Source organism: Hyposmocoma kahamanoa, unplaced genomic scaffold (genome assembly GCF_003589595.1).
Source record: "Hyposmocoma kahamanoa isolate Upper Pololo Valley unplaced genomic scaffold, ASM358959v1 63, whole genome shotgun sequence".
Taxonomy (NCBI): domain Eukaryota; kingdom Metazoa; phylum Arthropoda; class Insecta; order Lepidoptera; family Cosmopterigidae; genus Hyposmocoma; species Hyposmocoma kahamanoa.
Window position 1 is genome coordinate 5968145 of NW_020653851.1, and position 52745 is coordinate 6020889.

The following is a 52745-nucleotide window of genomic DNA, read 5'->3' on the forward strand; positions in this document are numbered from 1 at the left end:
TGATGTGCTTTGGAGGAAGATGCAGGACAGGGGAATGCTAGCTGAACTATTAAAAATCTTCCAATATTGGTACAGCAATCAGACCAATCAAGTTAGGTGGTCCAACAGCTTCTCTCAGGCATACAGGTTGGAATGCGGCGTGAGACAGGGGGGACTATCGTCTCCAAAGCTTTTTAACCTGTATGTTAATGATCTGATAGTCGAGCTCAGTAGCATGCGTGTCGGCTGTTGTGTGGGGGATGTTTGTGTGAACAACATCAGCTATGCAGACGACATGGTGCTGCTGGGCCCGACTGCGAAGTCTATTAGGGAGATGTTGGCAGTCTGTGAGGTATATGCCGCATCACACGGACTAATTTATAATGTTAAAAAAAGCGAGTTCATGATCTTCAAGGCCGCCGGTAGGTGTCCAGAGTCATTTCCAGCTATTTCGCTAAATGGCATGAGTGTAAAACAGGTGTCTCATTTTAAATACCTTGGACATATACTTGCCGACGACCTTAAAGATGATGACGACGTCGAGAGGGAACGCAGGGCTTTGGCGGTCCGCGGGAATATGCTGGCCCGCAGGTTTGCCCGCTGTACGGACCAAGTAAAAATTACACTTTTTAAAGCGTATTGTCAGGGTCTGTACACGGGCGGCTTGTGGTTTAGCTGTTCGCAAAGGTCGCTGAATTCCCTTCGCGTCCAGTACAACAACGTGTTCAGGATGATGTTGAGACTACCCCGGTACTGCAGTGCCTCTGCAATGTTTGCTCTATCCCATACAAGCTGCTTTAATGCGGTCTTGCGGAGAAAGGTAGCATCTTTGGTTAGTAGGCTCCGGGGTAGTGGCAACAGCATTCTGAGAGTTGTTGCAAACGACCACAGAGCGCCTGTACTGAGGCATCTCGTACGGACAATGATTCCGCACGAGATGCCTCGTAAGTACATGACATTTTAGTTTCTAAGTAATTTATAATTATAATTTCATACTAACAATAGTCTATAAGTTTGTTTCTTTATTTTTCTACTAATACCAATGGATCCTGTTATCTGAGAAATAAATAATTTGAATTTGCATTTGAATTTGAATATTGATCTACTTTAATTAAATGTTTGCATGTCGATAATGACTTATCGATAGATTAAGATACGACACTAAAGAAATCCGCCATTTGTTCTTTCAAGTTTTTTTTTGGTTAGTACGTTCATTCCGTAGTTAGGGCAGCTCCTTTCTTTTATTTTTTTCCAATCTCTAAGGAGTCAAGAGTCAAACTAACTGAGATCTCTATGGTAGTATAGTCATCTACCAGCTACAATTTAAAATATATTCACATGTCATCGATTAATGTTATGAATTGTAGTATTATAATCCCATTGTATTTTGATTTTAATCATACACTCTTCGAATGCTGGCCATGTATTAAAAACGTGACTAATTGAAGAATTACTACTAATTTACTATTTACTGTGTTTTCTATTTCATGTCCATTTCTATTATTGCTAACATAATTTAAAGAAATGGCTCAAACAGCGGGCGTAAAACCTTTTCCTATCGCTGGTCGCGTGGCATCAGAGAGAGAGCGAACTTTGGGCATGACACCCACTGAAAGGTGTTGGCGAAAGCAATGGTTGCAAGATCAAATTTTGGATCCAAATGAACCTTGTGACATCCCAGAATACTGGAAGGAACGCACAAACCCTATCCGTCGCATATACACAGCGGTAAAATTGTTTGGTTAAATAAGAATATTAATTCTTCCCATTTTGTTTGCAGTTATGTCTAAATATAAGTATTTTATTGAATGAACTGTAATAATCATTTGAAGCAATACTTTGACATATGTATATACACGATGGAAAAATATAAATTATAATTAATTAATACTGAAATATTTTTTATAATATTTCGTTGTAAAGCGGTGTCTTTTCAATGAAATATAAAAAGAGCTATCACTCAAAAACTATAATATTTAGGACTATCGTGAATATGGTTTCAATTGCTCAATGTATCAAAGCATACTTTACTTAAATGTTTACAGCAATTATGCTGCTGTAAATATTTGTTTCAGTAGAGTATTCCTCCCATTTCCACGCGATTTTAGAGACGTAATAAATTACGTAATTTTTATTGTCAGTGTCATCATTTTCATAGATACAGAAAGTTCAAGGATGAATTTCAAGGTTTTACTTTCACTGTCAGCTACTTCCTTAGAAAAGTCATAAATTAAATTCTACTCGAGCTTGTTAAGAAATGTTTTAAAATCCGCTAAATATTTAGTACATCACGTTTCAGGGTCCTCAAAGCCTCGCTAGATTCATTGGGTGTAAATGTTTACTGGCTGCTTTTGGCGTTCTATGCATCCACTACTACTTCAAATATAACGGAAACGTGAGTACGATTCCTTATTTTTTTACCTATGTGGCAGAATTCAGATAAGTAAGTATCTAGATACATAAGTACGGCAAGTACTAAAATGAGATGCCAGAAGAGGATCGCGATGTGCAATGTGCCTATGAAAAGCGGGGAAAGAACATATGCTTATGGATGGTAGGAAAAAGAACCAGTATAAATTTATCATTTGAATGTCGGCTATTCTTTGGCTATCATTTGAATTTTGTTTTGGGGTTCCGTTTGCTGGTCAAAATTTGCCATCCGTGAAGTTTGAGACTATTGTATGACAAAAACTTTATACTAAAAGTTAATACTTTAAAAAAAATAAATTATAAGTGCGCATTTGACTTCCATCTCACCTGGTGGACAGTGACGATGAGGTCGACGATGGAGCATACACACCTAAATTGTGCCTATTCACTCTCACCTTGTGAAGGCCCAAGTTATAACGTTCAGGGAACAAGTCTGAAGGCAGGGAATTCCACCCTATAGCCGTTCGCCATATAAATGTGGAAGCATAACGCTTCGTACGAATCTTTGGAATATCCACAACATAGGGGTGGAACTGAAACCTACGTCTGGTCCCCCGGTGATGGAAAGGGGAAGGCGGAATAAATAGAGTAATTCCATCACACACTCTCCGTGATATATCCTGTAAAATACCGATAAACAGGCAACTTTACGGCGGTGTTCAAGGCTCTGCAGCTTCGCATCCACTGATTCCGAGTCGCCTATAAGCCTCTTGACACGGTTGTCAATTGAATCCAAAGTGGCCAGTTGGTATGTAGCAGAGCCATCCCAAAGGTGGCAGCAATACTCCTAACAATGCACGACCTACTAACTAACTTAACTACTTAACTACTCCTAAGAATGTACCTAATATGTACGACCGAACTTGTGCTTGGTACAGCTGAGTCAACTGTCCCGGTGTAAAGTAACGCCTCACTCTAGAGAGGATACCAAGCTTCCTTGCTGCATTTTTGGCCATGGATTCAATGTATCTGCCGAAGTTTAAATTGGACGACTGGTCCATTCCAAGTAGCTGGAGACAGTCGGCTATCGGTATGGATATATCATGAAAAGTCGGAGTCACCTCAAAGGAACTCCGTTTTGTGGAGAATAGACACGCCTGCGTTTTGGTAGCGTTAAATTTGACAAGATTGGCATCGTCCCAATCGGAGACAGCCTCGAGCGTCAAATCCAAGCGGCTAACCGTGGATTCTCGACAAGACTGGATTTCCTCTGCACTGACCCTTGCGTTGGTCAAGCAGGTGGTATCTATAACTGTGCTGTCATCAGCATACGCAAAGGTATCTGGAATTAACATATCATTGATATGCAACAGAAAGAGAGTTGCAGGCAGTACGACGTTGCGGACAGAACCCTGAGGAACTCGCCATATGTTCGGAAGAGTAGCCTTCTAAGACCACTCGAATCGAACGTTCGCTCAAAAAATCCGACGCCCAATAGCAAAGGTCAGTGGGAAGCGCATAAGAGGGAAACTTACTTAAAAGACTTGCGTGCCAGAACCTGTCAAAGGCTTTAGAAATGTCCAAAGACTACAAGTGCTTCGCCTTGCTTTTCTATATCCTCGCTCCATATGTGACAGGCATACGCAAGAAAATCCCCAGTAGATCGCCTTCATCGGCATCCGTATTGGCGATCACTGAGGAGGTCGTTGTCCTCAAGGTATAACAGGAGACGGTTGTTGAGTACACGTTCCATAGTCTTGCAGAGTATGGAAGTGACTGAGATAGGTCTATACTTGATAGGGTCAGCTCTGCTTCCCTTTTCCGGCACAGGTTGCACGTTTGCAAGCTTCCACGACTTGGGAACTACACTAGTCTCAAGTGAGAGGCGGTACAGGCGTGTGAGGACAGGAGACAACACAGGCGCACAGTTACGCAGGACGTACTCCATACCCAATTTAGCTGATTTACGCGGCGTCAGTCGGGGATAGCCACCTGGTCCTCCCTTCCGGTCGCCAACCGGCAAGGTGGAGCATTTCGGGATTTATCGTTCTGTGGCGGGGCAGCCTTTCACGGGCGGCTTTCCCGCTATTTAGGCCCCCAACTTCCCACACTCGGCTAGCGGTGCACCGTGCTTCGGATCTCGCTAGCCTTCAGAACCGAGTGCTCAGTGTGGGCGTGGCAGTATAAGCTACAACTCGTCGTCAGACGCAATGCAACTGTTCAGACCCGACCTCCTAATGGCAACTCCCGGATATCGGGAGGGTGGTGACTAGCCACGGCGGAAGCCTACCACCAGTAGTTGTTGCTCTTTAACACCATCCAGGGGTCACTTGTAGGGTCTCAAAGGTAAACCCACGGAAGCAAGCAATATCAACCCCCAAAAGAACGTTATGATATCGTATTTAGATGACAAAAGTCATGTTATACCGTTCCGTGACCCGTTTAGATCTTTCAAGTTGTTTCTACAATTTCTAATACGATATTTTTAACAAAAAACACTAAGTTAGTACATAGGTACACAGTTCCGTATTGAAACACTAGCCACTCAAACACAACTTACGTGGAGCTGTAATAACAACAATTGTTCATGTATTTAGAACAAGTAAAATGTTTCTCGACACGTTTACGTGGTGTTGTGTCTAGAATAAATAGTAATAATAATAAATTAGAGTAAATTTGGAATAACACGGTAGACGTATTAAGTGTAGCGGACTGCGTCAGTGGGTTAAAGGGTGGGTGCAAGGCCAAAGAAAATGTGTTTCTGATTGTAGCGGACTATATGAATGGGTTCGGGTATGTGCTATCAACAAGTGAGCAAAACCAAAGCAAATGTACTTACAGCTTATTAATTTATTAGAAAACCCGTAGCTATCAAAGCAAAACAGCAAACAAAAGCCGTGAAAAGGCGCCAAAAACAATCACATTTAAATTTAGAATTTAAATATAAAACTAAAACTGAAAGAGACTATAAAATATGTACAAAAGAGATTTATAGCGACAGCTGCGCTTTCGCTACGTTAAGTATTGTTCATTTACAACAAAATATCCTCAACACGGCGTACGTGGAGCTTTGTTAAATGTTGTTAATTTAGAATAAATCAAACCATCCTCGACACGGTTTGCGTGGAGCATTGTTAAATGTTGTTAATTCAGAACAAATCAAATCATCGTCGACGCGGTTTACTTGGAGTAAGTAGGCACAACTATATAAGCGGGGTTTTGTTTGTAGTGAAAAAGGCCTAATGATATCAAAAAACAATCGCAGCGAGCCAAAAATATTTGTTCGGGTGAATGTGGCATTTTGCAAAGCAAAGCGTGAGATAATAATAATAATCACCGACCGCACTGTCCTCAGCAACAGATCTGATATAACATTAACTGTAAAATCTACAAAGACCAACTACCTCCTAGATATTGCCGTTCCCAATACAAACAACCTAAAACAGAAACACACTGAAAAAATACAAAAATACATACCTTTAGCAGACGAAATCAAACAGATGTGGCACCAAGAAACCAATAAGATAGTCCCCATTATAATTTCGCCAACTGGTATCAAACCGAAAATCCTTCATACCGCCTTTAAAATGATAGATCTACACCCCAAGATCAACTCACACTGGCGCAGAGTCGAAGCGTCGCGATGCGTCATGTTTTTCGCTTACAGCATATTCATCTATATTTTCCAATTATTAAGGTACAAATTTGAGTTTTGCAAATATGGCGTCGCCTAGCGGTGGAGTTGATAAACAGGACGCGACGCGACGCGACGCTTCGACTCTGCGCCAGTGTGAGTTGAGCCTAAAACATCCATACCTCTACAAAAGTCAGTTGTACTAGACACATGCTCGATAGTCCGCCGTTTCTTAAATACACCTGATTCAACAAACTCCACAAAAAGTCACCACTCACTCATATCCCCTCACAACACCACAACCGAACCAGAATACTTGGCTTAGGCCCGTACCAGGTTCCAAATATCCGAGCTTCAGTCGAGTACAAGATAAAATCTTAACATAATAATAATAATAATGAGATGGCGCCGCTCAGACAGAAATTGGCCCATGCGGTGGAAGTAATGACAGAATAAGCTGCTTACACTTATAAAAAAACAAAACTCACTTACCGGTTGATTATTTTCACTTTTTTCACCTAACACAAAGTCACTTAACTTTCAGCATCATTTTGAAGGTTTCAGCATTGGTAGTTTTCAACGTGGTTTTTGGCATAGGAAATAAAATATATTATAAGAAAAAAACATTAAAAATTTTCACTTTAAATTTCGAATACGCGACGTAACAATGACGTGAAACTCGGACAACGCCAAAAAATGTAATGACCACAAATTAGAAAGACATGACCTTGTGAGTATAGTGTTCTGTGAACATGACTGTCCCGAAATGCGTAGGGGGGTTGTAGTGGAAGAGGGCGTAGTTTCTAGCTCAGAAGGCTTTAAATAGTGTGAAAAAGATGGCACCATACTACGTACTGCATGTAAATAAGTAATCATCTTCGAGTGAGATACGAAGTGTCACCTTGATACTGCTAATTTCAAAATTTAAAGACCACTTAATCATATAGGTACGTAATTATGCTCTGTATTATTTATTTCAGGACTGGACGAAGAAGGGTGGTTGGAGAGTAATAAAGACTCGACCAATGATTTTGCCTGGCCAGGAAGGTTTCCCCTTCAAACCTGACCGTTGCGAACATACCGACTACGCTAACAGGAACTTTAGAAACTCACCAATATAAATCAAAATAGTTAATTAGTAGGTATAGTTGAAGAAATATTATTTGCACCGATTAATGTTATCTCTTGGAAAGGCTTATCCTTTCTCTTACAATAGGGTAATAAAACCATTAACACTTGTTTAATTTAAAGCGTATATGGACTTAATGATCTTGACACATCGCGTTAAATTACTAATAAACTAAAAATTACTATGCGTTAAATGACCGTTTCAAATGCTGTTTCTGAATTCTAGTTTTCAATTAATTCTTTACTCAACAGGTTTTTTTAACAGTAGGTACTTTGTAAAATACCGACTGCCGATTATTTTCTTACTAATTCAACAAGTTATTTATTGCTAAAGATCATCAAGTTTACAAGTAAGTGCCAATGCGTTTTTACGCATTTTTCTTTTGTATTCAAATTAGTTATTTGCACTGTATAGATTGCACGCGTGTTACCGAGACGGTTCACTCTATTGTCCTATTGTACTCTAAAGATGAAGATGATAAGACGAATCGGTGCAAATAATATTTCGCCAACTATACTTATCAATAAATTCAGATATGGTATTTAAGTACGTAGGAGTTTTACTTTCTTGTGTCAATGGAATTCCTTAATATAATTACTTTGATTTTGTATGCTTTTTGAAGCTAGTTTTATTACTGTGTTTTTTAAGTATATGTGCACATTTTAATGGACATATCGCGAGAGCGTAATCGCAGAAATTGTAAATTTCATTCATTTTGTATGACAAACGTTTTATGCAATTTTGTCAACTTCTGCACTCCCCATTTTTGTGATCCTATAAAGATGAGTCGATCAGCACTAAAAAAAATTTTGATCAATTTAATTTATTTTTATTGATTTTTATGGACAACTGACGCTTGACCAAAAAATGGACTATGCCAAAATGGTTTTCCCAAAAAAAGACAATCGTTCATAGGATAGTTTCCTTGTATGGTTTAGGATTTCCCCATACTGTCGCATTTAAAAAAACACTCTGTATATTGACTTAAATCACTTTGCCCAATGACATAGTGTTAGAGACTTGAAGTGAATACAAAACCTAAGAACTCGATGTTATTATTTCCTGGGAACTTCCTTTATTTTTTTTATCCACCTATAAGGGGAACTCGGATAATGGATAATGCAATGCATGTCAGTTTGCTTGCTGCCATGCATAGATAATCTAAGCTGCCATGTCATTATTTGTTAAAGGCGGGAAAAGATCGGGTTCCTTCTTAGAGGATGGAAAAACCATAGTCTAAGGGTTCCTTCCTTCCTTCTACCACAGATTACAGAATATACTTCTACTATAGATTTTAGGAGCCTTCCTTCTATTTGAAATTGTCATTTTTTGACTAACATTTACACACTGCTTCGCTTGCGATTAATAATCAATAATAAATAAAAATGTTCCATGGAGTATATGATGTATATCTTTATATGATGTTATGATGTACATCTTTGTATCATTAACTTCCCGATGTCGCAACAAGCGATGTGCTGGACGATATCTCGTTAAACCGATCTATGCGTGTATTGGGTACTTTAACGAGAAAAAGTTGTGCGGCTGATATTAAAGTGTGTTTAGTGTTGAAGTTAATTGTATTTTGTACATACTTTGATTGTGTGTTTATTTATGAAAAAATCGTAAAAAAAAATAACATTTGCTTGGGATATAGATCCTCGTAAAAATGTCTCAAACAGCAGGTGTAAAGGCCTTTCCTATCGCTGGTCGTGTGACCTCAGAAAGGGAAAGATGCTTGGGTATGACTCCAACTGAAAGGGCTTGGCGGAAGCAGTGGTTACAAGATCAAATTCTGGACAAGAACGAACCCCGTTACGTTGAAGAATACTGGAAAGAACGCACTAATCCAATCCGTCGCTTTTACAGAAAGCCTTTAGACACGATTTTCACCCGTCTCGCGCCTACTATCGTAAGATTATATAACAAATTCTAACCTATACTAGTGTTCAACTCTGGAAGTAGTTGTTATGAAAACTATGTACTCATATTTCAGGGCCATGAACGCGCAGTCAACTATAGATACATCACTGGGAAGCTAGGATTGATTTTTGTTGGCATTCTTGGGGCTCACTATTACTTTAAATATAATGGCAATGTAAGTACTCAGATGTTTAGTATGCATCTACCACTGCTCGATTTTTCTAAGTGACCTAGTCTTCTTATCTTTTAGTCTAAGGTCTCTCACTTTGTAATTATAATAAGTATAGGGCAGATAACCATCAATTATCTGGTCTCAGAATTCTTTGTTTTTTTTTGTCTAGTACTCTCTAGAACAAAATTCACTGTGGGGCACTACCTAGAACAGCAAACTGTTGATCCTCTGAGGCCATAAAACGTATATTTGTACACTGTGTTAATTTCATATTTATGTGTCAATTATCACACTTGACTGAAATTAGACTGGATCTTCACAGGACATTGGCGAAATCGCCAATTTTTTGTATAATTTTTATAATAATGTTAAACTACCGGACATAGTTATTTTTACTTGACATTGGCAAAATCATTGATTATTTCGATGGAGCCATAACATTTAAAAGAAGAAGAAGAAGAAATTAGACTGCCAGTACCCCGTTTAAATTTTATTTTAAAAAACGAATTTTTTTCATGATATCCTAGTGAATGCAATCAAACAGGCAATACATTTTTTTTTATATTAGTGGTATTGCCGTTCTTTTTTAAAATGTAGTCTTTGACTGGCATTCTGTGACATGGCAGATGAGACTATGTACAAAATGTCATGTGCTTATTATTACACAGAGAAAACTACGTCTCATCTCTATATTGTATTAATAATAAAAATAATTATTATGCAGGACTGGACAAAGAAGGGTGGTTGGAGAGTACTAAAGACCAAACCTATGGTTCTCCCAGGGCAAGAAGGTTTCCCTTACCGTTCAGAGCATACTAAAGATGCTGACTATGCCAATAGGAACTTCAAGAACTCTCCTATATAAATATTAAATTTACTTATAATTTGTACATACAAAGAGAATTATGTATCTGTTTTAGTGAATAAAATGTTATTACTTTATTTTTGGAGTTTTCTATTCAGTATTGTATTTTAAATAAATAATTATTGTTATGTATCTTAGAAAATATTGAGTTATTTTAAATAAAAGAAATAGTAGTAGGTGGTTATGCAAAGTGTATTCCTTCAGAGTTGAAAGCATGTAATACTTTCATAAAATCATCAATGTCCATTGTTCTGGCTCTCATTTGGTCAGCTTCTGCATTGGTAAGGATTTCTTGTACTTTATGTTTTATGTCAAAGTCCTCTTGTATCTCCTAGAAATGAGAAATCGGTCATAAATATGATAACAAACATTAAAAAACCGAAAGAAAGTTGACACCATGTTTTGAATTTTAAGAACACTGGGTCCCAATAAAATTAAGTTTCAATAACATAAGGTGGAAGGGGTAAAAAAATGAAAGAAAGGGGTGAGGGTGATGGCTTTTGTAATAATATATAACAATGGATAAGTTCAGTTCAATATTTGGCTGTGCCATAAAACAAGCCTACATATAGCCAATACCTTAGAAGTTAATAGCTTACCTTATTATGAAGAGAACAGTGCACTTTGTAATTCTTCTCTAGCACAGCCATAGTAGTAGAATGTTTGAATGCTGCAGCCAACGTCTTATTTTTTCTTACAAATGCTATCCTAGTAAGACCATCCCATTCCACAAAGTTGATTGGTGGGGGTGGATTCCTAGGTTCAATCCTCACTACACTTGATTCAACTTTTGGTGGAGGCCTGAAGTTGTTTTTTCCTACCTGTGAAATAAAATTTATTTTTATAATTAGCAACTCAAAACACTAGTGTAGTTTTACAGCAGCATACTGCAACCTAAAGTACATTGGTAAAATTATATGTAGAGTAAAAGTGAAAAGTACATCACATTTTTTCTATTGTTACGTAAAGAACACCAGGAGCATATTGTGTTCTAATCTGTATTAAATTAGCAACAAGAGACAAAAGAGACTTTTTAACATAATTTTTTTACTTTTCTTTTTCTTTCCTTAATTATGAATTTAAATATCCTAAATAAATAGAAACTAAAAAGTATCTCTATTTCAACCATAGCTTTACAGCTTCTCATTAATTACATTAAAGTTATTCAGCTTTTTCAAATATTTGTATGGCCTACATTTATTTCTCTCATGAGTTTGGGTATAATTTGTGGTTATCTATGTGTGTGTCCATGGCGACACAAGGTTTCCTTAGGGCTATGTTGAGTGTGTGCGTTATTATATTATTAATCATGTTAAAAATAATTAAGTCTCTGAACCGACAAAAAGGAATAGGCTGATGCCCTAGAATACCTGACCCCCTAAGTTCTGAGTAGATAAGTGTGTAAAAAGTGATAAACAACCTTTAACCTGTGAGCCATAAAATTCATTTTGGTATGACTCCTTATTGCATCACTAGTGAAGGACATTTTAAGAAACTTTTTAAGCTAATTTGATCTGTCACATATACTTACTTAAATATAGAATAAAAATTTCAACCGTAAAGCTAGAATTCTTTCACACTTTTCTGTTAAAAACATAAGAAAACTCAGCATCACAAGGTAGGCTAGAGGGTCAAGTTCTTAGGGTGTTGACTGTACAATGTAAATAGTGTTGAAAATCAACCTACAACCTGTGATATTGACATGTGGTTGTGATAGTGTCTGGATTGGCTAAGTACAGGTCGGTATGGAAAGTGTTAAAAATAATTATAAAATTAAAGTTGTTCACCTTCATTAACATGTCAACTCTTGCCAACAATTGAGTATTTATAGATAGTCTACAGAACAATTTATCTCCAGGTTTAGCAACCAATCTATCAGCAAATTCTTTCTGGAACATAAGTACTGCACATCTAAAGAAAGGTCTATGTAGTAACAGCTTAAATACTAGAGGTGAACTGATTTGATATGGTATGTTGGCTACACAGATATCAAAAAATGGCAGTTCTGTTTTTAAAATATCTCCAACTAGGATTTGCAGTTTTGCTTGGTAAGGTGTTCCCTGTACTCGCTTTTGTAACTCAGCTACTAGTCTGTAAAGAAAAATAGACAACATTATACAACTGTATATATAGAATTCGTTTTCAGTACTTATTAGTGCTTATTAGAAAACAATGGTAAAATACGTTATGGTCACTTCATTAAATGTTGCGTTTATTTTAAATGCATAAAGACAAATCTTGCCTGAATTTGAAATGGAATTCCTACAATTTTAAGTTACCTTGTATCAATTTCGCACGCGATGACTTTCTTCACCCTGTCCAGCATTTTGATGGTCATGTTCCCCGTACCAGGGCCAATTTCAAGGGCCACATCTGTAGGCCTCAAACCAGACTTATCAAGCATAGATGTGATAATTAGAGGGTTTTTGAGAATATGTTGACCGAAATCTTTGTTGAACTGTATACCTAGTACAAAAAAAATTGAAGAATATTTCATACTCGTTCGTTAAGCATACATAACCTCTACATTTTGGTTATTTTATAGTACCTTGTTTAGCAATTTCATTATGGACTCGAGACTTTTTCTCTGTCTTTATTTTAGGCATTTTTATTACTAATCTAAATACAAAAACTAGTAATATTTCAATTACAAAAACTAGGATCACACATGAGATAAAACAAAGTGCAAGAAACGTCAAATAATAGAGCCACTACAATTCCATATTGATTGATCAATCAACAATGTCAGATTATGTGTACATCCCTTTATCGATTTGTAATCAGCTGTGTGGTACATCCCTAATATAATAATCAATGTAGAATTTTTTAATCTGGCAATTCGTCAAATTTTGGCATGGTTGATCTTTACGGGACCGAGTGAAATAAAACCGTTTTGTGGAATTATTATGAAAATGGAGTGGAAACCTGAACAGGAAGGATTACGGCAAATACTAACACTTCTCAAGGAATCACAATCACCAGATACAGCTACCCAGAGAGCCGTACAACAAGTATCCTTTTCATAACTTGTGTGTCGTTGAACTATCGGCGTGGATATTTCTTGTATCTGTAACCGTTTTTTCCTTTATTTATGTAAAAATATAGGTTAAATTGTTTATATTTTGGGTCAAAAGTTGAGAATTATGATGTATGTGTATATTTGTGTGATAAGTATCACATGTAGAACGCTAAAGATAAAATCGATTTTTCCGACATGACAGTCATGACAGTCTTTGATTTTATAATTTTCCTTAGCAGCATTAATCCAGAAATTGGAAGAATTGAACAAGTACCCGGATTTTAATAATTATTTGATATTTGTTTTGACAAAACTGGTTACTGAAGAAGAGCCTACAAGGTCGCTTAGTGGATTGATTTTGAAGAACAATGTGAAGGCGCATTATAACAGCTTTTTGCCAGAAGTGGCAGAGTTTATAAAGCGGGAATGCCTATCTGCGGTGGGGGACCCTTCTCCTTTGATCCGGGCGACTGTAGGCATTATAATTACTACCATTGCAAGCAAAGGTGAACTTACCTCTTGGCCGGAACTCTTGCCTGCGTTATGCCAGATGCTTGATTCACAGGACTACAATGTTTGTGAGGTGTGTATGGTAGCTTTATTATTAAATTGGTGATCCCTCATGTTGTTTAAAAATCTAAAAATGTGTGGTTAATGTAAATGACCTGTTTTTGTTATCTAGAAACAAACATATTGAGTGAGGTCCTACTATATGTGTCTTTATTCTAGTAAAAACAAATATTGTCTTTGTTTAGAGTATTGACAAAGGGTTGCTACATGCTTACCTTAGTAATAAAAGTAAATACCTTTAAAAATATTTCTTTTTTCAGGGAGCTTTTGGTGCACTGCAAAAAATCTGTGAAGACACTGCTGAAATATTGGACAGTGATGCATTAAATAGACCATTAAATGTTCTCATCCCAAAATTCCTGCAGTTCTTCAGACATACATCGCCTAAAATCAGATGTCATGCCATTGCTTGTGTCAACTACTTTATCATGGGCAGAACACAGGCTCTTATGTTACACATTGACAGTTTTATTGAGGTAAAATTATAGTTAAGACAGATTTGTGATGAAGATGAATTTGGAATTGAATAAAAATATGAATTATTTATTTCACAGAATTTATTCCACCTAGCAGCTGATGAGGACCCCGATGTCCGGAAAAATGTTTGTCACGCCTTGGTCTTACTTTTAGAAGTGAGGTTGGACAGACTCATACCACATTTACCTAACATTATTGAGGTAAGTTTAGTTTTATATTTTCTTTATAGCCCATGTCTCACTTATACTCCCTAATATCGCTGCTCCCACTAATATTTCGATTACTTCAAAGCTACACCAGTGACAGTTCCTTTGAAGGGATTACAAAATATTTTCCACTATTCCTTTAGCATTGTCAAACTTATTTAATTATGTGTTTAGATATTCTGCATAGAAAGCACTAGACAATAAATAATATGAAATTAAGTGCCTCTACTCTTATCCTTATGTTTTGAAGACAAGTCTCAGTAGGTAGGCAGGTAGAGAATGGAAGCTTACTGTGTTTACTGTCAGATATTATATATACCCTGTTTACATCTATTGACCAGTAACAATAAGTCCTTGAAATGCAATATTCTCAATTGGAAGAAGTCGCTTGATGACCATTTAGCAAATTGACCAATACTTCATATGCGAAAGGCCCGATAAGACAACAACAACAATTTAGTACTCCTCCTGGAAGATTCGACTAAATTCGCTCGACATTGCTTAAAAACAATATTGGCACTTAAAAAAGCTTCTAGAGAACATAATTTTTTGCATGACAATAAGACCGATTGGAAAAAGAAGTTGGGTTTTGAGAAAATTATCGTACTATTCACTATAATTAATATATTTTCACTATGGACCTCATAAGAAGGCTCAAGGTCACTCAGCGGGCAATGGATAGAGCGATACTCGGTATTTCCCTATGTGATAGAATCAGAAATGAGGAAACCTGTAGGAGAAGTAAGGTGGTTACCTGTTATACCTATGTCGGTTGACATAGCTCAAAGAATTGCTCAGCTGAAGTGGCAGTGGGCGGGGCACATAGTTAGAGAACTGATTGCCATTGGGGCGGAAAGGTTTTCCAATGGCGACTGCGCACCAGACGACGCTCAGTGGGTAAGCCACCCACCAGGTGGAGCGACGGCCTGGTAAAGGTCGCGGGAAGCCGATGGATGCGGGCAGCGCAGGACCGATCATCGTGGACATCGTTGGGGAAGGCCTAAGGGCTAAAGCCCAGCAGTGGGCGTCCTATGGCTGAATGATGATGAATATATTTTATGATATTTTGTCCACAGTACATGCTGGTGCGTACCCAAGATCCTGAGGAGGGCGTCGCCTTAGAAGCTTGTGAATTCTGGCTGTCCCTTGCTGAACAGAATGTCTGCAGAGAGGTAAGATCTGCAGAAAAAATATAGACTACCCATTATTTTTTTAATGAAATGCTGAGAACATTTTTCTGTCTCTGATGTGCAGAAGACGTTTGGATAGGTTATAATTACCGCCCTGTCTATTTTTACCGCCATGCTGCACTGCTGTCTAAGTGTTTACCACATTGAAGGGTAGGGAGCACTAGCTCAATCACTAGCATAGGAGCTATAAAATCTTATTGCCAGTCAATATTTTGCGATGTTATGAATAATTTTCGGCGTTAGTTTCATCAAGCTTGTATTGTCAGTAGACACTAATATTTAAAATTTCGCTACATTGGACCAATCTGACCTTGAATTGATTACTTTATATGAGTTCTAAACTCAATGCAGCATATCGTCTCTTAGCAAACAACAGCGCCCAAATAATTTAGAACAATTTTAAAGGAGAGTGAAAAAACTACATCATTTCTGGTATTGTATACAGGATTTTTAAGCTGTTGTGTAATAAGTGCTCTATGCATGGATAAAAATAGTGTATGTGTGTTGGTTATATTATATTTATTGCTATTCTAGTTTTATTTTGATTCAAGTAGTTTAATGAGTAAAAACCTCCTATTTTCGACTTCAGCGGTGTTATTTGCTAAGTGACGACATAGACTAGGGCTGATGTGAAACAGCTTACTAGTTTGTAATGAAATAAGCACTTTTATTACTCCATTTTTGATCGAAGAATAATAATAATAATACACCAAACGAATGGAAAATAGGCCCATGATGACTAATAGGAAATATGACATCAAAATTGTAGAAATTTGCAAAATATAAGATTTTTATTTTAAAGTTGATAATGCCATGTTAGGTTAGGTTAGTTAAAAACTACTGGTTAATTAAAAAACAACGCAGTATGTAATATTAATACATATTTATTTTATTAATTTCATGTTATTTTTACTACCATGATGTTAATAACATATTTTTTTATAAAAATATTCCATTACTTTGTCATTATTATGCGATCTTTGTATCAACAATAATGTTAATACAAATACATGTTTACCAAAAAGCTGTATTTGGATGTAACAATAATATAGAAAAAATGTTCCACACAACTACTCTAATTAACTGATTTCAAACTTAGAAATTCCCTGTACTATGAGTCTCAGACCAATGGAATTCACTCCAAGGCGTTACCTGGAACACCCAAAGCTCGGTACATGTACACGAACATCTTTGGACAGTACTGCGCGCACTCAAAGTGTTTGGTTAGTGTCAAAGCGGGAAAGCCGACAACCGACGGATCACAACGTTCGCGCTGCGAATGCGCGTAGAAAGCGCGCAGTGTGTTCGCGATCACATTAAAATGTAGCATTATGAATTGCAAGGGCTATCTTTGCTTTACAAGCATCTTTTATTTGCTCTTCTTTTCTCCAATCAATCAACATTAATATGCAACATATTAATAATAGTAATAATGTGCCAGACAAACACACCATTGTTTGGTCTTAAACTAGGGAATTCCCTCTATATATACCAGAGCAACGCAACCTAGAGCACCCAGATCAGAACCAGTTTTGAAAAGTTAGTTTTTTCCAAGTTGGTCAAATTCAAATAATCATTTAAACCATAGAAGAAATTATTAAACTTGAAAACGTCTTTTTTTAAGCTCGTTCACTAGGAAGTAGTCTCCTCCCTGAGAAGACCGAGCACTCTAGAAACTCTAGGGATTGCTCTTTTCAAAGAAACTTAAATGCTTTAGAATACATTTTGAATCATAGTTGTGTGGACTCTAGACTCACATTGTCTTTGCATACATCTTTATCTAACACGTAGTCTACAATTTTGTAACACGACTTTCCAATTAAAATACTTTTAATGTAAGATTGAAACTTAGGAAATGGTAATCTTAATATATGCTCCGGAATCTTATTGTAAAAACGTATACAGTTCGCCATTTACTTTACCATTTTTTTACCATTACTTTGGACTTAGTTCTAACGTTAATATTATAGATATCTTCTTCCTTAACGAAGTTATATATATTTTTACGGGCATACAAAACATTTTAGTAAATGTACTGTGATGCCACAGTCATTATACCAGTCTCCTTAAACTATTCTCTGAGAGAAATCCGAGAACCTGTACAGTACACAGAATGAATCGCTCGTATTTACAACACAAATATGGTTCGTATATCTGCCGCTTTACTCTCCTTAAACTTTTCTTTGAGAGAAATCCGAGAACCTAAACAGTACACAGAACGAACCACTCGTATTTACAACACAAATATGGTTTGTATATCTGCCGCTTTACTCTCTTAAAACTTTTCTTTGAGACAAATCCGAGAACCTAAACTCATGAGAATCCCTTACGACATTATACCATGGAAGTAACTAAAGTAAACTAGTGTAGCAGTAGCAACATCGGTAATTTCACGTATTCTACGGACTGCGTATGCAGCAGACCTTAATCTGCTATTGTATATTAGATCTTAATCTTAACGTGGAAACCATTGGAGCTTACTATCTAAGGTCACTCCCATAAAGACAGCTTTATTAACAAGATGTAACTTTTCTCCATTTATTTCTATGATTCGACTAGTCGATTTTACAATAGGTAATTGAAATTTAACACACTTTGCTTTCTTGGCATTGAGCAATAAATTGTTAACATTAAACCAATAAACTACCTTTGAAAGGGTATCATTAATATTGTCATAGTTAACGTAATGACTGTCTTTTTAAAAATCAAGGATGTGTCGTCAGTAAACAATACTATTTCGCAAAGGTCCTTAACAAAGAATGGTAGATCATTAATATAAACGAGAAAAAAGAAAGGTCCAAGTATTGAGCCCTGCGGAACACCAATTTGTACCGGAGAAAAGAAGTCACTCCATTTATGTCTACTTTCTGAATTATACCGTTAAGATATGACGAGCAAGTTCCAACGCCTTGCCACTTACTCCGTAATATTCCAGCTTCCTTAAGAGTATTATACCCCAATAGCGTTCTGGGACCTTTCCCAAGCATCAAAGATATGTTTTAGTAGTGCTACGATGCGGGGGCATCGTTAGTCGATTTACCACTAGTAAACCCATATTGTTCACTATGAAAAATGTGTAATTCCTACCGAAATACGACAGTAGTCGGGTCAACATAACCTTTTCGAATATTTTACTTAAATTGGCCTATAGTTACTTCGATGAACTTTCCTATCGCTTTTGAATAAAGGAATAACCTTACCTTAGTGTTACCTTAGTTAACCTTAGTGTATTTCATCAAATCGGGAAAAATAGCTTTGTTAACGCACCTATTGAATACATCAGCTAAGTGTGAGGAAATTAGATAAATTACTGAGTCCATAACTTTAGTCGATATGCTCCAGAGATCTACAGTTTTTTTTAACATGTATACGTTTAAAAGCTTTAATAATGTCATGAATTAACATGATGAAAATTAAATACACAGCCACAAACTTTAACATTTTTCTTTAGGAGATCAATAGCAAGAGATGGAGAGGAATTTAATGATTTTGTAGTGTTCACGGCGATTTTCGAAAAGAACGATTCAAAGGCTTGGGCTACCTCATCTTTAGATTGAATAAGTTTGTTGTCTAATTCTAGAATTATATCTCTATCATGTTGTTTAACCCTGCCTGACACTTTATTTATTATACTTCAAGTAGTTTTAGGTTTATTTTTCCATTGTATAATTTTATCGCTGTGAGACAATCTTAGCAACTACACATACTTTTTTAAATATTTTTGAATAATTTTTAACATATTTTAGAAAACTGGAATTAGTAATATAAGTTCTCATAGCATATAGCTCATACAAACGAGACCTACTCTCAGGAATGCCCAATTTCGTTTTTTCCATTGAATTTAGTCTCCCTGTGCAAAAGTTAACGTTTAACGTTTTCGATGTAAGCACTTTATCAAATGAATTTTTCAAACCTCCGATTTATGGGGGAGGCACTTTAAACTGTTGTCGATATTCGTTTGAAATCTATTGATTCGTTCTGTGGTAATCGGTCTGCAGAGAAATTGGTCTATCTTCTTACTCAATTTACAATTAAAAGCAGCCAATTACCCACTGTGATCTGATTTTAAGCAATTTATTATTGATTTAGATACTGCATTTGTGTTGCAAAAAATGTTATCAATACAAGTGGACGATGAAGCAGTGATGCGAGTTGGTTCCAGAAAAATACTGTTCAAGTTAAAACTTCTAAATAAATTAATGAGTCATACAGAAGTAGAACAGTTTCCAAAAGGTTTACATTGAAATCTCCACAGACTAATATGGTTTTTTTGTTGGTAAAATCTATTTTCAACTACATATACCGGGAAATTAACCTTTTTCATCCAGCGCCCATAGTTCGAACCACTATGCCACCAAGGTCGTCCACTACTGACATTGATGCAGCGAGCAAACCATACAAGATCTGTGACATTGAACCATTATAGATAGTTTTAATGTGGTTTGGAATAAGAAGTCTTAGGATACTAAGACTATTGTGCTCTACTGATACTATAGGCTTTAGGAACTTGTACACTAATTGTTACTTAAACATTTTAATTGCTAACCTCTTTGATTATCGTGTTTTCAAGAGCTCTAAAGGTTCACTTATCTAATCGAGCGTTCCACTCTAGATTGCAGACTGCGTTTTATGTCACGTTTATATCTTAGATAATGTATGTTTGTTTTTGATTTTCAAGGGTTACCTTTGTAGATAATTTTATACTTCTAAGTTTAGCCAAATTATACAAGGTAGTCAGATTATAGTAGGTTTTAATTTTATGACAAAAGTAGATTTTATTTTTATGACGTTTGGAATTTCACTCAATTCCCTTTGTGGTACGAGTCGATAAACAGCTCATGCACGCGTGTCCGACTAAGGTATCCACACGCTATGATGGCCGTTTTGACATATTACAATAGTGAGGTGAAATCTCAATTCATTATCAAAAAAAGTAATCAAATGCAAGTCACATTTATAAGTTTTTAGATTTATAACTAGTATTGCAAGGGATAGCTGATTAAAAATTTTAATAAAACGTAAATAAATATGTTTACTTAATATTTCAATGAATCGACTATTGCAATGAAAATTAATATGTCTACTATACTTTATATTTAAAAATTTCGAATATTAAAAAACAAATGCCTAGTTATGTCGTAAAATTATACATTCCATAATTTTTACTGCACGTCACTATTTACAACAATGTACAGCAATTAGCTTCTTCAACGTAGTTATGAATTAATACGAAACTTGGATGATCGAACAAACGTCCAAACGGCCATCATAGCGTGGCGGTACTTGTAAGAGAAATGTTACGTGGAAATTTTAGAAAATTGCAGAACAAAACGTTTTGTATTTTAATTAAGTTTCTCGTTATTAAAAACACCCCTATATTTAACGTTAATATACATTGTTTTTGTTTTTACTACAAAGCTATAAGGATATGATAATAATAGTAATAATGTGTCAGACATTTTTTTTTATATTAGACAACATCACATACGTTGCTCTGATCCTAAAGTAAGTAGCTAAAGCACTTGTGTTATGGAAATCCGAAACAACAATGGTACCACAAACACCTAGACTGAGATAATATACCCTAATCCTGGACAAGAAAACCTCAGAGATGGCGACACTGATTATCGGTGCGCAAGTCATTTGACCACGGAGGTGGTAAATACATCAGTTACCTGGTCTCAAACTAGGAAACTCCCTGTATATGAGTATCAAATTAACGGAATTCACTCTTGAAGCCCAGAACATCCAGACTAGAACTAATTAAGAAAAGTTAATTTCCCAAATTGCTCCTACCGGAATCGATCCTAAGACCGCCTCTTTGCCACCTTGCCTTCTGGACCTTGCTAATCAGAAAGAGAGAAATATACTCCCAGACGCATAATTCGAGCCACCTTGCATTTTCAAAATTAAATGCCCTTACCTTAAACAGTGCTTGATTGATCAAGAACTATTATGCAACTTTGAAACTGGTGTACTAAACGTCATTTCCTTGAGCCCTTATTGAAAATTTGAATTAATAAAACCGGAGAAAACTTTTTCTTAGAAGATAACTAACTATAATCTGTTCCAATCCATTTTGAGCAAAAAGTAAACAAACCTGTGTGGTTAAAATTCTAAAGCAATCACTCAATAAATCGAATAAGTAACACTTTCACGTATATTTCGAAGATTTCGACTTGATATATCATCACTTTTTCCAACAATATTCATTTGAATAGCATCGTAAAATTGTATTTGAAAAATGGTAGTCCAAAAGTGAGGTTATTATTAATTTATACTTCTATGACTTGCCTATGGTTGCATAGTGCTGTTCGAAAAAAAACATTCGGTCAATCAATTAAAGTTTAGTAATCGATTATTAAATCGAACATTTCAATCGCAACCGAACGAGTATCTAAGTGTAAGGATTTGAAGAAGGATTTAAATTGAAATTTTAAATATGCTTAGATAGGTTATGTAAGGGAAACCGCTAGTATGGCTCAATTGAACAAATCGATACATTCAATTAATTAATCGATTTGTAGTCGGCGTTACAATTGGACATCACTAAACCGCCTATAGTCGAGTCAGTGACTTGTTTGTTTACTTTTTGTTCAAAATGGATTGAAACGAAGTATATATTTTTATATTGTACTTCTTTAAAGATAAGAATACAAAATGGCTCGAATTATGTGTCCGGGAGTGTATATGCAACTAGGTTTTTTATATCGCTTAGATTATCTTGAAAACGATAAATAAGATTTAACAGATGCTTTTTGTCGATCTCAAATCGGGATATTTTTAGATCCGAATTTTTTGCTTCTTTTATTTTTTTTTATGGCGAGGCTATTTTGTCGTTAATATTGAATGAAGCATTAAACATTACTTCGAATGCAAACAAGTCTAAAAAATTATTTACAGCTATAAACAGTTGGTTAAAGAACAACGATGTCATTTATTTTATAAATGTAGCTTTTCCTAAAGTGACATTGATGATGAAAACTGCCTCAGTCCGGCATGGTAACCGTTGGGCCACGGAGGCAGTTTATTGGTTGTCTATTTGTATGTCCATAGCACCCGCGATACAGGGTTTCCCTAGTTAAAAAAAATACGTATGTGTAGGTAGCATGTATCCTTTTGTGAGATATTGTAGTTGCAAAACATTATGAAATTGTTCAACAGGTGTTAGGTCCTCGACTGCCGGCCCTACTGCCAGTGTTGGTCCGTGGCATGCGCTACTCGGAGATGGACGTGATTCTGCTCCGCGGTGACCGCGATGACGACGCAGATGATGCGGAGCCCGACCGCGAGTCGGACATCCGCCCGCGTTTTCACAAACCGCGCTCACATACTATCAAACATAATGGTCAGTTTTTGCGACTTCAACTATGAATTTGATGAAATATAATCCAGAAAATACGCTGCTACTGCCCTTTCCATCCAAAACTAAATTCTACACAAGATACATAGTTTATCTCCGCTCTTTCGTACTTTTTAACCAACTTCAAAAAAGGTGGAGGTTCTCAATTCGACTGTATGTGGTTTTTGTATGTATGTTACGCGATAACTCCGGTATTTGTGAACCGATTTTCATGATTTTTTTTTTGTTGGAAAGGGGGTACTTCCATAGTGGTCCCATTTCATTTTGAAGAGAATCATCCACCTTTAAGTGTGGCTGTTCACGCATGAAGATTCATTTTTATAAATAGCGCCTAACTTTAATTTTGGAGCAATTATTTTAATGGTTGATTGTGCTATTTCTCCAATTCAAGGCGTTTTTTTTCTCAATATACTTTGAGTAGTGAGAACCGATTAATATTATCTCCAATGTCAAGTCCTGTATAGTGGCGAACTAGGGGATATTTCAATAAAACTTAGCAACTAGACGTAATTCCACGTACTTTTGAGGTCAGTTTTTTTATATAGCAACCATTTGTCTTGCCTTTTTTTTATTAGCAAGTTCCTGGCACATATTTATTGGAAAGAACACGCACAAAACTGAACATACCACGCACACATACTGACTTCCCTGTTTCCGGAACGGTGTACTATTCTTAAGGAATGTTGTTACCTAACTAGTTAATTCTATATTAATATTGAAAAGCTGCAAAACTGCACTATGGAAAAATACGAATTCAAATTAAATACAGAGTTTTGCTATATTACCTTGCTATATTGGGTTATAACCAGTGCTCGGAATTGAGGGAGTTAATCTGTATGAACGTTATCTTAGTATGGACGTACCCATCTCGTCATCAAAGCTTGTAAAATTTCATTTTTTCCTGTTTATTTTCTAATAGTCCAAAATATAGGTTGTCTCGTGTTTCTTTTTTAAATGGCTAAGGTAATGAAATACGTAAGTACCTATAGAAATACAAGTAGAATATATTTTTTTAACCGACTCCAAAAAACATATGTTACGCAATGACTTACGACATTTGTGAAACGATTTAGATGGTTCTTTTTTTTTTGTTGGAAAGAGGTTACCCTCTAAGCGTAACAAACTAGAGAATAAATCCGGTTTCGCGCACTTTCCGGTAATCGATTCCAATAAAACTTGGCAAATAGATGTATTAGTTCCACGAACTTTTGAGATCGTTTTTTTAGCACTCTGTACTGAGATGATTTGAGACAATACTTTGTAGCAAATACTTAATAGGAAATAATAATTAGTTGCCATTGTACTCAAATTACAATAAACAAGTCCCGACATTTTTGTAAGGGAATGTCCACGTTATTGTTTAGTTTAGCTAATTTAACTCCATTAATACCGATCACTAGTTATAACTGACATACGCAGTTATTACAATCCGTCGTCGGTCAAGGTCAGTGCGAATGTGTGGTTGCGTTTGTGAGTGAGAAATCGTCGCGCCTTTTGAAGACAAATTCCTCGTGATAACCTAACACACTAAGTAAAATGAAAGATATCTCCAGTAGGAGCAGGCGACAGTAACATGTCGGGCGGCGGCGAGTCGGACGACGAGGAAGAGGGCGGCGCGGATGCGGATGACGGCTCGTTATCCGACTGGAATCTGCGCAAGTGCAGCGCGGCAGCTCTCGACGTGCTCGCCAACGTGTTCGGCGCCGACCTGCTTCCTGTGCTCTTTCCGATCCTCAAAGAGACACTGTTCCACGAGGATTGGGTCATCAAGGTAATGTTACGCAGAATATGTTAAAGTCTGTAGAGAAAGGCTAAGGCAGAAGGCCCCGTGGTTATTTCAAGAAGTGGGCAATTCGAAAAGTGACCCTTTTTAATTGTGATCATTTCTCATTGTGGTCCTAAACCGCCGAAAGACGTAGGTGTCGTGTGTTTCTTACGAATCTATAACGACCCTATGACGATAGCAAAATCGTTCACGACTTGATGAGGTTAAGCGAGGGAAGGATGTTGCAACGAAGTTGTATAACCATTATTCCTTTACTCCTGCATTACCCGCAGGAAAACCTGGTTGCGTTTTACACATTGAAAAAATTCCCCCCGCACTTAAGCTACGAGTCTAAATCGTCATGTCCTAATCAACCACTCGCACGGGATTGGTAGCATGAGATAGTATCATCCAAGATGGCGTTGATTATTAATACCGAAGATCTTGAGATGATTGTTTTTAAAACCTTAACGTCCTGTGTACCACAGGAGAGTGGCATCCTTGCCTTGGGTGCCGTAGCCGACGGCTGTATGGGTGGCATGGTGCCTCATTTACCAGACCTGGTTCCGTATCTGGTGGTGTGCTTATCGGAACGCAAGGCGCTTGTCCGCGCTATCACGTGCTGGACCTTGTCGCGGTACTCACACTGGATCGTCTCACAATCGCACGATTTGTATCTTCGCCCTGTTATGACTGAGGTTAGTAAACAATGTATATCAAAAAATTTCAAATAATACGACCAATATAATTTGGTTATAATATAACAGACACCCTTATAACACATTTGTAAAATTTCACTCCACTTTCGCAACTTTGTGAGGGTCGTATTCCAGAACTCTACTCAATGCTCAAGTCAGGATTTGAGCAGACTTGAATATGATTTCAAGCACTGGAAATACGACCCTAATGGCAAGGACTTGAGTATGATTTTCAGTGCTCACTGCAATACTCAAGTCCTGACTTCAGTATTGTTATATATCTCAGTAGAGTTCTAGAATACGACCCTGAAAGACTTAGTCCATTTGGTTGGCACTTAAGTAAACGTAAACAATCTTGATATGTCTATTTAATGAAATACACATTTATAAAATTATTTTTACTTACCTTCAAATACAAAATACAAATATTTAGCTTCATATGTAATTGCATGCCTATTTTTATACTTATTGATTTGTAAAGTATGTTTCGATAAAAAGATGTATCAAGATTGTTTACATTTAGTTAAGTAGCTAAACAAATGGACTATAAGAATTTATGATCCAGATATTTCTATAACTCTATATAAGAACTATATAAGAGTTATATACAGTAGCTGTAGAGCTTCTTGTGAAAAAAGTTCAACCAGAGAAGTACTGCTACCTTACCTATTTCTGTCACCAAGCCGTTAATGTGGACATTGCTGCGTAATGGTACAGCGACAGTGTCCCTCAGATCTTTACGATTTAAAGCTCTGAGTGGCACTACAACTGCTGTGGACAGATGTGTCGCTTAACACCAGGCCTACGACTTGTTCATGCCTTCATTATAAATAAAGCTTGGTTGAGCTCTCTGCTAAATCAATTAGTTATCTTGTATTCAGTAAACTAATTATGTCACTCATTATCTATAATACAGTTTATACATATGTTATCACCATGTTCTGCATCAATAGTATACATACACAATAAAATTTCGACTTTACACCTTTACTGACCACTTCAACATCTCCTTACAGCTCCTAAAACGCGTTTTGGACAACAACAAGCGTGTCCAAGAAGCCGCATGTTCCGCATTCGCTACACTCGAAGAAGAAGCGTGCACAGAATTAGTGCCGTACTTGGGCTACATACTACAGACTTTGGTCTATGCATTTAGCAAATATCAGCATAAGAACTTGCTGATCTTGTACGACGCAATAGGCACTTTGGCTGACTCGGTCGGGCACCATCTCAACAAACCCGAGTATATTAACCTGTTGATGCCACCGCTTATAAACAAATGGAATGTCTTGAAGGACGAGGATAAGGACTTGTTCCCATTGCTCGAGGTTTGTTGCATATTTTATGATGTACAATGATTTCATTGAATGAAATTTAAAGTATGAAGTAAGATATATATTATTATAATACTAATAATAATAATAAAGATATATCTAGAAATCTAGGATCATCCGAGTTTGTGTTTAGTATAATGAACATGGGTAACTAAAATGATAATAAAAATTAACAAGAGCAATAAACCGACGTAATTTCACACGTAATGTCACCGAAAGCGTGTAAAATGAACCTTAGAAAACATTTTTTTATTTTTGCCATTTTTTATTTTTCCACAAAATTTTTATTTTTGTAATTAACCAGATTTCACAATAGTGTATATCATTTAGGCATAGATTAGGCAAGTACGTATTATTCTTCCATATAACCCTATCACCTGTCTGGTATTATATTGTTTTTTTTACAGTGTCTGTCATCTGTGGCCACGGCGCTGCAGTCAGGATTTCTGCCATATTGCGAACCGGTTTTCAGACGATGTGTATCATTAATAGAACAAACTCTAAATCAGAACATAGTAAGTATTAAGACAGTTACATGCAGTAACACGTACATAGTAATAAATAGTATTATATCCAGCATGTTGGTATACTATATGACTTCTATAAATCTGTCCTAAAAACAGCGAAATATATTTCGAGAACCTTAGTTTTTAATTGAAGTTCTAATATAATAAGTATAAAAAAGCCGTGGTAGCCTGGTTTGATCTACCGCTTCTCAAGCAGAAGACGTGAGTTCGAATCCGCGCTCGCACCGCGAATTTCTCAGAATTTATGTGCGAAATTTAATTTCAAATTTACCTTGAGCTTTTCGATGAAGGAGAACATAGTGATGAAATTTGCACGTCGAAGATGATTCACAACTCTTGGAAAACGTGTGAAGTCCCCAATCCTCATTAGGCCAGCGTAGCGGACTATACCTAAATCCTCGCTTGAGCAGAGACCCGTACCCAGCAGTGGGACGTATAAATGAGTTGATGCTGATGATGATGTTGATAAATATTTTTTTAGGCAAACAGTCAAAGTCCAGACCAATTCGAAGCACCAGACAAAGACTTCATGATTGTAGCTCTGGACCTGCTGAGCGGACTAGCGGAGGGCTTGGACGGGCATATAGACCATCTTGTTGTCAACTCTAATCTCATGCAGCTGTTGTACCAGTGCATGCAGGATCCCATGCCCGAGGTATGTATACGTCTACGAAACACGGCTGTTTTACAATACTATTTTCTATGTTATACTTCTATAATATAGCTAAATAAATAAGGAAGTAAAACAATAAAACTTCGTTGCCTTTAGCTGTGTTCGCATACGAAACCAGCATTTTTATATAACGGATAAGTTAATGATGTGAAGAGAGCTATGTTGCATGGCCAGTTAACAGTGAACTCTGTAATAATGGAAAATGTTATAGAATTATAGTAGCCTCTATTCGTAACATTTCGTTTTTATACGTTTTTTCATTACGCAGGTTCGCCAATCATCTTTCGCATTGTTAGGCGACTTAACAAAAGCGTGTTTCCAACACGTGCTGCCGTGCATACCGGAGTTCCTGCCAATCTTGGGCATGAACCTCAACCCCGAGCTTATATCCGTCTGCAATAACGCCACTTGGGCTATTGGAGAAATTAGTATTAAGTTAGGTGAGGACCTTACAGTTATCAAACAACCTTTTTTTTTAATTGCTTATTTAATAAATTAGGCACTGTAGTGTATTGTCAAAAACGTATATGTGGCCAGGATCCTTACCAGCAAATTAGATTCATGCAATTATGCTCTAAAAGAAATTGTAAAAGAAACTATACTATTAACTTTTAATGTTATAGCTGGTGTTGTAAAAAAGCATAACTGGTAAAACCAGAATTCAAAAGGAACAGAGTCATGATCTTTAAAGTTTTCTTTTATAAGTGTGTTAAATAAATTAATATTTCTAGTTTAGGTAACGTTTACAGCATTCATTCATATCGTATCGGTGGCATACACTATACTTCGTTTCAATCCATTTTAAATAAAAAGTAAAGAAACACGTCACTGACCGAGTATAGACAGTTTAGTGAAGGTCAATTGTATGGTAAATGAATCGATTTGTTTAATTGAGGTATACTAGCGGTTTTCCTTACATAACCTATAAAAGCATGTTTAAAATTTCCGAAATCTTAATTTTAAATTCACCTCCAAATCATTACACTTAGATACTCGTTCGATTATGATTGAAATTTCCGAATTACTAATCGATTACAAAAACTTTACTTGAATGAACTGAATGTCTTTTTCGTACAGCACTTGGCAACCATAAACAAGTCATAGCTGTATAGTTGAAAAATAACCTCACCTTGGACTATCATTTTCCAAATACGATTTTACGATGCTATTCAAATGAATATTGTTGGAAAAAGTGATGATATATCAAGTCGAAATCTTCGAAATATACGTGAAAGTGTTACTTATTCGATTTATTGAGTGATTGCTTTTGAACTTGAACCAAACAGTTTTGTTTACTTTTTGTTTAAAAAGGATTGGAACAGACTTTATATTGTTTTGGTCCTGAAGTTATCGCCACTACCCGCGTCACTAGTAGTAGCCGCCATGCTGACGTGTGGGACATGTTTGCCATCGCGATAAAAGGATTTGCCAATCGACGTCGTTACTCGCCGTTTATTGCCCAGGTTGCACCAGACGTACATATTACATAAATAGTATGCCATTGCGAGGAAACTCCTTTCGTGCATCTACACAATTTGTATATTACAATACCAAAAACGATAAATAAACTTAAGGAACACAGCATATTAGAAAAAAAAGCGTTCTTAATTTACAACAAAAATAAATCGAAAAATCAGAACTTTTGGGGTCTGAAAACTCGTTCCTAGGATACTTGAAAATAGAGAATGCCTTGCAACACTAGTTATAGCTGTATTTTGGTTAGGATTCTTGGCTAAAATTTATTTCATAAGTGCAATCGATTGAAGCTGTTTTAACGCACATTAATTTTTTTTCTACAATATTACTTTAAATAATACTAAAGTATTTATATTTAGATACTATTTTCACATATAAAAAATTTAATAATTTTTTATTGTTTTATACATGAAAATAACATCCAAATGTAAAACAATTATGTACAGTATCATTTAAAATAATATTGTAGAAAAAAAAATTTAATACTGATTTACACTAGTGGTGCAACAGAAGTGTCATAACGTAAACATAGATCAAAAGTAAATCTTAGCGGAAACTCAAACGGAAGTGGATGCGAAAGTGTACATACTATAAAAAACTCAACACAAAATAGTTCCTGACAGGGCTTGTTTTTGGTTTCATAATTTAAGTGCAATTATTACACAACACAAAACTACTATAAAAAGCGTGCTCCACCTTAGCGGTAATCTGCTACTAGCACTAGCGTCTGACGCGTTGCAAATATTGTAAACGCCGTTAAAAATATTGCGGAAGGAAAAATGGAAACAGATGTGAAAAAGCGTGCGGGATTTCCGCAATTGCGGAAGCAGAAGCATAGGTCAGTTGCATCACTAGTTTACACCACTTTTGCGCTGATAGCCTCATTTATAATTCCTATCGACCAAATGTACGTCCATTTTGAGACTTGTGCTATCCGGCGACAAACTGTCTTGTCTATAAAAGACTTTGTAATATTCATGTTTCCTACTTTCCTTACCTTTCTTAGTACATAAAGATCGGTGTGTACTGTTCTCCATTAAAGACTAATAGTTAGTGTACAATGATTCTGGTTCATTTGATGAACAAGGGTATACTCCATCCAACCGTTTATTTCACTTTGGACAGCTCGAATTCTAATCAATTAGTGATGTCCTAATGCGCTGTTGATTCGATTTTTTATAACAATCGATTTTATTTATGAAAAAGTTTTAATCGTGAATGTGAACGGGTTCCAAAAAGACGATATTGCCTGATTGGAATCGTGATATTGCACTTGATAATTTGTGTCCTCAAGAATTAATAATTAATGTTAATGAGGATTCAAGTGATGATTCCCGTTCATATGAAGAAGAATCCGACGACTCGTTATAATAAACAATAAGAATTTATTATAATTGTGTATAATTTATTTTTCATTACATTATAATCTATTAGACAGGTACCAAAATTTATCAACTTGAATAATCTTCGTTGCATAATCTGTTGGCTCGATAAATATCGGCGCTAAAAAGCACGTCTATTCGCTAAAATTAAAAAATAAAAGAGTCCAGGAATTATTGCATTTTTTTGTCTATGGTTGTATGTTCGGAGGCATGCATATGTCAAAAGGTAAATAAATGGTTGGACGGAGTATAAAAAAAGGTAGTACCATACCATATATCAGCCGATGACCGTACTTACATTAGATTATATATTTTATTAACATTTCAGGATCCGATACTTCAAAATATATCCCACTCGTACTGAACCACTTAGTCGAAATCATCAATAGGCCTAACACACCCAAAACACTACTCGAGAACACAGGTAAGTGAGCATTCACCCTTATTAATATATATATAATTATATTAAATTGTATATCTGTGTTAAATTATTGAATTTTTAGTAAAATAACAACAAATTATCTAATGTTTTGATATATATTATTTGCTAGAATATTTTTCAGTAAGAAACATTCTTGGTGGCAGTATTGTTATGCTGTGAATATGGACCTTATATGTGTACCCAATCACTGCTTGATATTGATTTCCCATACTGTTTCATAATGATCATCATTATTCTTTCTGTTTTACGTTTATATAGAACACTTCCAATTGTATTTATTATGTACCCTTTAACACCACAAACAATCAAATCGCAAACTTCGACATGTGAACTCAAACAACAAATCTTTTTTATCAACGATAAATTACAGATACACCTGTAAAGCAAAAAAGTATTTTCAACGAAAACATGATGAGCTTAGGTTTATTTTGGAGTACAATGTAAATAATACCGTCTGTACACTACTGTAGATTTTATTTTCAAACAAAAGTGTGTGCCTAAGTTAGAAAGATGACCTAAATAGTAATATGTTATTTATTACCGCATACGATTATGTATATTTAATAATGTCAATCGTAACAAAGTTCGCAGTTTACTCACTGACAGGCCATCTTTTGAACATGCGATTTATAATTTACTTAATTAGTTAGAACGAAATTGTTTCACATTTTTTCTATTCGTAACACTAATTTGTTGCTGACTTTTATGTAATTTAACTATGTTTTGGATGGTTTGTTGATTTGTTTTCTTGGTTTTGTTCTCGGTATGTCGTGGCGTGTAGCAATTACTATCGGTCGGCTAGGTTATGTGTGCCCCCACGACGTCGCACCCGTTTTACATCAATTTGTACGCCAGTGGTCTGTAGTCATTTTTTTTATTATTACTTTACTTATATTGTTACGATTACGTTAAAATAAGTTTTAATTGATATTATTTCGATCGTGGATGGTGTTTGTTGATGGCTTGTTAATGTTATTTTATCCGATGAGTTGTTATATTTATGTTGTACCAGGCATGTTGATGTAAGTCGACCGGGCCACACTGCGCGAACACACAGATTTATGGTATTTGTTTGATCATCTTATTTTCGGTGCCGTATTTTGTGTGTTGAACACCATCCGCTTTCTAAATTATATGAACTGCTAAATTTATATTTAGTTATCCAACTTGCAAGACAAAATTGCCTTAACGCATTTAATTTTATTGATACCTTAATGTGTGTATGATCTGTTTTATTTTATTTGCTTGCAGTTTGGAACGCTCATTTGAATCAGTGTTCATTTAAATATGTTTTTGTGTGCAATCACTTTTCAATATTTTATTTTCACATTGATATTAACCCCATAATCTTCATGTATCCTTCAATGATAGTATTTATTTGCTTGTTTTATTTCCTTATTGGCTCCACGGCATTATAGTTGGTATGGTTTTTCGAACGTTAATCTCTTCGAGATATCATCCATGAATATTCAAATTATTTTAGGTATTTCGAAGCCTTTTGCATACTCATATCAAAAATCGAGTAGTATAGTGTGAAGAACAATCGGTTCCTTTTAAGCATTGACTACTTGTAATCCAAAGAAAGCATGGGCTTAAAAATTTACATATATTATTCGACTCTTCCTGTGATGGGTCTATTTGTATTGGAAGTAGAAAACTTGTGTGTCAAAAGCATTAAATCAAAAGTTGTCCTATCGATAGACGATAGCCACTTCTTAATAGGAGCTTGATATATTAATAATTTTGAAAGTGTTAGTCGCTGGGTGATTCTATAATAGTAGCTACAGTTGCAATCAAGAGGTGCAAATATTTATACGAACAAGAATGAGAGATAAATTTAAAAAGCATATTATTTACAAAAGGCTTCGAACAAAACCTTCTCCTTCGAACGCAACCTGAAACCTAAACATTTCATATAGGTGTGCATCACTCCGGAACATTCGAGATAACGACGAAAAGGACTCTGCGTTCCGCGGTATCTGCCAGATGATACAAGTCAATCCTGGTGGCGTAGTGCCAGATTTCATGTTCTTCTGCGACGCGGTTGCTTCATGGTCGCATCCGAAAGACGACTTGAAGGAGATGTTCACTAAGATCCTGCACGGGTTCAAGAATCAGGTTGGAGAGGAAAACTGGCGCCGGTTCACCGATCAGTTTCCCGTGCAACTGAGTGCGCGCCTCTCGGCCATGTGCGGGATATAGGGTCCACCACATTCTTTATGGTAAGATACATTTGTTTTCGTTTTCGTAATTGTTTGAGTGAAGTTTTCGCCCTTCGACCTGGAAGTGTCTCTGATTGTAGCGGACTGTATCAATGGGTTCGGGTGTGTGCTATCAACAAGTGAGCATGACCAAAGTAAATGTACTTCCAGTTTATTAATTTATTACAAAACACGTACAGCTCCAAAAAACAGAAACAATAGTAAAAAGGCGCCAAAAACAATCACATTTAAATTTAGAATTGAAATATAAAGCTAAACTTAAAAAGACTGTACAAAACATATACAAAAGATATTTGTAGCGACTGCTGCGATTCGCTACTCTGATGTGATGTGAGAATGTGTACTTTTGCAGGGGAATCAATGTCAGCACGGGTCGGGAAGACATTGCGGGCGGAGGGCCGTCCGGAGCGTAGGGACCGTCACAGCCATCGAACCACGCGCGGTGCCAGTCGCCGACACCACCTCAAGTGCCAACACACTAACCTCAATAGACTAGCGATGAAATTTTTCCGTTTACCGTACCTACCGGGAGAGTGACCAGTTTAATCAGTGACTTTTCGTTTACATCTGAAATTCCTCTTTTGTTAGTTAGAAGCGGCGGATAGACTTAATTTTCGCACTGAGTGTTACGACAAATCGACAGTGGCAGACGGGCGCGGTGTGATCGGCGCCCGCGCACGTCCTGGGCAATAGACGTGCACAGGTAGACGGTAGGCGGGCTAAGAGTACATTACATACTTTTATATCACGGGGTGCTAAGCTTATGTATTCGTATCGTGGAATGTTAATGTCGCACGTTGCATGCATTCGTGGCGTTTCATTCGTTGTTATCGAATCAAAGTGTTCACTCATTGGCCTGTAGCTGTAGTATTTACTCACCACCTGTTTCAACACGGTGACTTACTGATTTAGATATGGTTTCAATATCTATTGTAATCGCATGAACCTTAGTGATAGTGCATAGTTTTATTAACTGTACAGATGAGACACATTTGATTAGTTTTTACCTAAAACAAAACAGCTTAATTTTAGTTCCTATGGTAAAATTACTAACAGTCGAGCGAGTAGCTTTTACTACGGTTAACTTTGTTTTTTTATATAGTAAAACTTCTTTCATTAGAACTAGGCTTGCGTACATCTTGTCTCTTCTTGCAACTTATTCTTAGGTATCTACAGTCATGCATGCCTTTGCATTCTTGTTTAATATTCATTTAGTAAGGTATATTATGTACTATTCGTCTGTACAATGGCGTCAAAGTAACGGTCTCATATCTCTTAGAATTCATATGATTATACCACCAGTCATTGTCACGATTTTCATGAATAGGTAGTTTTATGTTGTACCATGGAACAATAACTCAAGACGACGAGTCTTTATACTACAGATCGTAACTCTGAGATGGTCAAAATCCCGTATCTAGATGGCGCTAATCAATAGAGTGGAAGTGTAGTCTGTTCCAACCCATTTTCAACAAAAAGTAAAGAAACCTGTTTGATTAAAATTCTAAAACAATCACTCAGTAAATCGATTAAGAAACACTTTCACGTATATTTCGAAGTTTTCGACTTGATATCTCATCACTTTTCCCAACAACATTCATTTGAATAACATCGTAAAAAATGGTAGTTTAAAAGTGATTTTTTTTCATCTGTACTCCTATGACTTGTCTATGGTTGCATAGTGCTGTACGAAAAAAAACATTCCGTTCATTCAATTAAAGTTTTTGTAACAATTTGATAAATAGAAAATTTAAATCGCAATCGAACGAGTATCTAAGTGTAAAGATTTGAAGGAGAATTTAAAATTAAGATTTCGGAAATTTTGAATACATGCTTTTATAGGTTATGTATTTTTACTATTCATGTAAGGAAAACCGCTGGTATGACTCAATAAAACAAATCGATTCGTTCAATTAATTAATCGATTTTTAGTTTACATTGCAATTGGACATCACTAAACCGTCTATGGTCAGGTCAGTGACTTGTTTGTTTACTTTTTGTTTAAAATGGATTGAAACGAAGTATAGTTTATACTATGTAAATAGCCGTTGTTATCAATTAATTCCTTTTTTGTATGAAATATAAATAGTCAGTTTCTTTCCCTTCTGTATTTATTATAATCAAATGTTGATCATGAGCTAAAATTATTTTCTGAACTTCGACAAATATGCGCAGATGGTATTGTGAAATTGCTAACATGGGTAGATGGCGCTAATCGGCAGTATCCATAACAATATGTGCAATAAGCGACATCTAGTTGATTTGTTCGTTATCACTAGAAATCAGAGTAGATTTGGTAAATTGCAGCTCGTCAATGTAAAACAAATTAGTTACCAAAATAGCTATTTGGTACTCGTCGCGACAGCTGGCGTACCAATACGTACTAAAAACCCGACTACGCTGTCTTGTATTTCGATTAGCAGTCCCCTTGTGTTATTGGTCCATGGTTGTACTATCCACTGCTCAACTTCGATGTCACTTTTGATTTCAGTCTTTACTGACACTATGCGACTATTTTGCTAATTTGTTTGTTAATAAAATTCTCAATGTCAAATATTGCGTTGCAAGCATTTATTTATAAAATGTCCTTAAGAGGTTTTCAAATTGATAATATGTATTCTAGTAATTAAAATTGATGTGTTTTTACTATTATTTTAGTATAAATTACAAGACTTAGGGAAATCGAGAATTTATGTCAACTGTGATTTGTGACTGGTTTATTTTGACTAATAATATATGTGTACGATATATGTCTGTGTCAGTGTAGATATGATAATGTACTGCTTTGATAGATTTTATGACGGCTAGATTTCTGCTATATAATATACCAAATAGTATTTTTACGTTGTATGTTGTTTTAATAAATTTGTATGTTTTGGTGGTTCTCGGTGATCGATCTTAGCGATGTCTCTTGAAGTTTATTTTCTGGACTGGTTAAAGTGGCCCACTCCTTGCCTATAAAAAACAACTTGTCGCAAGAACTTGACGATTAAAATGTACACTTCAAAAGTCGATTTACCGGGAGCAACTTATATGATTGATATAAATTCCTATTTATTATTATAATAAAATAAAGTAATATTATGTATATGTAAATACATATTGCGATGTATATTATATGCAAGTAAAATTGTTATTTTTTGTTTTATGAAGCTAAAAGTCTGACTTTAAAACACTTGTTATATGTCATTTAGTTTTTCAGATAATGGGGATCTGAAATTTTGTAGTTCAAATGAACATTAGTATATTTTACAATATTGCAATTTAGAGGTAGGTGTGCAGTGGATTAACTATTACGGTTTTTCGGGGATATAAGTAAATTTTAACATTCCGTCAAATATCTAAATTTTATTTTTTGGCTTCGTCACATCAACTTAGAATTTTGGGTGTCATATGTTTTGGGTATCGGCGAATTGTGTATTACATATATTTAAGTAATATATTGTTTACTCGAGTAGGACTTCCTCGGTCCCTGAAATCCCTGTCGGTCCTATCCCAAGTTCCTGTCTAGTCCCATTCCTTGTCAAGTGCCAACGAAGTCCGGTTAGAGTGCGGATGAATGCTCTCCAGCGCGAGAGGTCAACTGTCCCACCTCCGACGCACCATCGGAGAATGTACAAGCAGGTTAATCTACCAAAATGTCTGCAACTAAGGTAACATCTATTAGATAACTTGCTCGCTTCGGTGCCCGTTTAAAAATTTGCCGTTACAAACCGCTGCGATTCGGATACATTTGAGAACCATTTATTTTGTAAGTGAAATTCATTTACATGAAGCTTACGAGGTCACCCACTTCGTAATTTATTTTTAAGGTTAGGAGATTTTATGTCATGATTTTATAATGTAGTTGTTTGTTTTCATAAAAAGGAACCGTGATAATAGTCGGATAAGTGATAGCGTGCATGTGTGCGTGAGTGGCGACTTTCGTGAGGCACTCCCCTCCTCGAGGCATAGTTATATTAAATTATAGTTGTATTCTACGGACGAACATATGTGATGCATTGTCGATATAAATTTATTATTATTAGGTTGTTTGCGACGCGTATAGTTGACATATTTTTGTGTTGTGCATTAATAAATTCAACAAAGTACATATTTATTTGTGCATTATATTGTGAAGTTGTATGTATCGTATTTTATGGATATATTGTCTTGTATTATGTGTACTGTATATATTATCTTGTGTAAAATGGTTGTCAACTCACTAATTTATCTATGTATACGATTATATTATATGTCATGTACTATTAACATTTATTTACGTACTTACATATTGCTCCACACCGAAAGTATATTTACTATTTATCGATAATCACTTTATTTTTGAGTATATTTTATGATGTTTCTTTTATTTATTACGTAAAATACATTATAAATTCATCTGTTATAATCAGGACTATATATTTACTAACCCATGCAGATTTTTTATAATTTATTTATAAGTAAATTATTATCATCTTGGAGTTTTCATTAATAGAATTTGACCATCAATGAAATTGTTGTATTTACAGCTTTACATTTGTGAAGTTTGAAATATTTCCGTTGTGTAAGTCGAGTTTAATTAATTTATTTGTAATATATAAGGTGAGTACAGTACACAGATAAGAGTATTTTATAGATTTATATTAAAATAGAATTCCTGGGATTACCACTACCTCCTGTGGCCTAATGTAGGCTGGTGTCATAACACGTTAAAATTTAAATGTACAAACTTTTGTATCACATTTTTCGGAGTTTCTGTACTCACTTTAACATTTAGATGTCTGATTTCTGCATCAGATTTTGATGTCAAACCTAACATTTCCGGTTGCAAAAATGACCTCGAAATACAAATCCTTTACCATACATTTCGTTAATAAAGCACTCATTGTTCAAATATTTAGTTTTATTTCATTTGCTTCACCTACTTATTACGACAAGAAAGTTTAAAATTATGTTTCTTTATAAATATTCACTTAATAGCGACATCAAACTGAATAACTTTAGGAACTACCCAAAGTCGGAAACTACAAAACTCTTAATTCGAGAGACTCCTCACTGAACAAAAGTCCTTTTGAGTTTGGTTGACTTGCCTATAACATTGCAGTATGTACATAACATACATTCGTTTACTATTAAACTGCAGTTTTACTCTTCCACGTTCCACTAGGTATTCACTACCTTCGGTTTCGGATGAGTCAATTTGGTGTAGACAATTTTACTGAACACCAATTATAGATTCGATTGAAAACGACAATTTAGGTTTCTGTGGTGGCGGAGGAGCTGGTGCGTAGTTGGTGAGTAAGGCTGCTAAGAGATGTCTGCAAAAGACAGCCGCGGGGGGCGCCGGTGGGGCGGTGGGTGCTGGAGCCGACCCTCGCTCTAACTCGACATCCGCGAACGCTCGGCGACGACGCACACGCTCGCTCCATGTCGGATCCGTAATCAGGCTTGTGTTACCTAGAGAGACAATAGGATTGCTTTTTATACAACATATAAGTAGGTACACTATGTGACAATATGGAATATATTTCGTTTCTCGTAACAGACGCTATACCTAGCGCACATCTTTAACGTACATATTTAACGAAAACGAATTATCACTACTAGAATGAACACGAAATCGTACTTATATTCTGAAGCCACATGTGATCATACATCAAAAGTGATTTATCATATGAAAGTCGTAAATATAATGCGATTTACATGAAACAAATGATACTGTATTATCGTCGGCTAAATTCCTGAACCTCGTACCTCCATTAAAGTGAACTTTTTAGAGGCACAAAAAGCAGAATTACTACAGAAATAATTAGGGCAGTCGCTTTATTTTATAAGTTATTTTAACCTTTGATCGCCCGATATTGCGCTTATAGCGTAAAAAAAGGTACTTCGTCCAAAAAACGGAAATTTTCAAATTTAAAAATTAACATTTAAAATCTTATACCTAAATACATTGACTTAGTCAAAGCCTAAATACGATTTGAAATTTCGTTCGTTAGAATCTTTAAACTTCTGTCCTAATTCGCAGATGTGGCCTTAAGGTCAGACCACACAGACGCGGCATACAGCAGTAAAACCGATCCGGAGCCGGACCTGCGAGAAGCGAATGCGTACCGGGGCGTGCCACACAGCATGCGTAGTTCACAGCGGAACAGCGGCGCGAAGGCGGCCGGGGTGACACGAAAAACAGCCACCTTTCATTTTCTATAATAATTTTTAAATACAGCTCCCGCGCCCGCACCTGGGAGTATTAATTATTTAACAGTATTAAATTTTTTTCGGACGGATATTGGACGGAGAACGAGAGTACAGGGCCTGGTCCGCCTGTTTCTCATAGTGTTCGGCTTCGGACCGCGCCACCCCGCCACCCGTACCAGGGTGTTCCCGGGCGCCGAACGCTCCCGCTCGCGCCTCTGTGTGACCATAGCATTATGGGTGTGAAATTTTGAATGCAACTATGCACTTAGTTTTTTCAATCCAAAATAGAAGGTTATACGTATAAGTGCAACAATAGGAAACAAAAATAAATTGCTTTTACAAATTTTGCTTCCATGTACAAACCGAGTGACTGGCGTACATTTTGTTTGTTACATGGGTAAGAACTTTAGCGGAATGGCCATACTTTTATGTATTATAACTTAACCGATTTGAAAGCAAAACAGTTGGGTAGTCTGTCTCAGTCTATGTTTTTTTAACATTTTAATCTATCTTGATTCGACTTTCTTAACCACTTGACCTTTTTGTTTTAATTCCGCTTTTTGTTTTTCCTCCTTTGCGAGTTTTCCGTTATTGGCTATTCTATTCTTGTCGTTATCGTGGATCTTCTCGGTCAGATAATACCTATTGCAGCATCACACGCGCATCTTCTAGGTTAATCGTGACGTAACGGGAATGTTCTGTGATATTATACAGTCTGGTGGGTAATTTTCGGGTTAGTTTTCTTTACGTAATATCGGTGAAAATTTTTATTATTCAAGTATATTATCGTGAAATTTTAAATAATATTTCAGGATCCTACATTTGAATATTAAAAACATATTTATTTAATGATAATATTCTAGAATATTAAAATAATAAAAATTTCACCGAAATTACTTAGGTAGAAAAAGTTTTCTGGGTAATTTTCAGATTAACCAATCTTTAAAGCGCAGATTTTTTTTTAATAAGTATATTATTGTGTGCTGAGCCTGTTAGGACCCCCGCTAACGTTTTCAATGTTACTTTTCAAACAAGAAATGCAACATTTCCATATTTCGATAGACAATCCGTCCGGTCGCCATTTGTTACAGAGTTTCAGTTACAAAAGTACGACGTAGTCCGATTAGAAAATGAATCTGTCTTTCTCTTATGTAAATCTAACCAGACAAATTGTTACATACATTGTGAAAATGAATTTGTCTTCCTCTTATGTAAATCTAACCAGACAAATTGTTCCATACATTGTGAAAATGAATTTGTCTTCCTCTTATGTAAATCTAACCAGATAAATTGTTACATACATTGTGAAAACGAATTTGTCTTTTCGTCATGTGTAAATCTAACCAAACAAATTGTTACATACAATCAGTGCATAAGTAAGTATAATATCATTGCATACAACGTTGTAACTAATTAAATCCTCTCCATGCACTTCGTCTAGTGTTTTTTTATAATACTTATCAAGACGGGACGAACAAGTCGTGCGCCTGATGGGAAGCTACACGCCCGTCCATTACAGTTGCAGTGCCACTCAGAGCTTTAAATAGTAAAGATCTGCCACTGCCACTGCGCCTGTCACCCTGAGATATAAGTTGTTAAGTCCCATGTGCCTGTAATTTCACCAGCACCCTTGCCATTCATAACCGGAACACAGTAATACCAACATTACTGCTTGGCGGCAGAAATAGGTGAGGTCGCAGTACTTCCCTGCTACTAAAACAAGGTACATTTTACGTCAATTATTAAGAATTAACATAAATTTCTAATTTTTTAAACATCGTTGGAGCTATCATTCAACGCAGCGGAAGACATGTTTACCGTCAACATTGCGCCCGCGACGCACCGACACCCGACACCACGACAAAGAGCCGCCTCCGCTCTCTTGTAAAACAATCTTCACACTTTTTTACAACCCATAAAAATAGTTAAAAGAATTCAAGTATTTATTTTTTAATAGACAGTGAAATGTAGCCGAGTTTTGGATGACAGCTTTTGTTCTGTAATGAACCGGGGACATTTTCAAGAGTCATTTCAGTTTTATTACAGATGTGATGCTCTCTATTTTTAATTTTCAAACAGTATCTTTTTACATTAACAAGTTTACAGCGCCTAAATTTTTATTAAAACTCTTGGTAGGTCCATAATATAAATCTATGTTATAAAACTTTTATGTTCAGGCATCTACTTACGATCTAAACCGTGAAAAAATACCTATAAAAATAAAGCAACTTCATATCTAGGTATTATTATTAATATAAACCAAGGTAAAGCTATTTCTACGGCTACTATGAACATAGTGTTTGTTCCTGGTGCAGATGTTTTACACATCAGCGGATGCTGATATTTTGACCTTGACATCAGTGGATGCTGATTTTGTCTATTTAAAAAATAGTTCCAAAAATATACCATGTAAACCCTACTAAATCTGTCTACATTAAAATGCTTTCTATTTTCTATGTATCATAATATTGTTTCAATGATTTTATGAAAATTATTCACGATTAATCAATAAAATAATAAATAATAAAAAAAACAGACTAGCTTATCGTAGTGAAATTTTATCATAGTTGAATTTTAAAAACAACGGCTGAGCTTCTTTTTCTGTTTGCAGTCTGGTTCTGGAAGGTTTGTAAATCATTCCAGTGTGCCTGTTAAGTCAGTGACGACTTGAACAATGCAAAATCTATGCAGATTATCCGCAGATGCGGATGCTGATATTTGCAACAATGCTAGTTGGTACCCACCCCTTTAAACAATTTCTATTCACAGAATCACTTCATAAAATCTGTTGTACTGTGGTTTCAAACCTTAAATATACAATCTTAACTCGCTCCTAATGTTGTAAAACAAATATTTACTCAGCTAATTCGCATTTAGCATTTCAGTGTCGAAACGAAACACTCGACAGTGTGCAGTGTGGTCTCGCTTACAACAAAAATATTGTAGGGGAGTGGTGTGGGACACTCGGCCATTAATACGGATTGCTTTTAACGCTTTTACTGTTTGAGACATTTTGTTTCGTTGTCTATTTAAAGAAGAAGAGGCAAAGACAAAAGTGTAATTTCAAAATAAGGAAAAATACGATTACAGAACAAATTAAATAACAAGTTTCAGCGTAAGATTACCTACTGAAATCACTGCTTTTTTGTGTTTTACAAAATTAATTGTTCTCGTGTTAAGTATAATATACTTAAAAAATATACGGATACTGGCGTATTATAATAGCGCATCACTGACAATTACAGTGACCTAACATTATCAATTTTATAATCAGAACAACGCACCGAAAAAAGGGGGGTTATAAGTTTGAAGCCTTTGCCTGTGCATCTTTATCTGTATGTCTGTCTGTGGCTCCCAAAAGGCCGGACTGATCTTAAAGCAGTTTTTAAGTGTAATTTAGTCTGGATGGTTCATAATAATAATAATCATCATTTATTTAAGAAAAGAAAGTACATGTACAAGCTAATTGATCTACAGCAATTCAAAAATAGTAGGGTTGTTGCGAAAATCAGCACCCGCGGACAATCTGCATGAATTAAAATATCAGCATCAGCATTCATCGATCTGATATTCAATGCGCATGTTTAGTGGAATAATTGGAATAATTTACAAATCTTTCAGAAACAGATTGTTAGCCGAAAATGCAGCTCAGTCACAGCTCAGCCGTTGTTTCTAGAATATAATTTTAATAAAATTCCACAACGATTAAGCTAGGTATGTATGTAAGTATGATTGTTTTATTAATAAATGACACAAAATCATTGAAATAATTTTTTTAGTATACCAAAAAAAGATATAAAGCTTTTTCATGTAGGTAGATTCAGTGAGGAAATACATTTATCGTGATTTTTTAGATACAAAAAATCAGCATTCGCTGATGTTAAGTTCAAGAAATCCGCATCAGCATCCGCTGATGTGTAAAAAGCCTACATCAGCAACAACCCTTCTTAGCTATGTTTGATGAACATTGGATCAGCTGTTTGAAGATCATCAGCAATTTTCCCAGTTATTCTGTTATATTAGTCATAATATGAAGATTTATCCTTTTTTTATAACATCAAGTGACGGGACGATCAAGTCGTGCGCTTGATGGTAAGCTATACATGCCTGTGCATAACAGTTGCAGTGCCACTCAGTGTCAAAGTCAAATAATCATTTATTCCATAGGTAAACATTTTACACACACATTTTGAAAACGTCATTTTTTTTAAGCTGCTCGTTCACTACGCTGACCTCCCTGAGAAGAACGAGCAAGAAACTCTAGGCATTGCTCTTTTCAAATAAACTTAAATGCTATGGAATAAATACACTTTGAATCATAATTGTGTGGAATCTAGACTCTTGTTGTCTTTCCATACTTCTTTATCTAAAACATACTCTTCAATTTTGTAATATGACTTTTCAATTAAAATACTTTTAATGTAAGTTTTAAACTTAGGAAATGATAATCTTAATTCTCCGGAATCTTATTGGAAAAGCGTATACAGTTTCCCATAAAAGAATCGTTTACCTTAGTTAAACGAAATCGTGGTACCATGAGTTTGGACTTAGTTCCAAGGTTAATATTATGAATTTAAATTGCAAAGCTCTGAAGGCACTACTACTGTGTCCGTCACCCTGAGACATAACTTGACAAGTCCCATGTGACTGTAATTTCACAGTAACACTGACAGTAATGCTGACATTACTACTTGGCGGCAGAAATAGGTAAGGTGGCAGTACTTCCCTGGACGAACTCTTTCACAAGGAGCTCTACTGCTACTAAATTTATTTATCCACTTTGTCTGATGGATTCTGTACTATCTGATGCCATAGCAATAATATGGTAACTTTGACCTGTAGTTGCAACCAGGAAGATCTGCAGTCTATCCAATACCTCTAGTAATTATAGAATAAATATCGTATTTGGGCCCATTAAATTGATCACAACGAGTAATTAAGTAGCTTACAGATAGTGACTTGTCGTGCACAGCGACCTTATTGGCTATTTGGAGTACAGTGTTTTGTGTCGGGGTTTTATACATTTAAATTTTATTAATAATAACATGTGCTTAAGCGCGATGATTGATAATGACATACATATTTAAAATCGACAGTGTCAAACTGAATTTTAGCTGCTATATGATGTCTAATCCGAACTGCTGTGAAAAAGCTTGGCGATCTTTTCAAAGACAGACGTCTTGGGACAGTTACGTCTGTTGCCACTTGGATTTTACGGATTTGCTGGTGCCCCGGGTTATGTTACTCATTGGCTACAATTTGCTCGTGGAGGTAAATGTAAATGTGCAGTCTGAAACGCAGTCGTCTGACTTTTGCCATTCGATATATTTAGGAAAGTGCGCAGGTGTTAGGTACCAGGATTTAATTCCGCCTGTTTTTTTCCTTCACTGGTCGACCAGACGCGGCGGAGCATTACTATATGCATATATATACACACACATACACACACACTAGCCAAATTCGATGTAGATTAAATGCCTATAAAAACATATGATTTTAAGCGTTTTGCACCTTCTAGTTATCACAATTTCAATATTTTCCCCCGAAATACGATTATGCTATTAATAATACTAATCTTGAAGTCATGTATGTAATTAATTTTGTTCAATAGAAGTTTCAAATCACTAGTACATAAGTGATTTGAAACCAAAATAAAAAATTTCAGTATGTAATTATTTATTCGAAGAAAGGCACAACTATCATGTAAAGTGTATACTTTACATGATAGTTGTGCCTTTTTTCATTCCGAGGGCAGTATTTATAAAACTGTGTCATCCCTAAAGATATTTTGGCTTGAAGGGAGAGATTGCAAACATTCGAGTTCGAATAGTAATTCACATTCGGAATCGGAGATTGACGCTGCTGTTGGTTTAGATAATGTAGTAAATTAATATAAAATAAAATCACAATAAAATCTTACAATTTTATTCCTTTCAACTACCATTACCTACTATCTAGCAGTAAGCATTAATAGGTATCAAAAACTTACTATACTTTTATTTATAAATCGTAGGTAGATACTTTACAAATACTTTACAAAGTAGGTATTACTTTTACATAGCAGCCCGTGGGCAGAAATACCTAGCCTAATATAAGCATGGACAAAAAATGTTCTTTACACCCGCCATCATTGGTTACCTAGCAACGTTTTGTTTTTAAACATTCTATATCGAATTTGGCCAGAGTATAGATGTTCCATTACAATATCTTACTTCCACGTTAATTATAATTAGATAATGTTTATCTAAAGTTATTTTTTATACCTATAATCTTGAAGGTAAAAGTATCTTCTGCGCGAGCGTGTACCTGCCATTTTTGTCCACGTTTTATCTTTCCATAAGTGAAGATTGTGGAAAAACGTAAAAGTCTATCTTACATAAACCAATAAGTTGTCTAAAGTAGCGACATATCCGCACCGTACGATTCTAGTAAATTAGCAAAGCTGTGTAAACAAAAATAAACGCTGCCGTCGCCATGTGTCCGCTACTGGTCTCGAATTCTTAAAACTTACTTTGTTCAGAATGCGGCAAGTTAACGGCTTTGTTTTTTAGGCACATTTTGATACTACTTGAAGGGGTTGGAATATTTTTCCCTTGCCTTAGAAAGCACATATACACGAAAAAAATGAGCAGTGTAATGTTGCTCCGTAGGCGTATGTACAGAATGAATTATGTTAAATTGTAAATTTACTTAACCGGCTTGTCGTGTAGTTTCCGTTTACGAATACCATCACTAGAATATCATGCCGTAGGTGTTAGAGAAATCGACTAAGTACCTACGTACCTGCTGTGGGACAGGTCAGAAAACTCCTACAACCCCGTAAATTCGTGTATACGCCATCTTTGATGACATGACCAAACTCTAGGTCAAGCGTGGTTAATAGATATGACAAGTCCTTGCTTTCAGAAAATTTGTAAAAGCCTACATCGCGCCCTTAGTATAATAAGGTCACATCTGCAAAATGCTCCGTAACTCGTTGAGTGATTTTGAGTTTTTTTATGAGACCCACAGTAAGTGACCACGTCTCAGAGCCGTAGGTAATCGCTGGCAACACGTACTGCTCGAAGACTTTTGTCTTCAAGGACTGCGGTATTGCGGATGAGAAGACTTCCCGGAGCTTCCCGAAAGCTGCCCAACGGAGTCGGATTCGACGATTGACCTCTTTTTCGAAGTTGGCCCTGCCTAATTGGAATTTGAAGGGTAAAGGTGGTGAAATTACAGGCACATGGGACTTGTCTACTTACGTCTCAGGGTGACGGGCGCAGTGGCAGTGCCCCTCAGATGTTTGCGATTTAAAGCTCTTAGTGGTACTTGTTCGTCCCGTCACTTGATATTATAAAAAAAAATGAATAAAATTAATCGATAACTTTTTCATTCCTAAATAGGAGAGCTATAAAATTCCACTTGTTCATAAATTGCTTCGTGCAGTACGTGTTATTTTTATCACATGTTTTATTATATAGCTACCTGCCATGGCTACGTACGGTGGAGCAGTAGTTGAATAAGTTGAATTACATACCATATTGTAGAGGTTGGACAGGGTAGACTCTGGTCATTTGCATACATCGCAGCCGTGCGCGGTAGGCCTGCTTACGAGCCGCCAGGGCAGCTGCCTCCCCGTCACGTGCTTGCGTGCTGCCACCAGCGCTTTGCTGTCTGCGAAGCGCCACCTGCGAACGTAAGTCGGAATATCAAACTAAAGAACTCCTTGTACACAGACAAATTTCACTTTACTTGATGATGTTTAAAGCTAATAAGACAGAAAGTGGTAAATAGATGCAAATAAAAAATCAGCAACAGCAAATTATCTCCAATCGTTCATAAATATAAGTAGGTACCTATCTATAATTGTTCTTCCCGCATTGGCGAGTAAAATCTTATGAAAATAATCTCGTAAATCCCACTGCTGCCATCTAACATAAAATGTTAGCGGTACCGTGTAGGTTGCAGAAGTGCATGGACATCCAAATGACAGCGTTTTCAATTAGATCGCACTAATTTTCGATACATATAGTTATAGGTATTATTTCCACTTTTACATACACTAGTAAGTAGGTACTAACACTTCACGCATCCTACTAACCTACCCATACGTGCGTTCGTAACAGTTTTGGATTAAAAAATATTTTTCATATTTTTTTTCTAAATTATTAATGATAAATGGATGAAAACATAGCGCGTTAAAGACACCGTGTATTTTTGTATACCTATCCAAATCGTTAGAAAAACCGTGTGTCTCTAGCGATTGTACTTACGTGGAATCGTGACAGATTAGTTATTGGGGACTGGATCTATAGTAAATACCTATGCACTTTTAACATTTAAACACAAAAAAAAATTAATTGTGTAGTATACCTATTGCTATTATCTAGGTAATATTAAATTGGAACAAAAATAACAAAAAAAAATTTTATTAGGGAGTCCCCACACTTATTGACACGGAATCGTATTAAGTCGATTAGAAAAAGCTTCATGACCATGCAATAATTGCAAAAGACTGACTGCGGTTTGAATTTTCTCATCGGCCGAGCTAGAGATGAAAGCGGTTCAGACCCTAGATAGTTAATGATCATTCTGGTTACTTCAATAAAAATCTTTAAATCTTAAATGTAGAGTTTCCGACGACACACCCCACACGAATCATAACTCGTGACTTCCCAGACTACCTTGACGCAGGGTCATTCCAGTCCTATAAGTCTTGAGTAATGATTAATTACTTATGTTTTAATTCCTGGGGTTAAAAGACTTCGAATCAAACCAGTTTTCAGTTTTTGTCTTATGACTCAAGACTTAAAGGTTAAAGAACTAGTCTAGTCGTGAGGAGTTAAAAATTATCCAAGTTTTTTAATATTCTTTAAAAGACTGAGTCTTTTTCAGAGTTCCTTGTGAGAGTGCGTCTTAGGAAGTGCTGCCACCATTTCTGCCGCCAAGCAGTAATGTGACCATTACTGCGTTTCATTTTTGAATGCTATCTAAGGGTGCTGGTGAAATTACAGGTACATGTGACTTTTTAACTTATCTACTTATGTCTCAAGGTAACGGGCGCAGTGGCATTGCCCATCAGATCTTTGCGATTTAAAAGTGGCACTGCAACTGTTATGGACAGGCGCGTCGCTTACCAACAGATGCACAATTTGTTCGTCCCATTCCTTGGTATCATAAAAAAATCACTAACTCAAGCCTATTCCGTGTTAATAAGTGTCTAGAGTCCCTTAGTAGTAAGCAAGCAACTTGTGGCAATTAGCGTTACTTGTACCTACCTGAGCAGCCATAACTCTCTGTCGCTCCAGCACTAACAAACATCCGGGGCAACGACAATCTCTCCACCGGCAAAGTCGCTTATGCCCCTTCAGACACGATATCACGCCATGATTTCGGCACCGTGCACATTTTGGCGTTCGCAATGTTTTACGAGCACCATTATTAGTTTCACCCTCGGCATTACCTTCACTTTGCATATTTTTCCACCACTTGTTGAACAAAAATACACTTTTAGCAGCACTGATACTAATAATTTAATTCACTGATAAAACAAAGTCAAGTTTTCGTTCAGTAAAACCGATTTAAAAAAAAATCTCTGTAAAGCTGATGTCATAATTTGTCTTGTAAATCACGTTAAACAATAAGGAATGAATAATGGGAGGCGAACCATGTTCACGCTGAAATATCTTTTCAGAGATTGACGCCTGTAAAACGGATTTTAGAACAATGTGCGGCGTCGAACAAGCACCGCCTCTAACATTGCACTATTGGCGCAGAGTTTTGTGGGCGTGTCAGATAATGGCACTGAAAATGTTTTCTTTTTGTTTTCTTCAGTAAAATGATACATTTCATGATTTAGCTTTTATGTACTTAACGCTATTCATTGTCAATGGTGATGGATATCATATTTTATTATTCTGAATGATTTATTTGCCCGTATAAGAAACACTCACAGCATTTTTTTAGCTTTTATTTTAGCCTTCAACAAAGCTTGTCCAAGTACCTACGTACCTAGAACTTTTTTTAAATTTTTACGAAAAAAAAATACAACTAGCCCGTTAAAAGTTTTAAATTTAAAATCTTAACCTTACATTCTTATATAGTTGAATGAGGACCTACTCAGTGGTGGATTTGCAGTCTTGGGCGCACTCATCATACACCTAATTGGTAGATTACATAATGAATTACTTTATTGCCAACTTTTATCAAAATCGATTCAGAAATTTAGTTAACAATAACAGCTGCTTGTTTTTCATATTTTCGGAGGTTTCAGATTTAAATAAAACATTTAAAACGGTTTTTTCACGATTGGCCGCCCCTAAAATCTGGCCGCCTTAGGCCCGGGCCTACTGGGCCTTAGGGCAAATCCGCCACTGTGGTTACCTACTTCGTACTTACTTAGTTTAGTAGGTATCTTGTTTTACACATATATATATGTAAGTACCAGATCATTGTGCTGTAGCGTGCTCTCTAGTGCAGGAGTCCTGTGCACAACGGTATAGTGTATATGGGAGATACACAGGGAGTCTAAATTTACATAAATTGTATTGTAAAATATTTTACAACAGATGTACAGAAACTTAAAAACTAAAATCAATAAGTAACAAAAACAAGCTCCCGGACACAATAACAGAAGGTGTAACTGATATTCTATCTGTGACGGCGATTGCCAATTATCTCTCAGGTTTCGTCGGCGTCCACTTGCGTCCAATCTATATTACAAATTAAGTATCAATTTTATCCAAACAAAACATTAAGTAGATGGTTACTTATTAGTACCTATCTATATTTTGTCACTAGTCACGTTTCTACGTCTTACGTACCTACTGACTGAAAGCATTGATATACCTAGTGTGGCCAGTGCATCCGGCATGCCAGCGCTGGTATGCTAATATATTGTTCACATTGGTCAAGTGAATCTTTTCCTTCTAGTGGTATGCACACCTTCATAGTGTCGCGCGAAAAAGTTTCTAAATTATCTCATTGTCGGGGATAGTGCAAATGCGCGTATGTAGCATGGGTAAGGCGCGTATCTGCACTACATCAAATTTTACAAGAGAATGATTGAAGGACGTTACTATGTAATTTCAATGGCTCTATCACTTCCAATTTTGCACAGTAAGCATTAATTTATGTTGTATACGGACTGATAACATGGATTCCCGTAAATGGCGCTAATTTGGTTGGCACGACAGTGACGTATTTGATTTGGCCGCTAATTTACCAAAATAGAAACATAATCCAATGCTAGTTACGCATTATTGCATTCCCAACGTTATATGGCAAATTGAAGAGCTGATTTAAATATTTTTATGAAACTTTCGACATCAACCGATCACGCATCTTGCTTATTAATTATTACCTTAATTACACCCAGGTAAATAACTTCCCTTATCGTCGGTTTAATGACACTGCTATTTACAAAAGGATAAAACTACTTAATTCTATGTACGGTAAGGATGCTGGTGAAATTACAGGCACACGGGACTTTTCAACTTACGTCTTAGGGTGATGGGCGCAGTGGTACTGCCCCTCAAATCTTTGCGATTTAAAGCTCTGAGTGGCACTGCAACTGTTATGGACAAGCGTGTCACTTACCACCGGGCGTACGTCCCGTCACTTGATATCATAAAAAAATCTGTTTAGTTAAAATTTGTTTAGATACCTAAGTGGGTTGGTGGGTACCTACCTACCTACCCACGATATGTTTAGCAATATGCTTACAGCGTGCATCATTAACATCGAATATAGCACAATGAAAGCCACTGATCCGCAAAATTATAATAAGCGAGCGTGTCTTGTACGCGAAACCTGACTCAGATCGAAACGCACAAAAGTACAGTCACGTATAAAAATGGATACCTAGGTACAAATTATTATCTTATATACCTACCAAAGCTGCCCAGAAGTCTCCGATTAGTAGCCGAATATCACGCGCGATGCTGAGATATACCTACTCCGGCATTGTGTTGAGCTCTGTAGCTCATGACGATGATTTTTAATAACAACAATAGCGGTGTGAGATAAAAAGGTCTGTACCTTATACTTATATTTACTTATTAATGTGTTTTCTTAATATCAAGTGACGGGACGAACAAGTCGTGCGCCTGGTAGTAAGCCACACGCCTGCACACGTTGCAGTGTTACTCAGAGCTTTAAATCATAAAGATCTGGGGGCACCGCCACTGTGCCCGTTACACTACGACATAAGTTAACAAGTCTCATGTGCCTGTAATTTCACCAGTACCTTTACCCTTCACAACCCGAACACCACTGTGACCATTACTGCTTGGTGGTAGAAATAGGTAAGGTGTTGAGATAAATAAACGATTTCGTTTTATTACTACATCAACCAAAGTTAACGAGGGTTATAACCATAGTCCACCACAATGCCGGCTTTACTTTTTACAGGCGCAGGATGTGCGGCGCACACGAGCGCACCTGGAAGGCTTTAGGGGGTTCCGTTGCAGGTTGATAGATACTATAGAGTTAAAGTCTCATCGCGTCCATACAAATCGTCTGTGCTAACTAGTGGAGCTAACTCTTGGTGTATTCGATTCGCAAATAACTTTAATTAAAAGAGTTCTTTCTTTAATCAATTTAAATTAGGAAGTTTTATTCGATTCGTAGTAGTTTAGGACTGACTTGAAAAATGTATTTAAAGTGTTATACCTATAAATACAATTTTAAGTAAACCTCGTTTTGAATATCTGTAACATACAGTGTGGAAAAAATAAATGGGACATATGCTTAAGACAGCTAGTGAAGGAACATTCTTTATATTTCTTTTCGTAATTCATATTAAATAATTGCATATTGAATTCAATGAAATTGAATTGAGCTGTTTTCCACTTCGTGACCTTGAGATGACAAAGAATATATATATTTTTTTAATTATGATTTATTTTCCAACGTAAGCTCCTTTTAACTCTACACACACTGACGAACGATATTCCAACTTCTTCAACCCATCAATCAAAACTTGTCAATAGACAAGATGTTCTGATTGCAGATGAGAAACGGAATTCTCGAAATTTCGTTTCTTCCATCTTCAAAAAGTGTGTAAGGAGTTCTAAATTAAGAAATAAAAATCCATTAATATTGAAGTCGCATATTTATCAAACCGCCCTCGTATAAAGGAACGACCATTATTTAGAATAAATGAAT

General features: G+C 36.1%; 5 protein-coding genes across 7 annotated transcripts; 3 read left to right on the forward strand and 2 right to left on the reverse strand.

The window, feature by feature from the left end:
- The first annotated feature begins 1358 nt into the window (after nucleotides 1-1358).
- LOC113230429 lies at nucleotides 1359-7623 on the forward strand. Its single transcript, XM_026464360.1, has 3 exons — nucleotides 1359-1707; nucleotides 2279-2374; nucleotides 6964-7623. Exons 1-3 carry the CDS (start codon nucleotides 1504-1506, stop codon nucleotides 7102-7104), a joined length of 441 nt encoding a protein of 146 aa, XP_026320145.1. The 5' UTR covers nucleotides 1359-1503; the 3' UTR covers nucleotides 7105-7623.
- A 1113-nt stretch (nucleotides 7624-8736) lies between these two features.
- On the forward strand, nucleotides 8737-10113 carry LOC113230492. The gene is made up of 3 exons (XM_026464447.1): nucleotides 8737-9024; nucleotides 9109-9210; nucleotides 9932-10113. The coding sequence occupies exons 1-3, from the start codon at nucleotides 8782-8784 to the stop codon at nucleotides 10070-10072; spliced, it is 486 nt and encodes a 161-aa protein (XP_026320232.1). The 5' UTR covers nucleotides 8737-8781; the 3' UTR covers nucleotides 10073-10113.
- A 137-nt stretch (nucleotides 10114-10250) lies between these two features.
- Nucleotides 10251-12747, reverse strand: LOC113230266 (probable dimethyladenosine transferase). The gene is made up of 5 exons (XM_026464118.1): nucleotides 12621-12747; nucleotides 12352-12538; nucleotides 11860-12163; nucleotides 10672-10893; nucleotides 10251-10403 (listed from the first exon to the last, which is right to left on the reverse strand). The coding sequence occupies exons 1-5, from the start codon at nucleotides 12676-12678 to the stop codon at nucleotides 10254-10256; spliced, it is 921 nt and encodes a 306-aa protein (XP_026319903.1). The 5' UTR covers nucleotides 12679-12747; the 3' UTR covers nucleotides 10251-10253.
- Nucleotides 12748-12947: 200 nt separating this feature from the next.
- Nucleotides 12948-35037, forward strand: LOC113230265 (transportin-1). 3 transcript variants are annotated; one of them, XM_026464115.1, is made up of 16 exons: nucleotides 12948-13083; nucleotides 13342-13674; nucleotides 13922-14137; nucleotides 14216-14338; nucleotides 15421-15516; nucleotides 22699-22882; nucleotides 24451-24668; nucleotides 25151-25360; nucleotides 26377-26688; nucleotides 27102-27209; nucleotides 27703-27876; nucleotides 28163-28334; nucleotides 31081-31176; nucleotides 31976-32051; nucleotides 33114-33416; nucleotides 33769-35037. In XM_026464115.1, exons 1-15 carry the CDS (start codon nucleotides 12979-12981, stop codon nucleotides 33394-33396), a joined length of 2706 nt encoding a protein of 901 aa, XP_026319900.1. In that variant the 5' UTR covers nucleotides 12948-12978; the 3' UTR covers nucleotides 33397-33416; nucleotides 33769-35037. The 3 variants fall into 3 exon arrangements, with proteins under 3 accessions (XP_026319900.1, XP_026319901.1, XP_026319902.1); XM_026464116.1 differs by having other exon boundaries at nucleotides 24454-24668; XM_026464117.1 differs by lacking the exons at nucleotides 31976-32051; nucleotides 33769-35037 and having other exon boundaries at nucleotides 33114-33319.
- Nucleotides 35038-38477: 3440 nt separating this feature from the next.
- LOC113230528 (doublesex- and mab-3-related transcription factor 2) lies at nucleotides 38478-49054 on the reverse strand. The gene is made up of 3 exons (XM_026464506.1): nucleotides 48857-49054; nucleotides 47116-47266; nucleotides 38478-38855 (listed from the first exon to the last, which is right to left on the reverse strand). The coding sequence occupies exons 1-3, from the start codon at nucleotides 49052-49054 to the stop codon at nucleotides 38614-38616; spliced, it is 591 nt and encodes a 196-aa protein (XP_026320291.1). The 3' UTR covers nucleotides 38478-38613.
- Nucleotides 49055-52745: the final 3691 nt, after the last annotated feature.

Excerpts from the sequence above, each read along its gene's own strand:
- LOC113230429 (XM_026464360.1), top strand. The coding sequence starts at position 1,504 with ATGGCTCAAACAGCGGGCGTAAAACCTTTTCCTATCGCTGGTCGCGTG. Across the intron at positions 1,708-2,278 it reads TCCGTCGCATATACACAGCG|GGTCCTCAAAGCCTCGCTAG; the intron begins GTAAAATTGTTT and ends ATCACGTTTCAG. Across the intron at positions 2,375-6,963 it reads ACTTCAAATATAACGGAAAC|GACTGGACGAAGAAGGGTGG; the intron begins GTGAGTACGATT and ends TATTTATTTCAG.
- LOC113230528 (XM_026464506.1), bottom strand. The coding sequence starts at position 49,054 with ATGCAAAGTGAAGGTAATGCCGAGGGTGAAACTAATAATGGTGCTCGT. Across the intron at positions 47,267-48,856 it reads AGAGAGTTATGGCTGCTCAG|GTGGCGCTTCGCAGACAGCA; the intron begins GTAGGTACAAGT and ends TTACGTTCGCAG. Across the intron at positions 38,856-47,115 it reads TGTCCAACCTCTACAATATG|GTAACACAAGCCTGATTACG; the intron begins GTATGTAATTCA and ends TTGTCTCTCTAG.
- LOC113230265 (XM_026464115.1), top strand. The coding sequence starts at position 12,979 with ATGAAAATGGAGTGGAAACCTGAACAGGAAGGATTACGGCAAATACTA. Across the intron at positions 25,361-26,376 it reads TTCGCCCTGTTATGACTGAG|CTCCTAAAACGCGTTTTGGA; the intron begins GTTAGTAAACAA and ends ATCTCCTTACAG. Across the intron at positions 28,335-31,080 it reads AGAAATTAGTATTAAGTTAG|GATCCGATACTTCAAAATAT; the intron begins GTGAGGACCTTA and ends TTAACATTTCAG.
- LOC113230492 (XM_026464447.1), top strand. The coding sequence starts at position 8,782 with ATGTCTCAAACAGCAGGTGTAAAGGCCTTTCCTATCGCTGGTCGTGTG. Across the intron at positions 9,025-9,108 it reads CCCGTCTCGCGCCTACTATC|GGCCATGAACGCGCAGTCAA; the intron begins GTAAGATTATAT and ends CTCATATTTCAG. Across the intron at positions 9,211-9,931 it reads ACTTTAAATATAATGGCAAT|GACTGGACAAAGAAGGGTGG; the intron begins GTAAGTACTCAG and ends ATTATTATGCAG.
- LOC113230266 (XM_026464118.1), bottom strand. The coding sequence starts at position 12,678 with ATGCCTAAAATAAAGACAGAGAAAAAGTCTCGAGTCCATAATGAAATT. Across the intron at positions 12,539-12,620 it reads TAATGAAATTGCTAAACAAG|GTATACAGTTCAACAAAGAT; the intron begins GTACTATAAAAT and ends TTTTTGTACTAG. Across the intron at positions 10,894-11,859 it reads GAGTTGACATGTTAATGAAG|GTAGGAAAAAACAACTTCAG; the intron begins GTGAACAACTTT and ends TTTATTTCACAG.